The sequence below is a fragment of the Apium graveolens genome, chromosome 9, assembly GCF_009905375.1.
Source record: "Apium graveolens cultivar Ventura chromosome 9, ASM990537v1, whole genome shotgun sequence".
Lineage (NCBI taxonomy): Eukaryota > Viridiplantae > Streptophyta > Magnoliopsida > Apiales > Apiaceae > Apium > Apium graveolens.
In genome coordinates, this window is record NC_133655.1 from 105,858,870 (window position 1) to 105,930,958 (window position 72,089).

General features: G+C 38.5%; 1 protein-coding gene and 2 non-coding genes across 4 annotated transcripts in view; all 3 read right to left on the reverse strand.

Annotated features, from left to right (window-relative positions):
• Nucleotides 1-88, reverse strand: part of LOC141686960 (uncharacterized) — a 6,409-nt gene extending 6,321 nt beyond the window's left edge. Inside the window, exon 1 of one of the 2 annotated variants that reach the window (XM_074492077.1) lies at nucleotides 1-88. This exon is cut by the window's left edge and continues 206 nt beyond it. The gene's annotated coding sequence lies outside the window, so the exon portion shown is untranslated. The other variant, XM_074492076.1, reaches the window with a different exon arrangement.
• A 30,781-nt stretch (nucleotides 89-30,869) lies between these two features.
• Nucleotides 30,870-30,976, reverse strand: LOC141687919 (small nucleolar RNA R71). Its single transcript, XR_012561397.1, has one exon. It is a non-coding gene; the product is annotated as a small nucleolar RNA R71 (small nucleolar RNA).
• A 1,200-nt stretch (nucleotides 30,977-32,176) lies between these two features.
• On the reverse strand, nucleotides 32,177-32,283 carry LOC141688368 (small nucleolar RNA R71). Its single transcript, XR_012561814.1, has one exon. It is a non-coding gene; the product is annotated as a small nucleolar RNA R71 (small nucleolar RNA).
• Between the last annotated feature and the right edge of the window lie 39,806 nt (nucleotides 32,284-72,089).

Below are 72,089 nucleotides of genomic sequence, written 5' to 3' on the forward strand. Positions count from 1 at the left end.
ATGTGTGTCAGGGTAGCGAGAGAGAACGGGGGAACAGACAGCTAATAAAAGTTTACAGGGGGATCTGAAATTCTGAATAAAGGGCTGCCCCCTCTCCTTTTTCATTTACTTCCCCGATTTTCTTTTACTCCTTTATTTACATTTTAAAATTCATAAACCATGTTAATTATTAACCTAAATTATACTTTTTCCCAGTCTTTTTAATTGTGATATTTGCAAAAAAAAACTCGTAAATAACTGTCTCATTGTTATTTTCATGCATATTTTTATATATTGTTTCATATTCGTCCTTTAATTATTAACTAGCTTTATACCCCGCGCAATGCACGTGCATGTTCTATAGTGCGTGAATTGATATTATTTTGATTGTAATTATCGACGATATATTCATGTTGCTTCATGATGAATCGATTAACTAAATATCTCCCTTTATGGAATTGAGATCATGTCGTATTAAACGTGTTTTTTCTCAAAATGAATTGAATATGTAGAAATGAAATCGAAATATACGATCAAAATATAATACAAATGAAAGCACACATATCTCATGAAAATAATTAAAACTCGTAAGAATGAAATATTGCGGAGTTAATTAAAGAGTTACTATAGTTGTTTACATGATACAATTAGTGATAGAAAATACAATGAATATGAGGTAATCTTATTTTCCATATTAGAAATGATTGGATATGAAAGCCGACATATTAAATATAAGATTGTATAATTGACAATATAAATTGATAGGGATAAATAAATTATGATTGTATAATTAAATACTGCATTAATTGTACAAGCTGTGGGCTGCTAGGCCCAATAAATAGATATATGATACTCAAACCAGAAAGGTTAAGCCTGATGGACCAGATCAGGCCTGACGGAATAAAAAAGGCCCAAAAGCCCTGATTATTAATTAATTTCGTAATTAATTAATAAGGGAGAAATCAGATGTTGAAAAGAGTCCCGATAAGGATATAAATCCTTAGAGATTAGCCTCAAGGGGACCTAAAAGGATAAGGAATCAGCTTCCTACTTCCTAGGACTCCTAAGTCTATCCTAATTCAGAGGCTTATCCACCAAGTCTCCTATACCAAGTCCAATTCAAGGACTCCCACATCTATATAAGGGGTCTCACCCCCACCAATCAGAACTACGTTTTTTGACTTGATCCTTGGCAATCAGCAAGGTACGTAGGCATCTTGTTAAGGCAGATTGAGTCACGAAACACAAGAGCAGTCAAATCGAGCCTCGAAGCTCACGTTCCTTAGTATTAAATACAGCAATTATATATAGTAGTTTTAATCCATAACATTTGGCGCCGTCTGTGGGACTAACGCAACAACAACCATGGCGAGAACACGGAGAACAACCAGCACTCTGGAGGAGGGAACACCATCAGGGACAACCCAGGTGATTTCATCAACCGTGGAGGTTCCTCCCCATTCAACTTATGCATCTGCTCAGGGGGAAGCCCAGACAGGGGCAACTCATCCTCAGCCACAAGGGACAACTCCCCCGATTATTCAAGGTACGAATCCTCAAGTTCAACAAATACATATACCTGTGAATTCTCGACCCGTCGGGTATGAATATTCAACTATTGTTACTACTAACCCCCCTTATGGGATGCCCCTTCACCCTGAGGTTGGAGGAAGTGGATATGCGGGGCGAAGCGAAGCACGAGGGCGGTCGCCCCCCTATATACGAGGTTTGGATCCTATCCCTGAGGATCGGGAATTTTCTGGTCCATACACTGAGAGAGACTCCGAATCTTCGGATGATGAAGTGGCCCCGAGAAGGAGGCGTCCTGGAAAAGAGCCAATGGCCGATGGAAGGCAACGCCCCCAAAGCACCCCAGGGGCGAATCCCCAAGAAGTGCAGGAAAAGATCAGGGCTCATGAGGCTGAAATCCAAAGGCTGAGACGTGATTTGGAGGCTCACCAAGCCACCAGATCCCACATACCTCCTAGGGGGAGAAATCCTCCTCCTATCATAGACCTGGATGGTCCGGTAAGAAGAAGGGCTGCTGTCCCAAGAACTGATCCAAGCAATCTCCTTCCCCTTGGAGATCCTGATGATCCAACTCCACCCTTCACAGAAGAGATAATGAATGCCCATATCTCAAGGAAATTCAAGATGCCCACTATCAAAGCCTATGATGGCACGGGAGACCCCGCTAATCATGTTAGGACATTCTCTAATGCACTGCTGCTGCAACCCGTGAACGATGCTATAAAATGTCGGGCCTTTCCTCAAACCCTGTCGGGTATGGCTCAAAGATGGTACAGTCGCCTACCCCCAAATTCTATTGGATCATTCAGAGAATTAAGTCAGGCTTTTATTAAGCAATTCATCAGTGGAAGAGTCCATGAGAAAAGTTCAGCATCTCTTATGAGTCTTGTGCAGGGAGCTAAGGAATCCTTAAGAGATTACCTGAATCGTTTTACAAAGGAGGCTTTAAAAGTCCCAGACCTTGATGATAAGGTAGCCATGATAGCACTGCAACAAGGAACTAGGGATGAGTTTTTCAAGATGTCTTTGGCCAAACGACCCCCTGAGAGCATGTTGCAGCTCCAAGAGAGGGCAGGGAAGTATATCAAGGTTGAAGAAAGTATGAGGAAGACTGTAGTAAGTAATGAGCCCACTGGAGGCAAGAAACGAAAAACTGATTTGGAGTATATCGCTAAGGATAAATATCCTAGAACTGAACAAAACCCTGATTCAACCCCCAAGAAGGGAGGACCTGGGCAAAAGTTCACTGAATACGCTAAGCTGAATGCTCCCAGAAGTCAGATTTTGATGGAGATTGAGAAAGACAGAGATATTCGCTGGCCTAAGCCCTTGAAGGCTGATCCCGCCAAGCTAGATAAGGGCAAGTATTGCAGGTTTCACAAAGATGTTGGCCATGACACCGATGAGTGTAGGCAGTTGAAAGATGAAATTGAGTTTTTGATTCGAAAAGGAAGATTGAACAAGTATACTGGAGATGGAGGAGACAGAAATAATAATGGAAGGAAGAACTTTGAAGATCGTAGGAGGGACCAAGATGATCAGGGGCGGAATCCCCAACCTAGAGGACCAGTTATAAACACCATTTATGGAGGGCCGAGACCTCGAGGGCCTGTGATAAACACGATCTTTGGAGGTCCAACTGCTGCTGGATTGTCCAAAAATTCCAGAAAGGCATATACTAGAGAGGTTATGCATATTGTTGGAGAAGCCCCGAAGAGGGCCAGGACAGAAGTAACATTGGCTTTTGATGATTCCGACCTAGAGGGTGTGAAATTTCCCCATGACGACCCGCTGGTCATAACGCCGATAATAGGAAATAGCCCGGTTAAGAGGGTCCTGGTGGATAATGGTGCTTCTGTGGATATCTTGCTCCACGACACCTTTCTAAGGATGGGGTATAACGACTCTCAGTTGACACCAACCGACATGCCGATATATGGATTTGCTGGAGTAGAATGTCCTGTGGAAGGGATAATTAAATTGCCTATCACCATAGGTACGGAGCCAAGGCAAGCAACGCAGATGCTGGATTTTGTGGTGGTAAAGGCTAGTTCAACTTATAATGCTATCATGGGGAGAACAGGGATACATGCCTTCAAGGCAGTCCCCTCTTCCTACCATTCAGTCATGAAGTTTCCCACCCGAAACGGGATTGGAGAAGAGAGAGGAGATCAAAAAATGGCTAGAAGCTGTTATGTGGCCTCTTTGAGGGCAGATGGAGTCGGGGGGCAGGTTCTTCCTATTGAAGATATGGATGTTCGAGAAAATGATGAGAATAGAGGAAGGCCAGCAGAAGAATTGGTTTCGGTTCCTTTAGATCCCAAGAATCCTGAGAGGATGACTTTCATTGGAGCTACATTAGAGGAGCCCCTTAGAGGGAAGTTAGTGAAATTTTTGCAAGAAAATAGTGATGTGTTTGCATGGTCAGCAGCTGATATGCCAGGCATAGACCCGGAGTTAATTACCCACAAGTTAAACGTGGATCCAAGCCGGAAGACAGTGAAACAAAAGAAAAGAAATTTTGCCCCGGAAAGACAAGAGGCTATAAAGCAGGAAGTGGAAAAGCTCTTAGAGGCTGGTTTCATTGAGGAGATTCAATTTCCGGAGTGGTTAGCAAACCCTGTAATGGTGAAGAAGGCTAATGGAAAGTGGAGGATGTGTATAGACTTCACCGATCTGAATGATGCATGCCCCAAAGACTGTTTTCCGCTGCCTAGAATTGATACTTTGATTGATGCCACCGCTGGACATGAGATGGTGAGTTTCATGGATGGGTTTAGCGGATACAACCAGATCAAAATGCATAAGGATGACATTCCAAAGGTATCATTTATCACTGACTTTGGTGTTTATTGTTATCTTGTTATGGCGTTTGGTCTCAAGAATGCAGGAGCCACCTATCAAAGGTTGGTGAATAAAATTTTTAAGGATCTTATTGGGAAGACTATGGAAGTCTATGTTGATGACATGCTAGTCAAGAGTCTAGTGAAGACTGATCATATAACCCATTTGAGGGAAGCTGTTGAGGTCCTGAGGTACCACAAGATGATGTTGAATCCCACGAAGTGTGCTTTCGGAGTAGGATCTGGAAAATTCTTGGGATTGATGGTCTCAAAGAGGGGAATTGAGGCTAACCCCGATAAAATAAAGGCAATCCTGGACATGGAACCCCCAAAAACTGTCAAAGATGTTCAGAAACTCACAGGAAGGGTTGCTGCGCTAGGACGATTCATCTCCAAGTCAGGAGACAAGTGCTTGTCATTCTTCAAGTCATTAAAGAACATTAAAGACTTTGTATGGAGTGAGGAAAATCAGAAGGCATTTGAAGAGTTAAAGAAGTATATGGGCCAGGCCCCGTTGTTGGCCAAGCCAGTTCTGGGTGAAGTTTTATTCTTGTACTTGGCTGTTTCAGAAAGCGCCTTGAGCGCGGTGTTGGTTAAGGAGGAACTGAAAGTCCAGAAACTCGTATACTATGTCAGCAAAATTTTGCATGGTGCTGAGTTGAATTATTCAGCCATTGAGAAATTCGCTTTAGCCTTGGTAATGGCTTCAAGAAAGCTGCGTCCTTATTTTCAAGCTCACCAAATTGAAGTGCTAACAAATCAGCCACTGAGAAATATCATTCACAGTCCCAAGGCAAGTGGGAGACTAATTAAGTGGGCAATAGAGTTGGGAGAGTTCGATCTCAAGTATAAGCCACGTATGGCCATAAAAGCCCAGGCACTAGCTGACTTCGTGGTGGAATGTACCATACCCAACCAAGAAGTCGGGGGGCAGGAAGATACCACACCTCAAGACAAGGGAGTCGACAATGGGGACAAGGAGAAAGAATATTGGGTTCTCTATTTTGATGGAGCATCAAAAACAAATTCCAGTGGAGCAGGGTTGGTTTTGCAAAGCCCTGATGGATTCTTAATTGAGTATGCCATGAAGCTAGACTTCCCAACCACAAACAATGAGGCAGAGTATGAAGCCCTGATTGCTGGCCTTGGTCTAGCTGGGACACTTAGAGTCAAAAACTTAAAGGTCCGTGGAGACTCGAAGTTGATCATATCCCAGGTAAAGGGAGAATTTGAAGCAAGGGATGATACGATGGCAAAGTATGTTCGCCTAGTAAGGGCTGTGATGACCCAATTTAATGAATGCCATGTTGAACACATTCCAAGGGAAGAAAATGCTAAAGCAGATGCGCTATCAAAGTTTGCTTCATCTGAGATTGAAGAAAGTTCAGGAAGTGTGTACTTCCGTGTTTTGAAGACACGAAGCATAGATGTTAAGCTTGTGGCTCCCGTAGGCTTGGGGACGTCATGAATTGATCCCATCAAGGCTCACATTCAGACCGGTTGGTTGCCAAGCGATACAATTGAGGCACGGAAGTTAACTGTTCGAGCACTAAGGTACTCTTTGATAGATGGGATTCTATATAAAAGATCTTTCGTGGTTCCTTACTTGAGGTGTCTCAGGCCCGATGAGGCACGCTTGGCTCTTGAGGAAGTGCATGAAGGCATTTGCGGGCAGCACTTGGGGGGCAGGGCCTTGGCTCATAAGTTAACCCGTTTAGGCTTTTATTGGCCAAAAATGATGGCTGATGCCAAAGAATATGTGAAGAAGTGTGACCGCTGTCAAAAGCATGCACCAATTGTTAGACAACCCCCCGAGATGCTGACCTCTATCAACTCACCTATTCCCTTTGCCATGTGGGGGATGGATATTCTAGGGCCTTTTCCTATGGCCACGGCACAAAGGAAATTTCTGATTGTAGCCATTGATTATTTCACCAAGTGGATCGAAGCCAAACCTTTGGCCAAAATCACAACTAAGCAGGTTGCACAATTCCTGTGGGAAAACATTATGTGCCGATATGGAATTCCCCGTATCCTCGTCACTGACAATGGAACGCAATTCAACAATGAGGAATTCAAGAAGTATTGTGAAGAAAATGAAATTGAGTTACGATTCACCTCTGTGGCTCACCCGCAAGCCAATGGGCAAGCGGAGGTAGCAAATCGGATAATCCTGGATGGATTAAAGAAGAGGATCGAGAAGTCAAGAAATAATTGGGTGGACGAGATACTTCCCATATTGTGGGCCTATAGGACTACCTGTAGAGTCACGACAAATGCAACTCCTTTCATGTTGGCATATGGGGCGGAAGCAGTAGTTCCCGTGGAGATATCACATTCTTCTCCAAGGATTCAGGCTTTTGATGAAAAAGAAAATGAGGAAGGGCAGAAGTTAGCCCTGGATTTAATCGATGAAGTGCGAGATAAAGCACACGCAAAGATAGTAGAATATCAGAAAAAGGCTTCATTCTACTACAACCTAAGGGTTAAAGAGAGGTTTTTCAAACAAGGTGACCTAGTCTTGAGAAAAATAGAGGCTTCTGGTGTCGGACAGAAAGGAAAGCTTGCCCCAAATTGGGAAGGGCCGTATAGAGTCAAGAGCGTTCAGGGTAGAGGAACCTACAAGCTGGAGACTATGGATGGTTTTGAAGTCCCGAGAACCTGGCACGCACAAAACCTGAAGGTTTACTACGTGTGAAATGGTCGAAGTACGATTCTCACTCGTCAGGATGGCGAGTAGGTTGAAAAGCACCTTGAAGCTTTGCTTGCTTAGGATTTATATGTTTTAGTTTTATTACGAAATTTATTAAGACTTGTGTAAGGGACGAATCCCAGACAATTTTATGAAATTCATAAGTTCTTCAAAGTATGTTTGTGGCCTAACAAATAAAAATCAAATGCATGGATGCAAGCATAAAAGGTGATAAATGAGATAGATCTGATAGATGTTACAAAAGTTTGATAAATAAAGTCTCGAAAATAAAAAAGCCACGCAGGGCTGAAAAAGCTCTAAGGAGCTGAAGTACCCTCGGCATCCATATCATCGTCCTCTCCACTCTCGCTGGATGTCTCTGTCGTCTCGGAGGAGGAGGAAGAGCTGTCGTCCTCAGCAGGTCTGGAAGAAGACTCGGGAGGAGGAAGGAGTGGATCCTGAGGAACATGGTCTGAGACAACTACTCGGGTACGAAACCTCTGTAGCAAAGCCTCGTCATCAGGACAGATATAGTCCGCCGGGTTAATATCAGGACAAGCCTCGTTCACGGTCCCAAGGGCCGTGTCCCAACCAGTCCTAAAAAACTCGGGAAAGACTGAATCATCCCTAATCCTCATAGATTGGGCAAACTCCTCCGAGTCCAGATAGTTGTCTATAGCCTTATCCTTATCCGCCCGAAGTACCACCAGCTCGGCGTTAGACTCTCCGAGTTCTTCCTCCTTGCGCTTGAGCTTCTTCTCCAGGGTAGCATACTTCTTCTGCTGCCTCCTGAGGGCATTATCGGCCTTATCAGAAGCCCGCTTCCATGATTCGGCTTGCCTCACAGCGCCTTGAAAGTAGGCGTTAGACTGAAACAAAACAATTAACAAAGTATAAGGCAAGAAAGTGCTACAAGAACGAGAAATAAGTTTAAAAAAGAGAAGGCATACCGAAGCCAGAGATTGGGCTCCCATGAGCTTAATCCTCTCAAGGTCAGGGGCGGCCACCACATCAGTAAAGTCCTTTGGAGTCACGCTATGGTAGGACCAATCCCAAGCATGCTTCGTGGAACCAACCACGGTATCCCCTCGGCGGAATCCCCAGAGAGGCTGAAAGGCGCCTGTAGCAGCAGCAGCAGGGGCAGCAGCAGTGATAGGAGCATTATGGCCCTCAGCTCCTTCAGTTGAAGCCTCCCCCATAGTTTCCTTGTGCTTTCTCAAGAAGATAGGCTCTGTCGCCTTTCCTCGGGTGTCTAGGCCTGCTAACCGAGCTTTCTTCATCCTAGCTGTTTCCTCGACCAAGGGGACATTGTCCTCGTTAATCTCCTTAGCAGCTGAAACAAAGCAAAAGACAAAATAAGTGATGTTAATAATGCGTGAAATAAAGAAAAATTGAGAAGGGAAGAGAAATACCCTGTTGAGAAACAGAGGATAGTCCCACATGAATCAGGGAAAACTCTTCTAAAAGAGTCCAGCTGGTGGTGGTGCCATCATCCTGAGTGAGCCCATTGTAAATGATAGTTTCTTCAGGAGTTAAGTGAATGGATTTGAGGCTGCCATCACTGACCTTCCCGAAGGAAGATCGAAAGAGCGTGCCCCAGTCGCCATTCTCCCAACGTAACCCAACGAAACTATTCCTCCAATTTGGATTATTATCAGGAATAGAGGCGCTATTAAAGATATGTTTGCTTTTGGGCCTTTGTTTGACGTAAACCCAGCCACAAATATTGGAAGAACTATTGTAACATTGAAAGACTTTCCTAAAAACGGCTACAGAAAGAGGAAAGCCCTCCCTAAGATAACAAACCATAAAACATAAAATATTCCTCCAGGCGTTTGGAGGAAGCTGACACGGGTTGATTTATAAGTCAGCCAAAAGATGAGGGATAAAAGGATGGAAAGGGAACCTAAGCCCAGCATTAAGGGCGTCGGTGTAGATGAAGAGAGTATCGGGCCTCCAGTGGCAAGTACGGTCACCACCAGAGACTGGAACTAGTCTAAAGGGGGGAGGGACGTTATAACGAGCATTTAGTTTATTGAAATCTATGTTATGCCAAGTATTACAGTGATTAAAGGAGTCGAGATGTGCAGTGGAAGGATATTCATCCCCCCTAGTATTAATCATATCAATTAAAGACATATATGAAGAGCGGATCTCGATATCCTTACCTCGTTTTGAAGCCGAGGCTATCTTGGCCGCCCTCTCGGAACTCTTGTCAGCCATCTAGTAAAGACTGGAAAAGACTTGGGAGGAAGAAGGAGTGGATTTGAGAGAGGAGAAGATTAGAAAGTTTGAGATGAAGAGAAATGAAATGAGAGGTGTGAAGAATCACACTCTCATCCCACCTATATATAGGAGAAATAAATGGATAATGGGCCTTAAAAAGCCCATTTGGGCCCAAAAGTTGGAAGGTTCTGGAAGTTCCTGGAAAATTCAAGAGAATTCTAGTAAAAAATCAAAAGAAAAACTTGAGTTTTTTCAAGATTTTGGAAGAATCCAGAAAGATATTAGAAGAGTTTGGAATTTGGGCTTAGAAATGAGGCCCAATTCTAAAAAAAAAAAAAAAAAAAAAAAAACCTTGAAAAAATAAAGCCCAGCTAAGGGCCCAAGTGTTTAAAAAGCCCAGAAAAGGGCCCAGATATTTAAGGTTAACAGCCCATAACCCAAAATCCAGTCATAATGGGCCAAAAGAATGAAGGCCCAGCTAAGTGAAGGTGGCCCAAAAATAAAGTCCAGGGAGAAATGGATAAAAAGATCAGGAATATGACCCAATTCGACCAGGAATCATGGGGAAATCCTGGTCGAAATACAGGAGGTCGAAATTGCTTCGATCAAGGCACAAAATGGTACTTAAATCGGTCAAAATATTAGTTCCTGACCGAAATGGTCAGAATTCTGATCGAGAATGAATAAAACAGAAGAACTTTCGACCAGAAAGCAAGGCAAGATCCTGGTCGAATGGATCCTGCCCGAAAATCCTTCGACCAAGGCATCAAATGATGGCTAATTCGGTCAAAAAGCAGGACTCCTGACCGAAAGGGACAAAAATCCTGGTCGAAAAATTTCTGATCGAAAATTGTATAAAAAAAAAAAAAAAAAAGGAAGGGGTGAAAATCCTGGCCGAAAATCGACCAGGATTCCTGATCGAAACATTCCTGCTCGAAATTAAGTCGACCAGGGCAATATAGGGGTTAATTCGACCAGGATCCTGGCCGAATGGATTCCTGGTCGAAATCTGTATAAAAAAAAAAAAAAAGGGGAAGGGGTGAAAATCCTGGCCGAAAATCGACCAGGATTCCTGATCGAAACATTCCTGCTCGAAATTCAATCGACCGGGGCAATATGGGGGTTAATTCGACCAGGATCCTGGCCGAATGGATTCCTGGTCGAAATCTGCATAAAAAAAAAAAAAAAACAAAAGAGAAAAAAAAAAAGGAGGGAAAAATCCAGAAAAATTAGGATAAATCCAGAAATTTAAGGGAAAAATCCAGAAAAATTAGGATAAATCCCAGAAATTAAGGGAAAAATCCAGAAAATTAGGATAAATCCCAGAAATTAGGGAAAAAATCCAGAAATTAAGGATAAATCCCAGAAAATTAGGGAAAAATCCCAGAAATTAGGGAAAAATCCAGAAATTAAGGATAAATCCCAGAAAATTAGGGAAAAATCCCAGAAATTAGGGAAAAAATCCAGAAATTAAGGATAAATCCCAGGAAATTAAGGATAAATCCCAGAAAATTAGGGAAAAATCCCAGAAATTAGGGAAAAAATCCAGAAATTAAGGATAAATCCCAGGAAATTAAGGATAAATCCCAGAAATTAAGGGAAAAATCCAGAAATTAAGGGAAAAATCCAGAAATTAAGGATAAATCCCAGAAATTAAGGGAAAAATCCAGAAATTAAGGATAAATCCCAGAAAAATAAAGAAAAATCCCAGAAAAATTAGGGAAAATTCCAGAAATTAGGGAAAAATCCCGGAAATAAGGGAAAAATTCCTGGAAATCAAAATAATTCCTAAATAAAAGGAAAAATTCGTTGTAAACGTGTAGGTCGCTCCACACTTTACGGAAAAACGAAACCCTGTAAGGGAACAAATGGACTTAACTTCTGCGAAACCTATTCAATGTTTCCCAAAAGTTGGGGGGCAAATGATAGGGATAAATAAATTATGATTGTATAATTAAATACTGCATTAATTGTACAAGCTGTGGGCTGCTAGGCCCAATAAATAGATATATGATACTCAAACCAGAAAGGTTAAGCCTGATGGACCAGATCAGGCCTGACGGAATAAAAAAGGCCCAAAAGCCCTGATTATTAATTAATTTCGTAATTAATTAATAAGGGAGAAATCAGATGTTGAAAAGAGTCCCGATAAGGATATAAATCCTTAGAGATTAGCCTCAAGGGGACCTAAAAGGATAAGGAATCAGCTTCCTACTTCCTAGGACTCCTAAGTCTATCCTAATTCAGAGGCTTATCCACCAAGTCTCCTATACCAAGTCCAATTCAAGGACTCCCACATCTATATAAGGGGTCTCACCCCCACCAATCAGAACTACGTTTTTTGACTTGATCCTTGGCAATCAGCAAGGTACGTAGGCATCTTGTTAAGGCAGATTGAGTCACGAAACACAAGAGCAGTCAAATCGAGCCTCGAAGCTCACGTTCCTTAGTATTAAATACAGCAATTATATATAGTAGTTTTAATCCATAACATAAATATATTTTTCAATATACATCATTTTTTATGATAAATATATTAATAGATAGGTCACTAATCAATGGTTATGAAAATTGAAAAATGGACTAAATCATTTCAACTACTCATTTACGGTTTATCAAAAATCGAGAATTTATGGAAATGCTAAATCGAAATAATATCGAACATATTTTTATATTCTTTTTAAAATATATAAGTAAAATAATTATATTTGAGATGTGTAAAATTGTATTTGTACATCCGTACTAAGTTATAACATTATTTTGTGTGTATTTTTTATTAAAATAATAAGAGTCTTGATCATCTTTACGCATCTCTCTTCCTTTTTCATTTTTTTTCCAGTTTCAATTCGGCAACCGTCTGATTTCTTCATTTAAAATCATCATCCTTCACCAACTCGATGCTAAATATATTTCTTCTTTCTTTTCTTCTCTTCATAGCCTCAAATCGTGTGTTTGATTCGTCAAATTTTGACCGGAAAATTGTCGATCTTGATCAAAAATGGCAAAAATGTTGTATGCTCAGATTTTGCTCTATAATATTGTTTAGTTGTCTTCTAGCAATTTATCGGCGAAATTTTCAATTTCCATAACACTGCAGTAATCTTATAACTCTTTTACTTATACCTCCGAAAAAACTTTAAATTGGTTAATGTAAGGAAAATGATTCACCTTACTATTGTAAAATATTAATGTAACTGTAATGAACTTGATATTTTAATATTTTATTATATATATTCAAAATCTTCAAACCGGTCTTAGTTTTTATTCGATTTGGTCATATAATAAGAATCTCAACTTTATTATAAACCCCCTCATAACCCACTCTTTTATTCGTATACAAAGAGAATATCTATTATATTTATTGAATTTAATACTTGATACACTAATATTGTCATTTTTAGATTAGCTAACATATTAAATTTATTTGCTGAAAATAAATTTATTTTATATAAAGTCTTAAAAAATAAGAATTTAGTATATATATAGGCAAATATTATTAAATTTTAGATATCTAATTATAGGTTGTTAATATTCAATGATAAATGGTAATATATATAAAATTATTAATATTAATGAGTTAGGTGTAATAATATATGTTATTAAATATGACAATTATTTATAATTATTAATAAGGAGTGATAGGGATAAATAAATTATGTTTGTATAATTAAATACTGCATTAATTGTACAAACTGTGGGCTGCCAGGCCCAATAAAAAGATATATGATACTCAGACCAGAAAGGTTAAGCCTGATGGACCAGATCAGGCCTGATGGAATAAAAAAGGCCCAAAAGCCCTGATTATTAATTAATTTCGTAATTAATTAATAAGGGACAAATCAGATGTTGAAAAGAGTCCCGATAAGGATATAAATCCTTGGAGATTAGCCTCAAGGGGACCTAAAAGGATAAGGAATCAGTTTCCTACTATCTAGGACTCCAAAGTCCATTCTAATTATGAGACTTGCCCACCAAGTCTCCTATACCAAGTCCAATTCAAGGACTCCCAACATCTATATAAGGGGTCTCACCCCCACCAATCAGAACTACGTTTTTTGGCTTGATTCTCTAATTCACAGAGATACGTAGGCATCTCGTAAAGGCATATTGAGTCACGAAATACGAGAGCAGCCATTAAAGGCCTTGAGCTCCCGAATCTTAGTATTAAATACAGCAAGTAATAACCTTGGTTTTTTATCCATAACATTTGGCGCCGTCTGTGGGAAACACAACAACAACCATGGCGAGAACACGGAGAACAATTGGAGCTCTAGAGGAAGGAACACCATTAGAGGCAACCCAGGTGATTTCATCAACCGTGGAGGTTCCTCCCCATTCAACTTATGCATCTACTCAGGGGGAAGCCCAGACAGGGGCAACTCATCCTCAGCCACAAGGGACAACTCCCCCGACTATTCAAGGTACGAATCCTCAAGTTCAACAAATACATATACCTGTGAATTCTCGACCCGTCGGGTATGAATATTCAACTATTGTTACTACTAACCCCCCTTATGGGATGCCCCTTCATCCTGAGGTTGGAGGAAGCGGATATGCTGGGCGAAGCGAAGCACGAGGGCGGTCGCCCCCCTATATACGAGGTTTGGATCCTATCCCTGAGGATCGGGAATTTTCTGGTCCATACACTGAGAGAGACTCCGAATCTTCGGATGATGAAGTGGCCCCGAGAAGGAGGCGTCCTGGAAAAGAGCCAATGGCCGATGGAAGGCAACGCCCCCAAAGCACCCCAGGGGCGAATCCCCAAGAAGTGCAGGAAAAGATCAGGGCTCATGAGGCTGAAATCCAAAGGCTGAGGCGTGACTTGGAGGCTCACCAAGCCACCAGAACCCACATACCTCCTAGGGGGAGAAATCCTCCTCCTATCATAGACCTGGATGGTCCGGTAAGAAGAAGGGCTGCTGTCCCAAGAACTGATCCAAGCAATCTCCTTCCCCTTGGAGATCCTGATGATCCAACTCCACCCTTCACAGAAGAGATAATGAATGCCCATATCTCAAGGAAATTCAAGATGCCCACTATCAAAGCCTATGATGGCACGGGAGACCCCGCTAATCATGCTAGGACATTCTCTAATGCACTGCTGCTGCAACCCGTGAACGATGCTATAAAATGTCGGGCCTTTCCTCAAACCCTGTCGGGTATGGCTCAAAGATGGTACAGTCGCCTACCCCCAAATTCTATTGGATCATTCAGAGAATTAAGTCAGGCTTTTATTAAGCAATTCATCAGTGGAAGAGTCCATGAGAAAAGTTCAGCATCTCTTATGAGTCTTGTGCAGGGAGCTAAGGAATCCTTAAGAGATTACCTGAATCGTTTTACAAAGGAGGCTTTAAAAGTCCCAGACCTTGATGATAAGGTAGCCATGATAGCACTGCAACAAGGAACTAGGGATGAGTTTTTCAAGATGTCTTTGGCCAAACGACCCCCTGAGAGCATGTTGCAGCTCCAAGAGAGGGCAGGGAAGTATATCAAGGTTGAAGAAAGTATGAGGAAGACCGTAGTAAGTAATGAGCCCACTGGAGGCAAGAAACGAAAAACTGATTTGGAGTATATCGCTAAGGACAAATATCCTAGAACCGAACAAAACCCTGATTCAACCCCCAAGAAGGGAGGACCTGGGCAAAAGTTCACTGAATACGCTAAGTTGAATGCTCCCAGAAGTCAGATTTTGATGGAGATTGAGAAAGACAGAGATATTCGCTGGCCTAAGCCCTTGAAGGCTGATCCCGCCAAGCTAGATAAGGGCAAGTATTGCAGGTTTCACAAAGATGTTGGCCATGACACCGATGAGTGTAGGCAATTGAAAGATGAAATTGAGTTTTTGATTCGAAAAGGAAGATTGAACAAGTATACTGGAGATGGAGGGGAAAGAAATAATAATGGAAGGAAGAACTTTGAAGATCGTAGGAGGGACCAAGACGATCAGGGGCGAAACCCCCAGCCTAGAGGACCAGTTATAAACACCATTTATGGAGGGCCGAGACCTCGAGGGCCTGTGATAAACACGATCTTTGGAGGTCCAACTGCTGCTGGATTGTCCAAAAATTCCAGAAAGGCATATACTAGAGAGGTTATGCATATTGTTGGAGAAGCCCCGAAGAGGGCCAGGACAGAAGTAACATTAGCTTTTGATGATTCCGACCTAGAGGGTGTGAAGTTTCCCCATGACGACCCGCTGGTCATAACACCAATAATAGGAAATAGCCCGGTTAAGAGGGTCCTTGTGGATAATGGTGCTTCTGTGGATATCTTGCTCCACGACACCTTTCTAAGGATGGGGTATAACGACTCCCAGTTAACACCAACCGACATGCCGATATATGGATTTGCTGGAGTAGAATGTCCTGTGGAAGGGATAATCAAGTTGCCAACCACCATAGGTACGGAGCCAAGGCAAGCAACGCAGATGCTGGATTTCGTAGTGGTAAAGGCTAGTTCAACTTATAATGCTATCATGGGGAGAACAGGGATACATGCCTTCAAGGCAGTCCCCTCTTCCTACCATTCAGTCATGAAGTTTCCCACCCGAAACGGGATTGGAGAAGAGAGAGGAGATCAAAAAATGGCTAGAAGCTGTTATGTGGCCTCTTTGAGGGCAGATGGAGTCGGGGGGCAGGTTCTTCCTATTGAAGATATGGATGTTCGAGAAAATGATGAGAATAGAGGAAGGCCAGCAGAAGAATTGGTCTCGGTTCCTTTATACCCCGAGAATCCTGAGAGGACGACTTTCATTGGAGCCACATTAGAGGAGCCCCTTAAAGGGAAGTTAGTGAAATTTTTGCAAGAAAATAGTGATGTGTTTGCATGGTCAGCAGCTGATATGCCAGGCATAGACCCGGAGTTAATTACTCACAAGCTAAACGTAGATCCAAGCCGGAAGATAGTGAAATAAAAGAAAAGAAATTTTGCCCCGGAAAGACAAGAGGCTATAAAGCAGGAAGTGGAAAAGCTCTTAGAGGCTGGATTCATTGAGGAGATTCAATTTCCGGAGTGGTTAGCAAACCCTGTAATGGTGAAGAAGGCTAATGGAAAGTGGAGGATGTGTATAGACTTCACCGATCTGAATGATGCATGCCCCAAAGACTGTTTTCCGCTGCCTAGAATTGATACTTTGATTGATGCTACCGCTGGACATGAGATGCTGAGTTTCATGGATGGGTTTAGCGGATACAACCAGATCAAAATGCATAAGGATGACATTCCAAAGGTATCATTTATCACTGACTTTGGTGTTTATTGTTATCTTGTTATGGCATTTGGTCTCAAGAATGCAGGAGCCACCTATCAAAGGTTGGTGAATAGAATTTTTAAGGATCTTATTGGTAAGACTATGGAAGTCTATGTTGATGACATGTTAGTCAAGAGTCTAGTAAAGACTGATCATATAGCCCATTTAAGGGAAGCTTTTGAGGTCCTGAGGTACCACAAGATGATGTTGAATCCGACGAAGTGTGCTTTCGGAGTAGGATCTGGAAAATTCTTGGGATTGATGGTCTCGAAGAGGGGAATTGAGGCAAATCCTGATAAAATAAAGGCGATCCTGGACATGGAACCCCCCAAAACTGTCAAGGATGTTCAGAAGCTCACAGGAAGGGTTGCTGCGTTAGGACGATTCATCTCCAAGTCAGGAGACAAGTGCTTGTCATTTTTCAAGTCACTGAAGAACATCAAAGACTTTGTATGGAATGAGGAAAATCAGAAGGCATTTGAAGAGTTAAAGAAGTATATGGGCCAGGCCCCGTTGTTGGCCAAGCCAGTTCTGAATGAAGTTTTATTTTTGTACTTGGCTGTTTCAGAGAGCGCCTTGAGCGCCGTGTTGGTTAAGGAGGAACTGAAAGTCCAGAAACCCGTATACTATGTCAGCAAAATTTTGCATGGTGCTGAGTTGAATTATTCAGCCATTGAGAAATTCGCTTTAGCCTTGGTAATGGCTTCAAGAAAGCTGCGTCCTTATTTTTAAGCTCACCAAATTGAAGTGCTAACAAATCAGCCACTGAGAAATATCATTCACAGTCCCAAGGCAAGTGGGAGACTGATTAAGTGGGCAATAGAGTTGGGAGAGTTCGATCTCAAGTATAAGCCACGTACGGCCATAAAAGCCCAGGCACTAGCTGACTTCCTGGTGGAATGTACCATACCCAACCAAGAAGTCGGGGGGCAAGAAGATACCATACCTCAAGACAAGGGAGTCGACAATGGGGACAAGGAGAAAGAATATTGGGTTCTCTATTTTGATGGAGCATCAAAAACAAATTCCAGTGGAGCAGGGTTGGTTTTGCAAAGCCCTGATGGATTCTTAATTGAGTATGCCATGAAGCTAGACTTCCCAACAACAAACAATGAGGCAGAGTATGAAGCCCTGATTGCTGGCCTTGGTCTAGTTGGGACACTTAGAGTCAAAAACTTAAAGGTCCGTGGAGACTCGAAGCTGATCATATCCCAGGTAAAGGGAGAATTTGAGGCAAGGGATGATACGATGGCTAAGTACGTTCGCCTAGTAAGGGCTGTGATGACCCAATTTAATGAATGCCATGTTGAACACATTCCAAGGGAAGAAAATGCTAAAGCAGATGCGCTATCAAAGTTTGCTTCATCTGAGATTGAAGAAAGTTCAGGAAGTGTGTACTTCCGTGTTTTGAAGACACGAAGCATAGATGTTAAGCTTGTGGCTCCCGTAGGCTTGGGGACGTCATGGATTGATCCCATCAAGGCTCACATTCAGACCGGTTGGTTGCCAAGCGATGCAATTGAGGCACGAAAGTTAACTGTTCGAGCACTAAGGTACTCTTTGATAGATGGGATTCTATATAAAAGATCTTTCGTGGTTCCTTACCTGAGGTGTCTCAGGCCCGATGAGGCACGCTTGGCTCTTGAAGAAGTGCATGAAGGTATTTGTGGACAACACCTGGGGGGCAGGGCCTTGGCTCATAAAATAACCCGTTTAGGCTTCTATTGGCCAGAAATGATGGCTGATGCCAAAGAATATGTGAAGAAGTGTGATCGCTGTCAGAAGCATGCACCAGTTGTTAGACAACCCCCCGAGATGCTGACCTCTATCAACTCGCCTATTCCCTTTGCCATGTGGGGGATGGATATTCTAGGGCATTTTCCTATGGCCACGGCACAAAGGAAATTTCTGATTGTAGCCATTGATTATTTCACCAAGTGGATCGAAGCCAAACCCTTGGCCAAAATCACAACTAAGCAGGTTGCACAATTCCTGTGGGAAAACATTATGTGCCGATATGGAATTCCCCGTATCCTCGTCACTGACAATGGAACACAATTCAACAATGAGGAATTCAAGAAGTATTGTGAAGAAAATGAAATTGAGTTACGATTCACCTCTGTGGCTCACCCGCAAGCCAATGGGCAAGCAGAGGTAGCAAATCGGATAATCCTGGATGGACTAAAAAAGAGGATCGAGAAGTCAAGAAATAATTGGGTGGATGAGATACTTCCAATATTATGGGCCTATAGGACTACCTGTAGAGTCACGACAGGAGCAACTCCTTTCATGTTGGCATATGGGGCAGAAGCAGTAGTTCCCGTGGAGATATCGCATTCCTCTCCAAGGATTCAGACTTTCAATGCTGTAGAAAATGAGGAAGGGCAGAGGTTAGCCCTGGATCTAATTGATGAAGTGCGAGATGAGGCACATGCAAAGATAGTAGAATATCGGAAAAAGGCTTCATTCTATTACAACCTAAGGGTTAAAGAGAGATTTTTTAAACAAGGAGATCTAGTCTTGAGAAAAATAGAGGCTTCTGGTGTTGGACAGAAAGGAAAGCTTGCCCCGAATTGGGAAGGGCCGTACAGAGTCAAGAGCGTTCAGGGTAGAGGAACCTACAAGCTGGAAACTATGGAAGGTTTTGAAGTCCCGAGGACCTGGCACGCACAAAACCTGAAGGTTTACTATGTGTAAGATAGGAGAAGTACGATTCTCACTTGTCATTGACAAGTAGGTTTAAAAGCACCTTGAAGCTTTGCTTGCATAGGATTTTATATTCCAGTAGAATTTACATTGTCTAGTTATTGTTGATTAGGGTCGAACCCATGCTATGTAAGGTTTTGGAAAACCAGACTTCATATTAAAGAGTTTGAAATTATTTCTATCTAAGGATGTTTAAGGTTCAAATGCATATTAAGATTGTAAAGATAAAACAGAAAAAGGCAAGAAAAGCAACGTATAAAACATAACCCCGAAGGGTAACAAGTTCTGATATAAATAAAGTTCAAAAAGAAGATATACAAAAAGATAGGCCTTGGAAGGATAAGATTCCTCAGAACCACTATCCGAAGTCCCTTCGGAAGTTTCAGTCGTTTCTTCGGACGTCTCGGTCGTCCCCTCCGAAGTCCCTGTAGAAGTTCCCTCGGCAGAAGATGATGGCTGTTGAGGCGCTGCTTTGGGAGATTCTTCCACCCTGGCCTTCTTAGCAACAGGCTCGAATTCCTCCTCGGGGGAATCTTCCTCCTCTCCATCCTTGATCATACCAGCAAGCTTTTCAGTAACACCTCCAAGCTCTGGAACCCGCACTGGGCAAGGAAAGGGCAACTGCTCAAGGACCTCGGGAAACTCATCCTGGATGGCCTCCACAGCAGCGTCCCAGCCTTCCTTATAGCTAACAGGATGAAGAAGGGCGTCATGCTCCACCATCAAGTCTTTGAATTCTTGAGTGTCCATCCATCCATCAAAGGCTTTTTCCTTCTGCGCCTTCAAGATGACATTTTCAGCCCGGGCCGTCTCCAGGTCAGAAGTGGAAGAGGCCAATTGAGCTTCAAGGGCCTCAATTTTTTGATTGGCCTCCTCCAACTTCTTGTTGGCATCTTCCAGGCCAACCTTCCAAGCCTTGGCTTGGTGAATAGCCCCTTGAAAATGGGCGTTAGCCTGCAGGAGAAAACAGCAAAGGTTTAGAAAAGAAAGAAAAGAGAATTGTAAAAAGCATAAGTAAAGTACATACCGTCGCCAGAGCTTGGGCTCCAAACAGCTCATTCCCCTCCAAGTCCTGTTGAAGGACAAAATCTTGATAATCCACCGGGGAAATGGAATGCTTAGACCATTCCTTGGACAGGGCCGTGCTGCCCACAATTGAGTCCTTGCCCCGGATCCCCCAAGCAGGTTGAAAGTAGGCACCTGGCCTCTGCTTGGTGCGCAGAACTTGGCTGGGGCCTTCCTCATCTGGCTCCGTCGCCTGAAGAAGGAACTCCGGGAAGCGGTCACCCAGTCGAGGATCCTTAAAGATCTTCCCGGCCCTCTTCATCCTGGTTGTCTCCAGGTCCTTCGGCTTGGTAGCCTCCTCAATCTTCTCAGCCACTGCAACAAACAAAGTCAGTTGAAAATCAATGAAATAAAAGTGCAGGAAATAAAGGAGATAAGAAAGGGAACTTACTTTTCTTATTAACGGGCGAAAGGCCGCGTTCTACCAGGACGGTCTCCCGGATAAGGTCCCAACAATGGGAAGTGCCGTTGTCTTGCGTAAGGAGGTTGAAACCTCTAGCCTCCTCCCCAGACAAAGTTATGTCATTCGGGCTCCCGTCTACGGCCAGCCCAAAGGATGATCGAAACAGGGAGCCCCAATCTCCACCTTCCCAAATAACAAACAAAAAATCTTTCTTCCACCCCAAGTTGTTGTCAGGGATGGACTTCCCATTTACGATATGGGGGATAGTGGGGCGCTGGTTGATAGAAACCCAACCCGGACTTTTATCAGGGCTGTTTTTAAACTGAAAAATCTTCCTGAAGACAGCAACAGATGTGGGGACGTTGTGCTTGGCGCATTGCGACAGATAACACAGAATCAACCTCCAGGAATTAGGGGGAAGTTGGCAAGGGCTGATGCCCACATCAGCCAGTAGCAAAGGAATGAATGGATGAAAAGGGAGTCTAATACCTGCCCTCAGAGTATCCCTATAGACGCATAACGCGTCCTTCTTCCACTGACAGGCCCTGTCGGCCGGACCCGCAAGAACCAGCTTAAAAGGCTCCTTGATTTTGAAGCAGCTGCTCAACTTTTCCAGCTCCTTGGGATCCCGTAAAGCACTGATATGATCGTGCGCGTCCAGATGCGCATCAGACGGATACTCGTCCCCTCGAGTGTTGATCATGTCGATTAAGGAAGTATACCTCGATCGAATAGGAAAATCATTGGACTTTCTAGCCACGTTCATCTTGGCCAAACGAGTCATTCTTTTGTCAGCCATCTGAAAAAAAAGTATGAGGCACGTAAATAGGCTATCTTAAAATGGCACACAATGGAAAAATAATGAAAAGCAAAGGGAGGAATCTTACCTGAAGAAGCGCTCCTGAAAAAAGGCTTTGAGCTCCGACTTGCTGTTATTCCTCTGAGAATCTTAGCAGGAAGATGAAGAAGAAAACTAAGAAATGAGAAAGTGAGGAGTAATAGCCTTTCCTCATTCCTTTATATAAGAGGAAAAGGAAGTTGAAGGGACGAAAAGCCCATTGAGGACAAAAGCCCATAAGAAAAAGCCCAGAAAAAAGAATATTCCAGAATATTCCAAGGAATTCTAGAGCATTCTTAACAGGGTGTATTAAGCCCAGATCAATAAAAAGAGGCCCAATAAGATTTGAAAAGGCCCAATAAAAGAGGCCCAATAAGATTTGAAAAGGCCCAATAAAAGAGGCCCAATAAGATTTGGAAAAGCCCAATAATAGAGGCTCAGAAAAATTTAATAAGGCCCAACAAAAAAGGCTAGGCCCAAATCCAATTAGGATTTGGAAAATACAATACCCTAAATTAAAGCTAAATAAAGAAGGCTAGTGGAAGACCAGGAACCAGGTCGAAATCCAGGTCGTGAATCCTGCCCGAAATCTTTCGAGCAGACACCCGAAAATAGCGGGTAAAAAAGACCAGAATCCAGGTCGAAATCCAGGTCGTGAATCCTGCCCGAAATCTTTCGAGCAGACACCCGAAAATAGCGGGTAAAAAAGACCAGAATCCAGGTTGAAATCCAGGTCGTGAATCCTGCCCGAAATCTTTCGAGCAGACACCCAAAAATAGCGGGTAAAAAAGACCAGAATCCAGGTCGAATTCCAGGTCGTGAATCCTGCCCGAAATCTTTCGAGCAGACACCCGAAAATAGCTGGAATAACGGAACTGAATTGAGGTCGAAGCTTCGACCAGGAATGAGGTCGAATAAAACCAAGCATCTTTCAAAAAATAGGGATTAAAAACCCAGGTCGAAGTTCGACTAGGATCCTGGTCGAATTCCAGGTCGTGGATCCTAGTCGAAATCCTTCGACCAGGAAGCAAGAAAACCAAAGAATTTTCGAACAGGATTCAGGTCGAAATATCGACTAGAATCCTAGTCGAAATCCTAGTCGATAGGCTTATAAAAAAAAAGGGTTGAATTTTCGACCTCGATCCAGGTCGAATTTTCGACTAGGATCCTGGTCGAATTCCAGGTCCTAGATCCAGGTCGAAATTTCGACTAGGATCCTGGTCGAATTCCAGGTCGTGGATCCTAGTCGAATTCCTTCGACCAGGATGACAAGGCTGGCCCCATTTTTCGACTAGGATCCTGGTCGAAATTTCGACCTGGATCCTGGTCGAAAAAAGGGCTGGAAATTTGAAAATTCCAGAAAATAAGGAAAAATCCCAGAAAATTCCAGAAAATAAGGAAAAATCCCAGAAAATTAGGGAAAATTCCAGAAAATAAGGAAAAATCCCAGAAAATTCCAGAAAATTAGGGAAAAATCCCAGAAAATTAGGGAAAATCCCAGAAAATTAGGGAAAAATTCCAGAAAATAAGGGAAAATCCCGGAAATAAGGGAAAAATTCCTGGAAATTAAGATAATTCCTGAATAAAAGGAAAAATTCGTTGTAAATGTGTAGGTCGCTCCACACTTTACGGAAAAACGAAACCCTGTAAGGGAACAAATAGACTTAACTTCTGCGAAACCTAATCAATGTTTCCCAAAAGTTGGGGGGCAAATGATAGGGATAAATAAATTATGTTTGTATAATTAAATACTGCATTAATTGTACAAACTGTGGGCTGCCAGGCCCAATAAAAAGATATATGATACTCAGACCAGAAAGGTTAAGCCTGATGGACCAGATCAGGCCTGATGGAATAAAAAAGGCCCAAAAGCCCTGATTATTAATTAATTTCGTAATTAATTAATAAGGGACAAATCAGATGTTGAAAAGAGTCCCGATAAGGATATAAATCCTTGGAGATTAGCCTCAAGGGGACCTAAAAGGATAAGGAATCAGTTTCCTACTATCTAGGACTCCAAAGTCCATTCTAATTATGAGACTTGCCCACCAAGTCTCATATACCAAGTCCAATTCAAGGACTCCCAACATCTATATAAGGGGTCTCACCCCCACCAATCAGAACTACGTTTTTTGGCTTGATTCTCTAATTCACAGAGATACGTAGGCATCTCGTAAAGGCAGATTGAGTCACGAAACACGAGAGCAGCCATTAAAGGCCTTGAGCTCCCGAATCTTAGTATTAAATACAGCAAGTAATAACCTTGGTTTTTTATCCATAACAAGGAGTAATAATGAATTAAGTGTAATTAATACATGGTATTAAATCTGACAATTATTTGTATTTATTATTGAGGGGCAAATTAGTAATTTGGAATAAATAGATTCCAATGTTTAATTTTACAATAAATATCTAAACTTTTAACTTAGCATTTAAGGCAATAAATAGGGACATGAATGAAAATAATTTATAAATTTAAATTAATAAAGTTTATTATTAGTCAAAAATGATAGTCTGAAATACTTGACAATAAAGACTTAATAGTTTGAAAAGAAAATATTTGAATAAATACAAACATAATATAATAACTTATATATAATACGTGCTCGAGCCAACTACTTGATTGATTTAATTAACTATTTTCAATTATAAGCCAACTACTTTCCTTTGTTAGTCAATCTTGGCCTTTGATATTTTACTCTTCAAGTTGTTTTTGTAGACTTTTCAATTTAACTGATTAGATCATTTGTTGATTGATAATCTTGAATATTTAACTTGTCTGAATTCTGTACTTGAGCTTCATATCGAGATCTCCAGTTTGATCTATAGAGAAGTGACACCTCGATAAGTATAATGGCTTATCGAGATCTCTTAGTTTTCTATAAGTGTTTTGACTTGTCGAGGTTTCCGAGTTCTCGAAGTAGCTTTGACTTGTCGAGGTCTCTAAGTTCTTGAGGTATCTTTGACTTGTCGAGGTCTCTAAGTTCTCGAGAAAACTTTGACTTGTTGAGGTCTCCAAAACTCTGCATGTAGAAATGACTTGTCGATATCTCTGAGATCTCCATGGGCATATTGACTTATCGATATCTCTGAGATCTCTAATGAAATATTTGACTTGTCGATATGTCCAATCTTTATGTCTTCATTTGAACTTGTCGATATCTCTGAGTTCTCTATATGCAAAGTGACTTATCGATATCTTCGATCTTCATATCTTCGTTTGACTCGTCGATATCTCTGGGACTTCTCGATAAGCTAATTTGGACTTCTCGATAAGTAATTCTGGAGTTCTCGAATGACTTCTCTATATGACTTGATCTGTGACTTTTAGATATCTTGTCTTTAAATATTTTTCCAAAAACAGATTTATTCAACTCCAAGCTTCTTCACAATTTCTCTGAGGCATGATCTTCTTGATCTTCATCCAGAGTTTATTCATAGGCTTGTTTACAGAAAAATACTCCAGTCTAATATTTGACATTTTACAAACTCAACTAATACAATACCAAATACAAATTTAGATTATCATACAACTAATTTTTAGGGCTGTCAATTTGGCTTAGTCTTATTATAATAAATGCATGTCTTGCACAACAATCTCCCCCAATTTCTGAGAAGATTGTTTATCACAAATTCATGCCTGGTAACAGGACTAACCCCAAGTTACAATGAACAATAAAATAGTATGTACAAAATTTACAAAATTACAACTTTATACATTGAGTAATTACAAGAGTTTGAAAGATACATTCATCATACAAATTTCTCAAAGCCTATTTCCTGTCTAATTAGGTCCTTTAAGTCTACAAGTACTTGCAATTATTTATATGATTTGGGTCCCTCTTAGAGCTTCTACAAGCTTGAGCCAATTATCTAATGAATAACTGTTCAGATAACCAACTCTAACTCTTGAGAATCTGCCAACTTTAATGTTCAGAAAATGTCCATCCTTGAAAATTCTGCTCATCCCCTTTGCCTTGATTTCTTCAGATCTTTGCTCAAACATTTCTATCTCTTCAACATATTTTTTTCCCTCTCTTCTCTTTCAGCCTTTTCTTTAGCTCTTCTTTCTTCCCTTACTATCAACTATACAGCTAATACAAACCTCCATCCCATTGTTCTAGTATCCTTATCCTTCAGTAAGTTGATCACCCTTTTAATCTCCGTGGTTGAAAAATGTCCATCAGATATATTCCAAGTAAAGTGTAGGAACCATCCTGATAGTAGATTCTGACTTCCCTCAATGATACAACCCAAACTTTGACTATTTCTTCAGATAGTTATTGAAAGTAATCATCATCTGTGATGCACCAGTTTAGAGGTAGAAAATTATTTTGATTAAAACAGTTCCAGTCTTCCAGATGGCCTTCTCAGTAACTTGCAGTTTCTTTGATTTTCTTCCAACAGATTTGAAATAAATTTTGGTTGGTGGCTTGAATAAAGATAGGTTTGGAAATTTTTTTAGAGGAGCTTGGCTTGAGGTGATTGGTATTTTCAGTATGGTGTTTGCAGTGTGTTTGTAGAGAAATTTAGGCTTATAGGTTAGAGGTGGTAGAGTGTTTAAGTTTATTGGCTTAGAGGGTGGAGCAAGTTAGATTTGAATTGATTGGACATTTTTCTTGGTTCTTGAATCATCGTCCTTTTTCTTTCTTCTCTTCTCATCTCCTTTCTTCTCATCATTTCTATTCTTTTAGCCACTTCCTTGCTGCCAGTTGCCTTGGTGGATTGACTTGGATTTGAGCCAGAAGGTTTCTGATCATTTTTTCTACTCATCATCATCCAATTTATCCTTATTGATTTGAGTTTTAGGTAAATTGGCTTCAAGATTCCTCAAATATCTCCCCAACAGCTTGATCATTTCCTCATCCTCAACAGTCTTGTACTGTTTAGTCTTCAAGTCAGTCTCCAAGATCATGATGAGCTTTTTGTTTGCCATGACACATTGCTTAGGAATTTGGAAGTGTTTGCAATGTTTGGTAGTAGGACAGATGTATGTTACTCCCTTGCTTGGCTGTAAATATGCTTCTGGAAAAGCAGCTACTTGAGCCTTCTTCAATCAGTTAGCAAGAGAGTATCTTCATGATCACTATATGGACTTTATTTATTAGAATGTCCAATTCAGATGCCCTTCTAGTTAGAGATAGTTAAGGGACACCTGTATACATCTGTCTACCCCTGAGTTATTTATGTTGACCACAATCCTTTTCTCCTGGAAATTATCCCTTGTCACCAAGATCACCTTTATAGAATTTATTGTCTTGTCCAAGGCCTTCGTGTATGTGAAGAAGTTGTTATTTAGAGAAGCCCTGAGAGCCTTGAGCAATTCATCAAATTCCCTGCTCAAACTAGGTTCCTCAGCTGCTTTGATGAACCTCTCCATTCCAACATCAACTTCTTGAAGTTTGCCTTTGTTAGCAGCTTGAACAACTTGGGTAGATGATCTTAGTAACCTAGCATCTATCTCCCCCTTAGTCTTGTTACCAGGAATGATAAGAGGTGTAGGGATTTTAGGCCTCACAGCTTCTGGAAGTGCAGGTAGGGGAATGTTGAGTGCACCCATGATGGCCCCCAAAGACACAGAATTCTGCACTTGTAGATGCTTATGGGAGTCTACCAAGGTTTGATTATCAGCCTACTGACTTCGAACCATGGCTGTGAGTTGAGAGACTTGATTTTTTAGAGACTCATTGGCTGACTATAGAGTGGAGACTTGATTTTGGAGAGCCTGGATCTGCAAGTTTGTTGATGTAGAGATGGGTTGTTGAGAGCTTGAAGGTAGAGATGTTCCAAAGGTTGCTTGCACAGCTTCCTTTATGCCTTCCATCAAAATTGTTGAAGGCTTATATCTGCTTTGATGAAGCTGATTCAACTTGAGTTTGGTGTTATTTGAATTTGCAATGTGCTGTTGAACCACCTCATGCAAAGCAATAAAATATTTCCTTAGTTTTTTGACACTGGCATCCACTATAGTCAGATCAAATCTTGCCATCTGGTCAGCAAAATGTTGGAATCTTGATTGGATCTTGACTTGTTAAGGGATGATTTCATCTATTTTATCCCTTACCATCTTTCTGATCTTGTCTTGATGACCTGTCAAAGTCAATTTTAGTGCTTTACCAAATAGGTGAAAAACTTTGATTTGAGCCTTATAGACTTCAGTGACTGCATCATACACTTCTTGTGGAGTCAGGATATTGGCATTACTCCCCAAAATTGTGACATATTCCTCCCTAAATCTTTCCAAGACCTAATCCATCTCCAATGTGAAGTCTTTAAACAGCCAAGCATCCACATTGCCATCATGCTCAGCTTCATTCACTATTTTTTGCTTTTGTTTCTCAATATCTTCATTATAAGTTAGCAGAATTGTCTGATAGTCTTGATTTGTCATGTCTGAAGTGAGCAGATGCTGTGAGATGTTAGAAAGACCTGAAATTTGATCAACCAGAAGATCATCTACTGAGGTTGGTTGGGATTGAGCATTTTGTAACCATTGTTGGATTGGGTGAGATGGTTGTTGAGAAGGATTGGATGATGAAGGAATGTCTGTGGGTTGTGATGTGGAGGGTAGAGTTTTAGTAGAACCACCTGTGACAAATGTCACAGTTTGACTCACAGGGTGACCTGTGGTTATGACAGTTTATTGTTCCTCACTTGTGGTGGGAACCTCCATTGGAATTGGAGGGGAGTTAACTAGGATACTGTCATGTACTTTAGTCTCAAACCCTTGTATTTCTTTCAAAACACTGTCACTTGAAAATGATGTACTTGCCTCCCCCACAACATGATCATTGGCAATTGAACTCCTAGCTTCAAATGTGAAAGCAATCTCAGCTAGGGTTTTGAGGGGAGTTGTTCCCACAAGAGGAACCTCCAATTGAATTGGAGAGTATTTAAATAGCTCCCCTTAAGGAGTACTACCCTCAAACCTTACAACCCGTGAAGGTTGATTTGCACATTAAGGTGCATTTGTAACCACCATTGGGTCTTCAGTAAAAATTGATGAAGCCCCTGTATTTTTGTTGGTGTCATCAAGGTCTACCCCAACATGTAGCCTCTCACAAACTAAATTTGGTTCCTGGGTGGTGAACACAGTTTCAAGAACCATGTCACTTGAAGTTGGCATCACTTGAGAGTCAGATTCAAGTGCTTTATTGTATGATGAAGAAATTAGGGTTTGGATTTCAGAATTGAGTTTTGGCAGCTCCCCTTAAATGAATGAGGGAGCTTCAAGAGATGTGTTCTCTTTGTGTGTGCCTGTTGAGTGGCATTTATAACACTTTATAATGCTATATTAAGCTTTGAATTGGTGTATTTGTACTCAAGTTATTGATATTTTAATGTGTTTTCTAGTGTTTTTGCATTTGAGGCATTAATTTGAGAATCAGGTTATTTAACATTGATTTGATACTAATATGGTGTTAGGTTGGTGTCTAAGGAATAAAGCTCGCGAAGACCGGCTCAAATCTGCAAGAAAAAGAAAGAAGTCAAAGTTTTGGCAGAAGCCCAGCACGCGGCCGCGCCCGAACTTCAGAGAGCCAGCGCGCCCGCGCTGATCAAGCGCGCGGCCGCACCAGGTTGGGTTTCAAGAATCCTGTTTTGAATAGAAGACTGATTTCTGGACTTCTCTGCTGAGTAGGGCTGCTATATAAATAACTTTAGGTCATTTTTAATAATATATCAAGCCAGAGACTTATCAAGGAGAGCCGTAAGAAGACCGTGTTAGCACGATTCAACAAAGACGAAGAAGATCTTATTTTTACTTGTGAATCTTTGTTCTAAGTTGTTACTTGGATGCTAGTTTTCTTATTTATGAACCTTACACTTGTTTTTTACTTGGTTTTATTTGTTCGTTATAAGGACTACATTTATTATACCATGCTTTCATCGGAACCCACATTGATGATGAGTCCGATTATGGGCTAATCATTATCGTGGGGTTCTAGCGGATTTATTTATGGATTTCTTTAGTTAATTTGTTTCGATGCCTTAGTATGTGGTGATTGTATGATAACCTAGTATTGGTTGTGTGTATTCATCTTATGAGCGTCGTGAACTTATAAGATAGTGTGTTAATTCTTAATGAAGCGAAAGTGAATTTAAGGATTTAGAACTTGCCATGCTAGCATAGGTTCATGTATTTGTTATGCATGATTCATAGGTAATTTTAACCATCTTACTTGCCCTATATAATCAAGATAGATAACTTGTGCTTAAACCGTTATGTTATCAAATTCTATAGACATATAGGGTCTCAATATAATTGGTGTCTATTCAGCTTCTATCTCTTTTGTGGATGTCTGGTAGTATGGTATTCGTACAACGAAAGTTGGCGTTTATCATTTTCGTGTTATATGATTAATGTCATCACCATTGCATGTTAAGGTTAAGAACAATAAGGCTATTGAATGTAGTATTTAATGAAGTTAGAATCCCATGTTTGTCATATATATTAATTCAGTCAATCTTATTCCCTTAGTTATAATTCTTAGTTTAATTCTTAGTTATAAATAACCACAATTTGTTATCGTCTTAGCATTGAATAATAACCATACATTGTTGCTTAAGTACGTAAATTAATTAGTTAACCAAAGCCAGTATCCGTGGGAACGAACTAGAAAAGATTCTATATTACTTGTGAATGCGTATACTTGCGTGTATTATTAGCGCGTTTTTAGCGACTAACAAGTTTTTGGCCCCGCTGCCGGGGATTACAATATTAATTTATAGTTTATGTGCTTTCCATCAGTGGTCGTTAAAGTTCATTGACTCGGACATTGTTACTTATTCGTTTCCTTGCATTATTTCAGGTACTCTAGCAAGGGTGTATGCATACGCGTTCACGTACTCGTAAGAGAACATTAGATAAAGCCGAGGAAGAAGTTGTGGTAGTTTGAAAGGAAGTTTTTGCAGAAGAAAAGAACGTAGAGGAACCAGCTTTAGTAGAGATGGGTGATCAAACAGAAAATCCTAAGGCTTTGATGGACTATTCTCAACCTAAGATCAATGACATTCAGTCAAGCATCATCAGGCCAACCATCAGGGCAAACACTTCTGAGATCAAGTCAAGCACGATTCAGATGATACAGAACTCAGTTCAGTTTGGGGGTTCTCCTACTGAAGACCCCAATATGCACATCAGGGATTTCATCGAGATCTGCGACACTTTTAAGTTCAATGATGTGACTGAAGATGCTATCAAGCTGCGACTTTTCCCGTTCTCTCTGAGGGACAAAGCTAAGTGTTGGTTACATTCTCTACCAGCAGGGTCTATGACCACTTGGGAAGATCTTGCTTAAAATTTTCTCACTAAATTCTTCCCTATGGCGAAGACTGCTGCAATCAGGAATGCTCTTACTCAGTTTGCTCAGCAAACTGGAGAATCTCCGTATAAGGTTTGGGATCGATATAAGGAGATGCTAAGGAAGTGCCCACACAATGGCATGCCTGATTGGATGATTATCAACTGTTTCTATAATGGATTGGGTGCTACTTCTAGACCCATGCTCGATGCAGCATCAGGAGGAGCCTTGTGGGCTAAGAGCTACGATGAAGCTTATGAACTTATTGAACTGATGGCTGCTAATGAGTACCAGAATCCTTCCCAGAGACTGACTCAGGGTAAGGTGGCAGGAATTCTGGAGTTGAATCCAGCAACTGCTATAGCTGCCCAACTTAAGGCTTTGACGATGAAGGTGGACACTTTAGCTAATTATGGAGTTAATCAAATCGCTTTTGTCTGTGAGCTTTGTGTTGGTTCCCATGAGACTGATCAATGCACAATTTCTAAGGAATCAGCTCAGTTCGTGAGCAACTTTCAGCGTTCGCAGTAACCTGTGTCATCCACTTATCATCCCAACAACTGCAATCATCCTAATTTCAGTTGGAGCAACGCCCAAAATGCGGTTCAACAACCTTATCAGCAGTATCTAGCTAAGCAGTACAACCCCCCTGGTTTTCAGCAACCATAATTTGCACCAAGACAGTAACTTCAGCTACAACAAGCTAATAAAAAATCTGAATTAGAGGAGTTGAAGCTTATGTGCAAAAGCCAAGCTATTTCTATCAAGATCTTAGAAAATCAAATTGGACAAATTGCCAATGCCTTGCTAAATCGCCAATCGGTACACTACCTAGTGACACTGAAGTGCCAGGAAAGAGGGAAGCTAAGGAGCAGGTGAAGGCAATCACTTTGAGGTCTGGGAAGGTTGCGTATACCGAACAAACTCAAGTTTCAGAGGAAGAAGCTGGGGCTGAAGAAGTAGAGCAGCGGGAAGCAGAAGTGTAACCAAGGAAGACTACTGTTGAGCACACTCCTCCTGAGGGTAATACAGGGGAGAAACAGATCTATCCTTCACCGCCTTTTCCTAAGCGGTTGCAGAAGAAAAAGCTGGATAAGCAATTTGAGAAGTTTCTGGAGGTGTTCAAGAAACTTCATATCAACATACCTTTCGCTTAGGCTCTTGAGCAGATGCCTAGTTATGCAACTGTGACTGAAGATGCTATTAAACTGTGACTCTTCCCATTCTCTCTAAGGGATAAAACTAAGTGCTGGTTATATTCTCTACCACCAGGATCTATCACTACTTAAGAAGATCTTGCTCAAAAGTTTCTCACTAAATTCTTCCCTATGGTGAAGACTGCTGCAATCAGGAATGCTCTTACTCAGTTTGTTCAGCAAACTGGAGAATCTCTGTGTGAGGCTTGGAATCGATATAAGGAGATGCTAAGGAAGTGCCCACACCATGGCATGCCTGACTAGATGATTATAAACTATTTCTACAATGGATTGGGTGCTACTTCTAGACCCATGCTCGATGCAGCATCAGGAGGAGCCTTGTGGGCTAAGAGCTACAATGAAGCTTATGAATTAATTGAATTGATGGATGCTAATGAATACCAGAATTCTTCCCAGAGACTGACTCATGGAAAAGTAGCAGAAATTCTAGAGTTGGATGCAGCAACTGCTATAGCTGCCCAATTTAAGGCTTTGACGATGAAGCTGGACACTTTGGCTAATTATGGAGTTAATCAAATCTCTAATGTCTGTGAGCTTTATGCTGGTGCCCATGAGACTGATCAGTGTGCTATTTCTAGTGAATCAACTCAGTTCATGAGCAACTTTCAGCGATCGCAACAACCTGTGCTAGCTACCTATCATCCTAACAACCGCAATCATCCTAATTTCAGCTGGAGCAACGCTCCGGATGCGGTTCAACAGCCTTATCAGCAGTACCCAGCTAAGCAGTACAACCGCCTGGTTTTCAGCAACCGTAATATGCACCAAGACAACAACTCCAGCTACAACAAGCTAATGAAAAATCTGAATTAGAGGAGTTGAAGCTTATGTGTAAAAGTCAAGTTGTTTTTATCAAGACCTTGGAAAATCAAATTGGGAAAATTGCCAATGTCTTGCTAAATTGTCAGCCTGGTACGCTACCTAGTGGTACTGAAGTTTCAGGAAAGAGGGAAGCTAAGGAGCAGGTAAAGGCAATCACCTTGAGACCTGGAAAGGTTGCGAATCCCGAAAAAACACAAGTGTTGACTGAAGAAGCTGAGGCTGAGAAAGGAGTAGAGCAGCAAAAAGTAGAAGTGGAACCAAGGAAGATTACTGTTGAGTACACTCCTCCTGAGGGTAATACAGGGGAGAAACAGATCTATCCTCCACCGCCTTTTCCTAAGCTGCTGCAGAAGAAGAAGCTGGACAAGAAATTTGAGAAGTTGTAAAGCATAATGTAATGTAACATGTAATCGAGGATTTATAACTCAACATGAAAACCGAAACAGATTAACAATATTAAACTGTGAAGCACAAAAACCCTACAGATGAAGATAGGATAAACACAAAGAACCAAAAGATGCAATTGATTATTTAAGTCCTCTAACTAATCATGGGAAGAAGTTCATTGTCATGTTCAAGCAGCCATGAAGAATAAGACAACAAGGGACTTTAAGCATCAGTTACATGTATTGATTTTAAGTGTTACAGATCAAGGGTTCAGTGAAAGAAGCAATGGATCATCACCTATCTGTATCAGCTCAGAAACACAAGATAAATTAAATTAGGTTCTCTCAATGCTAGTTGTTTGTGAATCAGACCAGTGCACCAAACATCAGTATTCAAGAAGGAATTTTAATTCAGTTACATAAGAAAATGTTGATACAATGAAGAATGGCTAAACAGAAGGAAGAACACTCTAAGGCATAATACTCTTCTCTCATGTCTCCATAGAAGTGTATACTACTATAGGACACTCTATGATCGCCACAGAACTGGTCGCCATAGAGAATTTCTCTAAGGCACCACAATGGTCGCCATAGAGAAATCTCTAAGGCATCAGTGGTCTCCATAGAATCTAGTCTCCATAGAAGTAATTCACAGAGATTCACCTGGTCACCATAGGGCTTTGGATAGTCGCCATAGGACTTCAAAGTTCACAAGGATCCACCTGGTTGCCATAGGGCTTTGCCTGGTCGCCATAGGACTTCATAAGTACACCTAGTCGCCATAGGGCTTTGCCTGGTCGCCATTAAGCTTCAGCTAGTCGCCATAGAGAAGAAAGAATGTACAGGTCACCATAGAGCACTTTGTGATTTCCAGTGAATCAATTGCAGCAAATTTAAATGGAATGTGTGGACACAAACATGCCACCTGTCCATTGAATTTGAAAGACTACAACAGAAGCTGAATGAATGTAAATCATAATCAGTCATCTTCTTCAGCAACACAATTCAGTTTACAAGAGCTCCATTAAAGCCCCTCATTTATTAAGCTTGTAAACATATTATTATGCTGCCGAATTTATTGTAGCTAATCAATTTATTGATTAGATTGTAGCAACCTCAAGGATTATATTAATAAAATAATATCTTCCTCGAATTGTTTTGTGTCTTATTTGATTCCGTACTTTTAACAAAGAACTTGTAAACGAATCAAAAAGATTGTAGGTATCGTATTCAACCCCCCCTTCTACGATACTTTGGGATTAACAATTGGTATCAGAGCTTGTTGATTAACATACAAATCAAGATTCGGAGAAAGAAACAAGTTCTTATAAATTTCTTGAATTTTTTAATTTTCAAAAATTTTCATTTCTTAAATTTTTTGAACTTTAAATAATTTAATTCCACCAAGATGATGAACAACCAAATAATTGGAAGTATAAAGGTTCCCTTATTCGATACAGATAATTACAACTTATGGAAGAAAAAGATGATGCTGTTTATGAAAGCTTCGAATCCACTTTACATTGGGATATTACTGAATGGCCCTTATGTTCCGATGGAAGTAGTTGTTGAATCCACAACCACAACTGCTGTGAGAATTCCTTCCTCATCCACTCCCAGGGATCCATCTAAATATACGGAAACTGATAAGGAGTTGATAAATCTGGACACAAGCCTTCAACTCATAATTGTGGAATCGACCGATAAAGATATGAGTCATCAACTTCTAGGATGTAACAGAGCAAAAGATATGTGGGATACCATTGAGCTTTTAATGGAAGGTACAGAAGAAGTCAAAGAAAACAGGATGGATATTCTGACGACTCAGTATGTGGCATTCAAACTTTAACCCGGAGAAGCACTGTCTTCACTCTTTGAGAGATATATAAGATTGTTAAGTGAATTAAAGCTGCAAGGGAAAGTTTACCCTATACGAGAGTCTAACAGAAAGTTTATGCTGACGCTCCCAGATCACCTAGAACAAAAGAACACATGAGCTGGAGCAAGAGCAGAGAGCTATTATCTATGGACCTGGTTCTATTGACAGTAAAAGTACGACACTTGCAAAAACCACCTCCAAGAAAGTAAGGTTGTACCCTCCTCAACAATTAAAGAAATTGTCGTAGCTGAAATTGCTCATGGTGGGCCAGAGGATGAAAATGAGTTTTACACTCAGGAAAAACTTGAACAGCTGGAGGACAAATCTATGGCATATATGGCTGCAAAATTTAGTCATGTTAGATTTAGACGAAAGCCCAACTATAAACCAAGGGGTTCATCAGGAAGATTTCAGAAAGGAAGCTACTCATCAGGGTCAAGCTTCAGAGGAGGCTACATGTCAAGTTGGATAGACAAGAGCAAAACTAGATGCTACAACTGCAATGAGTTAGGGCACTTTGCATCCAATTAAAGAAATCCCAAGGCAGCAAAATCAAATGACTCCTATGAAAGAAGGGAACTTATGAAGATTTGAAAAGGAAGAACGAGAAGCTGAAATAGAAGCTGAATGCTTATATGGTAAAGGAAAAGGGAAGAGCATACATTGCTGAAGGAAAAAGCTGGGATGATACTGATTCGGATGAAGAGGAAAAGTACGTGAATCTGGCTCTTATGGTAGACTTTACAGAGGAATCATCACAATCATCTCAGGTTCTTGAACTTACCACTATAGATATGACTGTGTCTGAATACAATCTACTGTGCATTGACTTACTTTAGAATTGTATAATATTCATACAAGCATGCTTATATAAAATGGAAAATGATAAGTTAGTACTTAAATCTGAGAGTTTAACCTCTAGAAATGAAGAACTAAAATTTCTTGTAATTGGACTAAAATAGAAAAATTATGACACCAAGAATTTATAAGAAAAAGAATGAATATTTAGATAATAAGGTTAAGTGCAATGCAGACATAGAAGCCATTCTTAGAACCCAAATTGATGACTTAGAAAAGAAGCTACAGGCGTTTAAGAATGCAGCTTTGACTCAGAAGGAGATAATAGATTGTCAAAGATTTAAATCTAAGACTTCAATAGGACTTGACTATTCTAAGCTGAACAGCAAGAAACATAGTGGTACATCTGAGATAAATATGTTTGTCTCAGAAAAGGTTCCATATGTTATTAAGGATGCTGTATCTCCGTTATTCACTGAGTCTGTTTCAGAACCGTTGAATGAAGTAAGTTTGCTAATCAATGAGGAATTGATTGCTGAAGATAGAGAGAAGGAAGAGGAATCCCCTAAGACTCCTAAGGCTCCAGCTAGTAAAGCCAAATCCATAGCTGACCTAGGTAATAAGGTAGATAGAAAGGAACCTGATATACTTAAGAAACCAGAACCCATAGTCAACCCTAAGAATGGTGAGGGTGCTAAGGTTAAGACTAAGAAGAACATGAATGGCAAGGTAGGTATAAATAAGAAATCTAATTTTACATCTTCTTCATCTGTATGTAGGAAGTTATGTAATAATTACAATTCTGCTGCACACCTTACACATGCATGCACTAAAGCTAAAGTAGAATCTGTTGCATCTTCCAGTATGCCTTCCATGCCTAACATGCCTAGCTTTCATGAGTCATATGGTGTAGTTAGATGTATGCCATGTGCATTTGTTACCATGTTTGAATATTTCAAAGCTTTTCATACAACTGCTAGCACTTGTAGTGACACTAAGACAAGCATGAGTAATGAGCACACACAGGCTAAGACTGTAGTACCTCCTGTCTCTAAGTCTAACATCTCTGATAAGACTAGCACTGAGAAGGAGTCAGTCAAAGTGAAAGCTAAGCTTGTTAAGGTTCCATTTGTTGATACTGTTTCTACCCCTAAACCTTCAGGACCCAAGAAATTATGGGTACCAAAGTCTTCTTAATCAATCTGTGTTTGCAAGGTAAGGTAAGAAATGTAAAGATCATGTAGATTCTGGACATTGGGTCTTCTAGGCACATAACAGGAGAAAAGTCCCTGCTCACATGAGTGGTTGAGAAAACTGGCCCTATAGTTACCTTTGGAGATGACAGCAAAGGATTTACGAAGGGATATGGCAATTTGGAAATCGGCAATATCATCATTGAAAACATCTCTCTTGTAGAAGGATTGAAGCATAATCTTCTGAGCATAAGTTAGTTTTGTGACAAGGGATACAATGTTGATTTCAAATCAGAAAGATGTTTGATCTCTCACAGGAAAGATGAGAAGCTTGCTTTATAGGGAGTAAGGAAAGGTAATCTGTACGTACCTGACTTGAAGTCTACCTGTGATGGAGTAATCAGATATTTCTACAACAAAGCTTCATCTGAACAAAGTTGGTTATGGCACAAGAAGCTCTCGCACTTGAACTTCAAGACAATGAACTCTCTGGTCAAGAGAGAATTAGTGAGAGGACTACCATAGATGGAATTCTGTCAAGAAGGACTCTATGAAGCATGTGAAAAGGGGAAATCAAAGAAAGCATCACACAGAAGCAAGGAAATGACAAGCATAACTGAACCTCTTCAGTTAATTCACATGGATTTATTTGGCCTAGTGAATGTGTTGTCACTATCAAGGAAAATATATGTTTTAGTGATGGTCGATGACTTCTCCAAATACACTTGGTTGTTGTTCTTACAATCCAAGGATGAAGCACCTTAGCTGATAGTGGATCATATAAAGAAAATTGAGATGGAAGCGAAATTACCTGTTAGAAAGATCATATCAGATAATGAGACAGAATTCAAGAATGCATTTCTAAATGAATTATGTACAGAGAAAGGTATTTCGAGACAATATTCATCTCCAAGAACTCCTCAACATAACGGAGTAGTAGAAAGGAAGAATCATACCTTGATTGAAGCAACAAGGACTATGCTAAGCGAATCAAGACTTCCTACCTACTTCTGGGCTGAAGCTGTCAACACAGCATGTTATACTCAAAATCGTACCCTGATTAATAAAGATCATGACAAGACTCCTTATGAGATAATGGCTGACAAGAAACCAACACTGAAATACTTTCATGTGTTTGGTGCTAAATGCTTTGTGCTGAAAGAAGGAAATGAGCATCTAGGAAAGTTTGATGCTAAGGCAGAAGAAGGCATATTTCTTGGTTACTCTCTGAAATCTAAAGCCTACAGGGTTTATATGATTATTGATCAAAAGGTTATTGAAAGCCTTAATGTAACATTTGACGACACCAAGTTGGCAAGCTTGCAAAGAGAAAAGGATTCTGAATCTTTGGAATTTGAAAATCTATCAGATAATCCTTTGGAGATAATAGAACCTGAGATTGCTAGAAATACATCTACAGTACATGGCAATGCTGATTCAGGATCAAGTGGTGGTAATGGTGAAAATAATGATTATGATAATCATACAGGAACACCTTCAAGAACTACTACACCAAGATCAGAATCATCCAGTCATGGTGACAATAACTCAGGGGGAGCAGGAAGAGGATCTATAGTTCACACTCAACATCATACTGAACAAGGGGAAACTTCAAGATCTTACCTGCCTCGTCAAAGAGTTTGGAACAAAGACCATCCCTTTGAGTTGATCATTGGTGATCCGGAAATAGGAGTAAGAACTAGACATGCCACTCAGAATGAATGTCACTTTTCAGGGTTTCTTTCAGAAATGGAACCTAAGAAAGTGGATGAGGCACTAGAAGATCCAGATTGGGTTATTACTATGCAAGAAGAACTCAATCAGTTTGAGAGGCAGAAGGTATGGAAGCTGGTACCCCGACCAAAGGACAAGTCAGTGATAGGCACTAAATGGGTATTCAGGAACAAGCTAGATGAAGATGGCATTGTAACGAGAAATAAGGCCATACTGGTAGCTAAAGGTTACTCTCAAGAAGAGGGTATAGATTATAATAAAACCTATGTACTAGTGGCTAGACTTGAGGCAATCAGGATGTTTCTGGCATTCATAACACATTCAGAATTCAAAGTTTATCAAATGGATGTGAAGAGTACATTCCTGAATGGGGAACTAGAAGAAGAAGTGTATGTAGAACAACCCCCAGGTTTTGAAGATTCAAATCTGGCTAATTTTGTATACTTCCTATTCAAAGCTCTCTATGGTCTTAAGCAAGCACCAAGGACATGGTATGACACTCTCTCTGAGTTTTTACTTGAAAATGGTTTTACTAGAGGTGTCATAGATAAAACTCTGTTTCATAAAATGCATAAATCTGATATGATATTAGTTCAAGTATATGTTGACGATATTATATTTGGTTCTACTAATGATGATTTTTGCAAGAGATTCTCTAAGCTAATGCAGAGTAAGTACGAGATGAGCATGATGGGAGAGTTAAACTACTTTCTTGGATTACAAGTGAGTCAAAGGAAAGATGGTATATTTATTTGTCAATCCAAGTATATCAAAGAACTTCTCAAGAAGTATAATCTGGAAAATTCAACTCCAGCAAAGACTCCCATGCCAACAGACTTCAAGCTTGATCAGGACAAAACTGGTAAGAAAGTTGACATCACAAGCTACAGAGGTATGATAGGCTCATTACTTTATCTCACAACAAGTAGACTAGATATTATGTTTGCAACATGCTTATGTGCTAGATTCCAAGCTGAACCAAAAGAGTCTCATCTTATAGCTGTTAAAAGGATATTTAGGTACCTTAAGGGAACTCCAAATCTTGGAATTTGGTACCCTAAAGGTACAGGTTTTGACCTAGTTGGCTATACAGATTCAGATTTTGCAGGTTGTAAGATTGACCGGAAAAGTACATCAGGAAGCTGTCAGTTTCTTGGAAGAATATTGGTATCCTGGCATAGCAAGAAGCAACACTCAGTATCCACATCAACTGCTGAAGCTGAATACATAGTTGTTGTAAGCTGTTGTGCTCAAATCTTGTGGATGAGGAACCAACTCCGGGATTCTGGTTTGTTGGTATCGAAGATCCCAATATTCTGTGATAATACAAGTGCAATAGCAATCTCAAACAACCCAGTTCAGCAGTCAAGAACAAAGCACATTAATATCGGGTATCACTTTATTAGAGAGCATGTCACAAATGGCACTGTGGAGTTACATTTTGTACCCACAAAGGATCAAATTGCAGACATCTTCACAAAACCACTTGATGAAAACACTTTCTTTAAGTTGGTTAGTGAGCTTGGGAAAAGATAAAGGTTCACCACCTCCTGACCCAATTGTTTTGGGATTGAAGGCACCAAATGCTCCTTTACCAAATTATGCAGACAACAAGGGAACTGGGAAGAACAAAAAAATCCAGGGAAAACGTAGTGTGAGACTTTCTAATCTTAAAATAGCAACTCCAAAATCTTAATAAATTTAGCTTCTTGGAACGTTCGGGGCTTGAACAAGCGGCCTCACCAAAAAGAAGTCACAAATTTTATTACTCTAAATCATGTAACTTTTATGTGTTGTCTGGAAACTAGAGTCAAAGTTGCAAATAGTTTGGCAATTTCTAAATGTATCAATAAGAATCGGAAGTGGCTTTTTAACTACGATCACCATGCAAAAGGGCGTATTTGGCTAGGTTGGGACCCCGCGGTGTGGCATGTATCTTGTCATTCTCACACGGCTCAACAACTAACTTGTCTTATGACTCAAATTGAGAAACAAGTGCACTTTAGGATAACTATAGTTTATTCGTACAACAAACCCCACCAGCATACTTGTCTTTGCGAGAACATTCAAACTCTGTCAAAGGAAATTATAATGCCTTGGCTTGTAACAGGGGACTTTAATTGCATTGCAAATATGGATGAAATGCTGGGAGGTAGGGAACACTGGATGCCTGATATGCAGGACTTCAAGAATTGCATCTCAACTGCTGTATTGGGAGACATTCGTACGTTGGGGCCCCTCCATACTTGGAGCAATAAAAGGGATAACGACTTGATTTTTCGAAGACTAGATCGTATGATGGGCAACTCTTTGTGGTTCAATACTTTTTCAGAAGCCTTTGCTCAAGTCACAAAGGCCTTATGGATCACTGTCCTCTCCTATTACTTTTGCCTTTACAACTGGAAAAGGTGCACATGCCCTTTCAATTTTTCAATTTTATGCGTGACATCTCAGGTTACATAGAGGTTGTTCTTAAAGGCTGGGACTCACAGTGGTATGGGGACCCTATGAGTATTCTTTGTAGAAAAGTAAAAGAGGTGAAAATGGAATTGAAAAAACTCAACAACAGCCATGGTAATGTGAGCTCCAATGTGGCTGTTGCTAGGGAGGCCCTGGCAGAGATCCAAAATGCACTTTCTTTGGATCCCACGAACGTCAATTTCAACAGGGCTGAAAGAAAAGCAATCAAGGATCTTGAAAAGATAATTCTTGAAGAAGAAGAGCTCCTTCATAAGAAATCTAGGGTTGCTTGGTTGCATGTTGGGGACAACAATTCTAAGTTCTTCTTCAGTCAAATCAAAGCTAGATGGAACCGTAAAAAACTTTTGGCTATCGAGAATACTGATGGGAATGTGGTCTTTGGCCACAAAGTTGTAGCTGAGGTTGCTGTTGATTTACTTACAAACTATATAGGCGCCCCTCCAACAGACCAAGCAATTTGTTTGGAGGATATTAATTGTAATGAAATTACTCCAAATCAGGCCAGTATTTTGACCATGGAAGTCACTCCTGATCTCATATGGAAGACTATTAAATCTATGAAAAAGAACAAGGCCCCGAGCTCTGATGGATTCAATGTTGAGTTTTTCATCTCCACTTGGGATATTATTGGCCCCACATTTTGTGATGTTGTTATTCATTTATTCAAGGGAGGAAAAATACACCCTGGAATTAATTCCACATCTATAGCCTTAGTCCCCAAGTCGTTGACGCCTTCGGGAATGAAAGATTTTCGTCCAATATCCCTCTGTTCAGTAGCATATAAGTGTATTGCCAAAATTCTAGCCGATAGAATGAAGTTTATCATGCCTAACCTGATTAAGGAGGCTCAATCAGCCTTCATTCCAGGCCGTAGCATCTCAGACAACATTCTCCTTGCTCAAGAACTTTTTCGAGGTTATCAGAGAGATACCGGGACCCCGAAATGTGCCCTCAAAATAGATCTCTATAAGGCCTTTGACTCTATAAGGTGGGACTTTATTTTAGCTGCTTTGAGTAAAATGAAATTCCCCTTGGAATTTATTCACTGGATTACGGAATGCATTACTACAACTCGATTTTCTGTCAAGGTAAATGGAGGCCTCTCAGGATACTTTAAGGGGGCTAAGGGACTTCGTCAAGGGGACCCCTTGTCACAATATCTCTTAACTATTGGTTTGAATGTTCTTTCGTGCATGCTTTCAAACACTTCTAGAGAATTCAATTATCACTGGAAATGCAAAGGTATGAAATTGTCACATCTTTTCTTTGCGGATGACGTTTTATTGTTTTCTAGGGGTGACAAGGGTTCCATCACTCATATTATGAATTACCTTGATTCCGTTTCTACAATGAGTGGTTTGCAACCGAGTATCCACAAAAGCACTGTTTTTTTGTGCAACTGCACTACTGATGTGGTTGATTGGTTTGATCTAAAATTTGGAGACCCCCACGGGTCTCTCCCTGTTAAATTTCTAGGGGTTCCATTGATCTCATCCCAGCTCAGTATAAATGACTATAGGCCCTTGATAGAAAAGCTGTTGCAAAGAATTGATAGTTGGACTACTATCTTTCTTTCTCTTGCTGGTAGGGTACAGTTTATCAAGACGGTTCTCAATGCAATTCCGGGGTTTTGGACGAATCACTTTATGCTCCCCAAATCGGTTCATAAATATATTCGTCAAATGCTTTCTAGATTTCTTTGGAAGGGAGACTCTACTAAGAAGGGTGGTGCAAAAATCAGCTGGATTAATTTAACTTTACCCCGTTCTGAGGGTGGCATTGGTCTTAGGGACCCTGAGGAATGGAACAAGGTGCAACTGCTTTTCCAATTATGCAAAGTGGTTAGACGGGCTCCTTCACTATGGTCCCGATGGGTGCATTCCACTCACTTAAAAATTTCTTCATTCTGGACTATGAAAGAGCCTATAGATTGTTCATGGATCTGGCGTCAAGTGTTGAAACTCAGGGATAAGGCGAGATAATTTATCAATTACAACATAGGTGATGGTGGTTCCACTGACCTTTGGTTGGACCCGTGGTGGAGAAAATCTTGTCTTGCCACAAGTATCAAATATCCAATTTCTTTATAAGTGCGATCTAATATTCGAGCTACAGTTTCCTCTATTATTGTTGATGGACAATGGATGCTGCCTACAGTGAATAGAAGACTGCACCACATTAATCCCACCCTCGAACAATGGATGAACTCTTTTGAATTCCCCCCTCTGGTACTCAACAGGTCTGATACAATCTGCTGGGACAATCTGGAGCTGAAGAAGGTTAAAACATGGCATATATGTGACACCATTCGCCATCAAGGTCAGGAATACTCATAGCATCACAATGTTTGGCATAAACTCATGGTCCCCAGGTACGCGTTCACGCAATGGCTGATCTGTCATAAACGGCTCCCCACTATGGACAAACTCTCTTCTTTTGGGCTCCAAGTTGATGCAACGTGCTGTCTTTATGTTGGTGGTATAGAATCTCATGATCACCTATTCGGATCCTGCTCTTATAGTAGCTATATTTTAAGACACCTTTCCTTGAAACTGCACTTCCCCTAGGGACTCATGGAATGACATCTCAACGCTTGGAATCAAATCCAACACCTGGGACATAGATCACTGGCCCTTCTTTGCTTGCAAGTTTTTTTATATCACATTTGGCGAGAAAGGAATGCATGCATCCACAACAAAGGTGCTTTTGGTTCCCACAAGATGATCTCTGGGATCTTACTTGATATTAAAGCTAGAGTTTCCTCTTCTAGTTGGTTTAGTAAATTAGATTGTATAGACATATTCTCTGATTGGCTAGGTTGATTGGCTAGGCTGATGTAGAAATTTCTTTTGGCTTTCTATTTACAATCTTTCTCTTTTAAGATTGTTTATAGATAGTGGTCTCTAAGGACTGTCTTAGAGCAAGGGTTAATCCCTGCCCCTTTTGTTTGTTTGTTTTTATATATACACAGCTTAGTAAAAAAAAATTCACTTGTTATTTAATTTCAATATTTTAAGGACATCTGAATTTACATGTCATTAATTATTTCTCGTAATTCAATCATTTATGTGCTTGTATCTAATATATATATATATATATATGTTTTAGCACATTCATATTGATAAAGCTATGTAATTTAATTTCAGTAGACTTTAAATAATTAATATTTAAAGGGGTTCATTGAAATTAATATTAAAAGCTGCAGCATAATCATTTTTCACAAAAATATAGTGTTATCAATTTAATGATAATATTTGTATACGTAGTGAAAAATAATTGTGATTTATTAATTTTAACATCTTTTAAATTCACAATTATTTAAAAGAAAATGTTAAAATTATGATATTAGTAGCACAAAATTATATTCTGTTAATAATGTAATTTTGTGAAATAAATGGTTAAGTGCATGTTGTGTTCGCCACAAGGAACTGAGATATCTGTAAAGGGCATATTATGGTTCCTTAGTCGCCACAGAGGGCTGATCGCCATAGAGCACTTGTCATTTCAATTTGATTTCTGTGAAGTATATATACATACAGCCGATTGTTTTTTAGTTATATACATACAGTTCAGTCGCAAGGGAGAAGAAGAAAATTTCATTTTGATCAAATCATTAACAAAACTCTGCCAAAATTTGTAATTTCTGAAGTTCTTGAAAGCCCAGATCACAAGGATTCGATTGATACCAAAATCAACAACTTTTACCGAGTATTTGTGGAGATCGAATTACTTAGTTTTTTTTGGTTTAAGACTTTGTTTGGCAAATTTGTTGATTGGTTTAATTTTAATTTAATTTTTTTTGGTCTCGTTTTGTTAATACTTCTATAAAAAGTGTGTTCAAATATTTTGGTCAATTTAATTTATCTTATAATTCGAAAGGCACAAATTTATTTATTTTAAATCCAAATTTTATTCTCATTTTTAATTAAATGGCGAATAATATTCAAATTCCAAAAACAAATTTTATTTCAATTATTGAACGTGATCCAATTAAAATGGCACATTTTGAAACATGGATCCGTCTTCTAAATGAACAATCCATTGTGCGCTTCGCATTAACTATAAATGTGAAATGAAATGTTGAGCTTCTCAGGCATGTGCATATAACAGCTACAAACTCCTCTGATGATGAACAACTGGGTTTTTCCTTTATTATTGGTGATGATACCATCAGAATCACAGAAGACGATTTAATTGAACATCTTCAGCTCCCTCGTGATAATTTTAATGCCATTCCAGAAGACTGGGAATTACTCACCTTCTTCAGAGGAATAAGAAGCACATTGACAGGGAATGATGATTTTCCTCAACACTTCAACAAAAGTCATCTTCCAAAAGAATGGAATCTATTTTTCAACATATTATCTCACTGCCTGGCTCCTAAGACTGGTGGATTCCATGGACTGACTAATTTCAATCAAATTGTTGGGGTTGCTGTCGCAAATAATCTTCGCATCAACTTTGGGCGTTTATTCATGAAGCACATTTTGGAGAACCAATCTCAGCATCAAAACTTTATCTTATACACAAGGTTCTTCAGATTGTGCTCAATGGAAAACTGTCACAAGCATAAAAGGCATTAACTCACAGTGATATCTTGGAAGATTCTCCTATCTTGTCCCCATTGATAGTGACTAAATTGCACAGGAAAGGAAACTATCCAAATATAAATGTTGCTTTCCTAATAGAGCACATGACAGATGTCTTTGTTACCATCAATGCTCAATATGAAGATGAAAACGATGAAGGTGAACCTCATGCTGATAATGCACCACAGGAAAACATTGCTCATGCACCTGAAGAGAATGTGAATGAAGAAGTAGATCAACCTGAGCCTGAACACGGTGATCAAGCAGAGGATGAAGTTGAACCAGAACAAGAAACTAAACCTGAAAATTCTCCACAACCTCAACCTGAAGCTGCTAGACAACCTCCTCAAGCTGCCGAGTCTACTCACTCTAATACATCTGTCTACAGACCAGCTTTCTCAGGTATGGGTACATCTGCTATGAGTAATACTTATGAAGCATGCTCTGATTTCATTAGTATAGATCAATTACATCTTGACCCACATCACACAAAACTACTTATTGAACAAGTAGATAAGAGAGGGAGTGAAGTTGGCATACCACAAATTCATAACCACCCTCTAGAGCCCAATCAAACACCTTCAACTCTTTTAGTCCAAACCCTGGAGTATAAGGACCCTATGCATATAGAGGGAGAAACTGCACTAGATGCAGCAAATAAGGAAGGTACTTTGAGAGAACCCACAACTCTGTCTCCATTAAAGCAAAGAAGTAAACTTCCTGAGATAAATGTAAACCTCCAGGTATCTTCTCAAAAGGATTCTCTGGCTAAAAAGGTAACTAAATAGTTACTAGATCTATCTTCTCAACAAGGTAGATCTATTGAAATTCACCCGTCGGCCAATGCATCCTGTAATGAGTCAAACACACTATCCGATATCCAAGCTCTTGAAGCATTAAATAATTCGATTAGAAGAGATCTCTTTGGTGAGGAAGTATTGGCGGAAATAGGGAATTCAACCATTTTACGGTTATAATATCCTGTTCAAGGTCCTTCAATGGATCAACTACCTTCACAGGTGTTAGGATAGAGTGTTGTTATTGCTGCTAAATCTAGCGCATCATTTACCTCCCAAGGACTGATAACCCTGGATGCATCTGCGGATAGTAGATCCGATGTAGGCGCGGATCGGTAACACATTGGCGATGAACTAGATTTAACTGGTGAACCAAAGAGGAATGTATCTTCACAGATACAAGGGGAAGCTGGGGATCAGATGCCAAATATGACAGCCCCAGTTCTCCTCCCAAAGATTCTAGCTCTGGATGAGTCATCTCATGATGACAGGCAACTTGTCTCAGACAAGGATCGGGAATTACGAACTCCCATTGCACCACTGCTGACCTCCTTAAGGATGGCTCCAGTGTCTTCTGCAGGTACACTTGGAACTCGGAGCTTTGAGCGGAGTGAACATGTGAGAATGAGTGACACACATAACCCCAAATCGAGTGCTAGAGTGTTGAGCGAAACACCTCGAGAAGCCTGTGAGACACCTACCATCCAAACAACACCTATAGATCTCTTAAACTATGTCACCAAATCTTATCTTAAAGAGCAACTAGCTTTCAAAGATAGCTATCTCAAAGAACAGCTGGCTCTTAAAGATCAACACTTTCAGACAAAACTATCTCTCAGGGATCATCAAATCGCCAGTCTTTTCGATCAACTTGAACATCAGCAAGCAGCATTCGCTAGTTTACGGGAATTCGTTGAGCGATCTCTCTCTCATACAGGAAAAGGAAAATCAATTGCCAACATTGAGCCAAAGCTCTCAGTTAGCAAGCAAGCGCTGATTTCGGTCTCATCTGAAGCAGCTCTTTCCAGTACTGGGCCAATGACCTCAGTCAACAAGCAACTGCCTGTTTCTCTTGAGATCCCTGTCTCGACCTTACATGCTCAATCAACACCAGCATTGAAGGATAACCCAACTGAGGGGGAAAAGGGTAGCAGAACAAGAAAAAGTAGACACTGCTGTTAATCTACTTCAAGATGCTTTTCAGAATACTGGTATTTATGGTGAATTTGGAGATGAGATGGAGGAAGAGTTAGAAGAAAGGATTGATGAAAGGGTGCTCCTCAAGGAAAGATTCTCTAAGGAAAGTGCAACATCTCAGGGGGAGCAATCAAGACATCTGAGCTAAATCATTACAACTCAATGAAATCTGTTGTCTCAGATATATGCTCCAAGACCCTTATTCTCTGAAGATGAACTAGAAGAAGGTGAAATAGATGAAAGTGATGTTCCGATGGGGTGTGAGCCAAGATTTGAAGAAGTGGCTACGGAAGAGAGAAAGATCATTACTGAGGATGAAGAGTTTGAAGATGATGATGCTTTCTCAGATGACTGTTTATTCTATGGACTTCTAGGGAAAATCAATCGCTCTTATATAGAGATTCAAGAAGAAATGGAAAGATCAAGAGCAAGAATCCAAAGAGCTATTCAAAGAAGGGAGAACAGATAAGAGAGAGAAGCATATCTTCGAGCTAACAGGAAAGGAAGCAAATGGGAAGAAATAAAGAAGAAAATGGATAAACCAGAAATATATCACTACTCAGACCCTGGTAACTCTAATCTGCTGAGAACTGTGGAGCACTACAGAAAGGAACATGATAACATCCATGAGTTTTATGATCAGTTCAGCAAAATAATTACTGGAACTACTCTGAATGTAATAACCCTAATTTTTGGAAATTTTTGAAACCTTGATGAATAGTAACTTTTGCTGATATTGCTGATTAATAAAAATTTCCAAACCACCCTATGAATGGGTTCTTTAATGGATACTCTGAGATCATATTAGCACTCCATAATGTAAATGAGGGTATGTAAAGATCGTCAGAATTTGAATTCAGACACTTTGATTTTTTTCCCGAAAATCCACCAGATACCGATATAATTAAGTATAAGGTAACATGATGAAAAAGATTATAATTCAAGGATTATAAGAGAGGATCATTTAAGGAATATAAAATATTAAGAAAGGTTTAGGGAAGCCCAAGTAATAAGATCCTGGATATGATCCCTCAAACGATTAACGAAAATGAGAGTTAAGTGAATCGTAAAACAAATAAACGACCAAGGGCAAGCACATACAAGTAGCATGGGAAGGAAGCTTCCAAGAAAAGCTAAAACATGTGGTTGTAAGTAAAGACACCCTCACACCATGAGATTGTGACATGTGGCAAATGAATGATGCAAACAATGACATAAGCAAGTGATGTCATCACTTTATCAAGATATTTTAGCAAAATTAAATAACAAACAAGTAAAATCATTCACAAACACCAAACCACTTCATCTTATTCTCTCCCCCCATTGTTTAGGCTCGACTTTTTCATGAAAATACAAGGATTTTATTTTCAAAGTCCAAGCTCTATACCTTCAAAAATTAAGAGGTTTGTTTCCATAGATTCTATATTTCTAAAATTAGTTATGGTATGATTTTGAGCTCAAGATTCCATGTTTAACATAGCTAATCAATTCATCAAAGTTCTTGATGAATAGTATCTTCAAGAAACTAACTTTGTGTTTTCTTGATTGTTTGTGAGATCCAAGCTTGTTTAAGGTTAGATCAAGGCTCCTTAAGACTTCCTAGCAACTTATCACCCAACAAGGAAGGTATAAAATTCAAACCTTAGCATTTAATTTATTTTTTAGTAAGTTTAATGGTTGGTTTTGTGAATAAGAATCATGGATTATGATGATTAGTAGTTTGGTTTGATTTGGAAGTGATTTGGTAATTGAATCTTGGTTTTTTGGTTAATGAATCTTAAGTTATGGTTAGTAGATCATGTGTGTGGTTGAATGAGTTGGAAAACTTTGAGATTATGAACTGACGTGATATGGTTTAGATAAGGTTTTTTTGTATTGATGATTATGGGTTGGTTGGTGGTTAATTGGAGTAGTATAAATATTGGTAATCGCGTAAACATAGCCGTCGTAATACCCATTTTCATTCAACTGCTTGTACTTAGTGTTCGGGACAGAAAGCTCACTGATCAATCTGTAACTTTTCCATGTTTAGCTAGATCGTGTCGTAAGCTTCATTTTGGTATGTGGGTCACTTAGATCCGATGTACGGTTTAGGAGAAATGACCGTTTTAAGTAACGGCGTTTCGCGAGCGAACCATTACCCCTCGCTTTACTTTGAAACCTTGTTTAAGGCCCTTAAAAGACTAATTAGATTACAAAACAATTATGTAAGGTGGATTAGGAATTTGTAAAGTACTTGCGAAAGAGTCGCCTTAAAATTAGTAATAGTTAATTTATTAAAATTGGTGGAGCCGAGGGTACACAAGCGATTAACGCAAATCATTAAGCGTATAAGCGACCGTAAGCGACCGTTAGGGTATGAGTGAGTTTTGACTAGTTTCTTAAGCAACCGTGGTCTAATTCCGAATTATGTTGTCGTTCATAGGTTACCGGACCCACTCTAAGCTTAAGTCTACCCCGGAACACTCAGAGAAGTTTTCTACCTGTTATACTGTTGTTGTGATATAAATATATATATGCATTATCTTGTGATAAGTGCATGATTGTCATTAACAAATCTTGTAATATATTGGAGCATGTCAATATGATATATATATGCATGCCTGTTTCGTAATCTTGATATCTCATTGTTGATTCAATTGATTATGAACTACATAATACCTATGCTAGAGATAAGCAGTACTTGCGTATACCCTTAGTATAGGGGACCCAGAGTTGGACATTTTTTCAAACCGGGAGGCGATGTTCCCGGGTATATTATATATATATATATAGTTTTCAAAAATATTAATTAAATAAGGTTTATTCGATAGTTTTATATTATAAGTGAATATTATATTTTTAAATATTCATTTAAGATTCCTATTACGATCAAAGACTAGTTTAATTATTTGAATAAGGTTTCCACTTATGAAACTTATTTTATTTCTATTAATAAATGAATATTAGTCTGAATATTCATTCGAGGACTTATGACTCCGCTTACTTTATTAAATGAATATTAGTGTGAATATTCATTCGAGGACTTGTGACTCCGCTTATTTTATTTAATGAATATTAGTCTGAATATTCATTCGAGGACTTATGACTCCACTTATTTTATTTAATGAATATTAATCTGAATATTCGTTCGAGGACTTATGACTCCGCTTATTTTATTTAATGAATATTAGTTTGAATATTCATTTGAGGACTTTTGACTCCGTTTATTTTATTAAATAATATTCTTTATTTTCTTAAAGAATAATGTGTCAATATTCGCCAAGTATTCGGAAAATGATTGATACTATCAAATCATTCTTACTTTAAATATTTCCAGAAATTATTTTCAAACTTTATCAAAACAATTTTTGAAAGTTAGAGCGGATCCCAAAACTCATTTTCAAATTTAAGATCTTCCTTTCGAAGGGGATTTAAATACTCGCTCAAAAATATGAGGGAACCGGCTCCGTGATAAAAGAGTTTTTGATTACTTACCCAACACTCGGGAAGTAAAATTCTTGGAATAAGTTAATCCATTAACAGGAATCACCTGGGAAATATCGGTGAGTTTTTCTTTCCAACTAGATGCGACTTCTTGGTGAAGTCGTATCAACAAGTTCCTACTTGGGGAAAGGGGATACGAGCTTTACGTTTCAGAGTCATGAATTTCATCTGAACTAGTAGTGGCGTAAGTGGTCGAGTGGCGCTGGCCTAGCCTTATTTATTGGCCCAAATGGCCCAGAAGTTCCGCTAAGACGGTCCATTCCTTAGGAGTCCAGCGTTCGGTCAACAAGTAAATCCGACTGTTCTCCTCTACATGTAGAAAATTGTGGGGTTGCACTACTGCGAATGATCATCGTGAGTGGTCTTCCTGGCGCGGAAAACTCCCGTAATGAGTTCATCATCCAGTTGGATTGTTAGGCCACACAACACTATAGAAGGGGGTTGAATATAGTGTTTATACAATTAAATCGATTTATCAACACAAGTATGTAACAGTAATCAAATTTATTCAATATAATAAACTCTGTTACAATAGAACAGTTGTTCTGTCTCAGTGATGAACAATATCACTAAGAGCTGCTAGGTTACAATGTATAATCTTCTCCATAATGATAACACATATAGTGTAAACCCTAAGCTGTGTTCATATAGTACGCAGTTACAAGATATCTTCTAATTGATATGGAATATAATTCCGTCTCCTAAAATATATCAATCAGATATCTTCTACGAGTCTTCTAGTCCTCTAACTCTTAATGCATATCTTCTTTTGTTTTAGTCCAGATCTTCTCCTGTAAATCAACCGCATTCCTTATCTGAAGTCTTCCCGCACTTAAGTCCTGGTATATATCTTCTGATACCTTAAGTTCTGATATTAAGTTCTGATTTCAGTAAGTTTTGATTTCAGTAAGTTCTGATTTCTAGTAAGTCCTGATAAGTCCTGTTGTTAGGTCCTGAAAACTAAACAAAAATTAGATTAGACATGACATCTCAAATATATCTAACAATCTCCCCCAACTTGTAAATTATGAAAACTATACAAGTTAATAGATTTGATGATGTCAAAAACATTTAAGTACAAATGCAATGAGAGTTTAATTAGACAACTAACTACAATTTACAGTCCTTGTAGCTTTTACCAAATTTACTGAGTCAATCTGAATCCAAAGTGATTCTTGACAAAGTTTGATATCAACTTTTCTTCTGCATTCCTCAGGACTTGAGATAGTGTAGCTTTGACTTGTTTCAATTCTTCACCCTGACTTCCAATCTGGTAGATTGCAGTCCTAAGTGTCGAGATATGATTTATTTCTAAACCATCACCAAGTCTGATCACCCTTGGATGAGAAGAGTCTTCATTGTAGCACAAACATTTCTCTTTCATAATTACTTCAAGTTTAGCAGAATCCTTCTCCATTGGAATTTCACTTCCATCATCTTCAACTATATTAGGAATGAATTCTGTAACCCTTGATCCAGAAATTCTTGATTTATCCCTTATGGTCTTCATGATGAAATTTGACCATCTCCTGGTAAGCTCAGACTTTATCTCTAAAAGATAATGAAAGAATTGAAGTTCTTTCATATATTTGTTCAGCACATCTGATTCTAACATTTGATATGTTCTTCCATCTTTAAGAAATAGAATCAAATTTTCTTTGACATTATGCTTATTATGAGCATCCAGTACCACTTAAACAGATATAACTTTATCAAGGTGTTTCTGTGTAACTTCTTCAAGAGGTTTTTCAGTCAATAAGAATGGATCTCTAGTAAGCACTTCAACTCCTGTCTTGATTTTGGCTTCATCAGAACCTAGTCCAGCTCTGTCTCTTGCTTCTCTGGCTTTTAATCCAATAGTCATGAAATCAGATAGCAACTGGCTTTTCTTAGGATCTGATGGATTAACATTCTTCCATATGAGTTTTCTCTTATCACTAAATGTCAATTTATTCAAATCAACTTGAGCACTGTTAGAGGTTGATGTCTTGATGACTTGATCAGGATTTGCTGTTTCTTCTATAGCTTGATGTTCTTCATTCTGAACAACTTGAGCTGTGTTAGAGGTTGTTTTAGATTCTTCAGTTATCTTCCTTCTCTTCAGAGTTTGAACAGTTTCATCTACTACAGCAGCATCATCAAATACTTGAACCAGTTTGCATACAGGTTTCATCAGGATTTGAGGAATCTTCATCTCCTGTGGCTTTGTTGGTTCATCAATTTTTCCTTTCCCCTTATCTTTGGGATCAGTTTCAACTTGTGATCTTATCTTGGGCTTTGAAGCCTCAGAATTTGACTTTTCCTTGATCACAATGCCTTTTGGGTTATGCCTTGGAGGTTTCTTTGCATCAGAAGCTTTAGACTTAAGATTTGTCTTCTCAACTGCAAATCTAGCTTCTTCCTCCTTTAAAGTCTCTAAATCCATTCCAGGATTATGTTTGAGAAATAATCTTCTATCAATTTCTTCATCAAGTGTCTGAATTTTAGGATCTTTGTAGTAGACAGTAGTCTCCATTCCTTTGAGCTTCAGAGTTTGCAAAAACTTCTGAGAGTCTTTACTTCCTCCTTGAATCAGAACATCAGAATTTGATATCAGATTTTGAGCATCTACAGCTTCAGAACTTGTCTTCTTCTGTATAGAAGATTTTCTAGCATCAGAAATTAGTTTCCTTGAAGAAACTATGCTGCTTTGCCCTTGACCTTGACCCTTTCCCTTGCTAAGGTTTCCCTGGTCATCCTCATTGTCATCCTTTTTCTTCAGAATTTGACTAGTTGAGCATTTGGACTTAACTACCTTCTCCCCCTTTTTGGCATCATCTGGTAGTAGGAGAGAGAGAAGAAGTTCTACTGAAGATTGAATTTCATTCAGTTGAGCTTGTTGAGAGGCTTGATTCTTCAGGACCTAAGTAATTTGGGCCTGTTGCTTTTCTTGAACCTTCTCAACAACTTCAATTTTCTCTGTATAGGTCTTATAAAACCTCTTTGTGTCTATCTTGATCTCCATTTCCAGCTTATCAGCTTTTTCAAGAAGTTTGTCAACTTTTACATGAGTTGTGGAGTGCAGACCTTGAAGATGTTTAGTACTTAGAGCTGTGCCTTTGAGTTGTGTCTTGAAATCAGAGTTTGTTAACAACTCATCAGCTTTAGCAATATGCTCTGTCAGAACTTTTGAGCTTGAAATGAAATCAGATTCATTCCACTTCTTGGTCCACTCAACCCCTCTGTGAGTTTCTTCCCAAGGAACAAGAGCTTCTTTTTCAACAAACTTTTAAATCAATGCCTCCTTTCCAAGAATGGGAGCATTTACTGGAGCACTGTCTCCAGAACTTGCTAACATCTCCTCATCTTCTGATAACACCAGAGTTTGTGTAACTGAAGGAGATGTTGTAGCAGCTTCATCTAAATTTTGATCTTCAGGTTCCAGATCCAGAATTGGTGTAGATGGTAACTCAGCCTGTAAGATTGGAGAATTAACAGTAGATGGCTGAGCTGCAGTTGGAGCTTCCAGATAGAGCACGGTTGGAATGTTCAGCCTGTGGATGTCAATTTCAGGACTTAATCCTGAATCTTCAACTGTTGTTTCTTTAACTGGAGAGACAGGAGGTGTAATTACTATTTCTAGAACAGTGTCTTTAGCTTGAAGTGGGGAGGGCAAAGCTTCAATTACAACAGGTTCTGATGAGATCAGAGATTCCTGATCCCCTTTCTCAGCTTCTTGAGTATCCTTAGAATGAGGTTGTGCCAAATGCCTTCCTGCTCTCTGTTTCTTTGATCTCCTGGATAGTGAAGGAGTTGCTTGAGCAGCATCAGAACTTATAGTTCTTTTCCTCTTCAAAATATCTGAACCTTCAGCTTCAGTCTTTTTCTGATGGGTTGACGCTTCAGCTTCTACTGTCACAGGTTCTGATACATGAACCTGGACTTGCTCATCTTCTTCATCAGACTCATCCCTTAGTATCATCCTTTTTCTCCTTGGTGGAGATTTAGGAACTGATTTTGCTCTTGAAGGTTTGGGTCTTGATGTTGTAGCAGATGGTTGTGGGTGAGAGGATTGTGCTGGTTTGAAATATGTTCTGATGGTAGGTTGTGGTTGTGGTTGAGAAGTTTGAGCTATTTGTGTAGTGGTTGTAGGTGCTGATGGAGGTTGGGATGGTTGAACATCAGGATATATGGTAGTATAGGTGTTTGGATCAGAGTTTACTAAGACCTGTTTGACTGATTGAGGAATTTGGAGGGGTCTTAGTACAGTCTTCTTATTATCAGTAGATAATAAGTCAGTGAAAGCCCTTTTTGCAAGTTTAAAGGGTTCAATTGTCTCACTAAAATTCTGAGGTGCATCAGAACAACATAAACTGTATATAAGCTGACAGAATCTAGCAAAATAAACTGTGTTTTTATCTTCTGTCATCCTATCACCTATGAAACCTAAAATAGCACTTGCATAATCAAAATGTGTTTGATTCAAGAGAGCATACCCGATTTGCTGACTCATTATGGGTATAGCATCAAAGTTGGAGCACTTGTTGGCAAAAGCTTTTGCAATGCAGTCAAAGAAAAAACTCCACTCCTTCCTGATGTGGGGTCTTTTCAATTGTCCCAGCTTTGCCAAAGACTTTTCATAGCCCAGATTTGCCATCATTTGCTGAAGGGCCGGCTCCTCAACTGATGAACTGAAAGTGCGGTCTTCTAGCAAATGTAGTGCTTGTCGAACAGTTGACAAAGTCACCACATGCTCATCCTCCCCTGTTGTAAATATGATGCTTGGGGACCCATTTGCACCACCATCATCATATACTCCTGACCTCCAAAACTCCGGAATTTTGCTTCCCTGGGAGAGCCTGGGGTTGGGTCAATGCATAGCCAATTTCACTTCGAGATAGAAAATCTTGGATGAAGTGAAGTTCTGATGGAGCCTCATCCTTGGAAAGAATAGCCATGTAGTTATTAGGAAAAAACTTGGCTCCATCATAGATTAGATCTTTGGGTGCCATTTCTGTAGAGAAATAAGTGAGAAAATGTTTGTTTGCAAGGTGTTTGATAAAATGCCTGTAAGGAAAATGGCTTCAGAAAATATTAGAGAGAGAATAAAAGAGATTAGAGAATAAGAAAAGTAGGTAAAAGATTGTAAAATCTTTTAACTCCCATATATATACTCTCTCCACTCAACAGCTCTTTTTGGAAGTAAAACAGACACGTTACACATGTCAGCCAGTAAATAGTTAAAGCAGTAGTTAGTGGGCACGAGAAATAAGCAGTAATTATTGTGCACATGCAGTTGTCATGGCAAACACGTTTCCCACTAACCAAATGATTATGACTGTTTTTGTATCACTTAATTATTTTATGATAAAATATGACCGTTACAGTAAGACCACAAATAAGTCAAGTAAATAAATAATGCCACATAAGCATCAGAGTTTCCATCAGGATTTGCATCAGAACTTGACTATTATCAGAATTTAATAGTCATCAGAATATGGCTTCTGTACTCAAAAAGTGAATGTCTATTTCTGTGATTCTTCATACAAATACTGACTTGTTTCTTCAGAGTTTAATTATCAGAACTTTTATCAGAACTTGTTCTCAGAATTTATGCAAATAATACTTAACTATTTGTCAGAAATAACTTGATCACCACAGTAATTTTCATCATTCATATGAAGTGAGAGTGTGTGCATTTGCAAATGATCAGATAAAGATTAAATTTTGATAAATTTCAGTATATCTTAGAAATTAGGCATATAAGAAAAGTGCTTAAAATCTGTCTTTAATTTTGAAGTCTACTATAGAATAAATTTATACAAGAGTCCACTTCAACTGTCTGTGCTCATTTTATGCATCTTTTGACATTCTTTTTACAGTGGCTTCTCAGTGTAAGTGAGTTACAACTGCTTATCAGAATTTATGCTATTATCAGAGTATTTATCCAGTAACAGAGAATGTGAAAAGTAACCAAGAAAAAATATTTGCTTTTCTAATGCATATAACTTAATACCAACAATGCACTTGGGTCTTCCCTTTCACATATTGACTCTAGATCTCAAAGGAGTACCTGACTTCAATTTCGTTTCTTTTCTTTTCTTCAGATAAGTAAGGCTTAACAAGTATGTAGTTCATCCTTAAGATTTACTGACATCAGAATTTGACAGATAAGAAGCAAAAATCTAGTTTGTGACTTAGTAATAAGATACACAAAGTAAATTTGACTAAGCTCAAAATCAGAATTTTCTTGTGTAATTGATTTCCACATAAACAACTAATTCAAACATGGGATTTCTAGCATGTTAAAGACTACTAGGTCAGCATCTAGTACAGTAATCCTCATTGGATTGAATAGTCACAAAACATTCAAAATACTATCAGAGTATATATAATCACATCTAGTAATAATTAGTATTTAAAATATTACAGTTTAAGTACAGATTACATGGAGATAAGACAAACTGTAAATACTGATCATAAAGTCTGATGCATGAGAACAAAACTAAGCATATTTTGAGAAAGAACCTGAAACCATTCCAAGTTCATTTACCAGTCTTGTAAAAGTAGCTTCACATAGTGGTTTGGTGAAGATATATGCTAGTTGTTGATCTGTTGGAACAAAATGCAATTCCACTGTACTTTCCATCACATGTTCCCTTATAAAATGGTACATAATATTGATGTGCTTTGTCATTGAGTGTTGAACTGGATTACCTGTCATAGCAATAGCACTTTCATTATCACAGTAAATGGGTATTTTTGAAAATTCTAACCCATAGTCCAGTAACTGATTCTTCATCCAAAGAATATGTGCACAACATCTTCATGAAACAATATATTCTGCTTCTGCAGTTGATGTGAAAAATGATTTTTGTTTCTTGCTAAATCAAAAAACCAATCTGCCTCCAAGAAATTGGCATCTTCCACTAGTGCTTTTCCTGTCTATTTTGCATCCTGCAAAATCTGCATCTGAGTAACCTATTAGCTTAAAATCTGATTCTCTAGGATACCACAATCCTAGATCAGCTGTACCCTTGAGGTACTTGAAAATGCTTTTCACAGCTATTAGATGAGGTTCTCGTGGATCAGCCTGAAATATTGCACAAAGACAGGTAGCATACATGATATCAGGTCTACTTGCAGTTAAATAGAGTAAAGAGCCAATCATACCTCTGTAGTTAGTAATATCTACTGGTGCTTCAGTATCTTTATCTAACTTGGTTGCAGTGGCCATGGGAGTGGATGCAGTTGAACAGTCTTGCATTTCAAATTTCTTGAGTAAATTTCTGGTGTACTTGGATTGATTTATGAAAGTACCTTCTTCATTTTGCTTGAATTGAAGTCCCAGAAAATAGCTAAGTTCTCCCATCATACTCATTTGATATCTTGACTGCATTAGCTTTGCAAACCTTTCACAGAGTTTGGCATTTGTAGAACCAAAGATGATATCATCAACATATATCTATACCAAAAGTAAGTCCTTTCCATTGTTCAGGTAGAATAGTGTTTTATAAATTGTGCCTTTGTGAAATCCACTTTCCACAAGGAATTGAGCTAGAGTCTCATACCATGCTCTTGGAGCTTGCTTAAGGCCATAAAGTGCTTTGTCAAGTTTGTAGACATGATTTGGAAATTTTGGATCTACAAATCCTGGAGGTTGTTCAACATATACCTCTTCTTCCAATTCTCCATTGAGAAAATCACTTTTCACATCCATTTGAAAGAATTTAAACTTTTTGTGAGCAGCATAAGCCAAAAATATTCTCATGGCTTCCAATCTAGCAATTGGAGCAAATGTTTCATCATAGTTAATACCCTCCTGTTGAGAGTAACCTTTAGCAACCAGCCTTGCTTTGTTTCTTGTAATTATGCCATCACTGTCAGTTTTGATTCTGAACACCCATTGTGTGCCAACAATGGATCTATTCTTTGGTCTTGGCACTAGGGTCCAGACTTTATTTCTTTCAAATTCATTTAACTATTCCTGCATTGCTTGCACCCGATCAACATCTTAAAGAGCTTCTTCCACTTTCTTTGGTTTAGTCTGAGATAGAAAGGAATGATAGAGACATTCATTTGATGTTGCAGTTCTAGTTCTGACACCTGCTTCAGGATCTCCAATTATTAAGTCAGGTGTATGTGCTTTAGTCCACTTCCTTTCAGATGGAAGTTGTTCTCTAGAATTGGATCCTCCCTATGATCCATTTTGTCTCCATCTGTATTTTCTGATTCTCCCCATGTAGTTATGCTCTCTGAGACTTCAGAATTTGAGTTGGATCCTTCAGGATTTGAAGAATCAGAGTTTTCAGAATTATCAGAATTTGGCTCATCAGAACTTGAAGATCCAGTGACAGGTTCTGATGCTTCTTGAGAGTCTAGAGTTGTGGTAGGATCTTCAGCTTGCTCCCCCTGAACAGGTGCATTTTCCCTTGGAGTAGTTACCACAGTTTCAATGACATCAGAATTTAACTCGTCAAAATTTACAGGATCAGGATTTAAGCCATCAGACTTTACAGAATCAGAATTTAAATCTTCCTTTTCAAATCTCAGCTGATCATGATCATTGAAATCTTCAAGTTCAGTAATCTTTTTATCATCAAAAGATACATTGATAGATTCCATGACAACCCTTGTTCTTAAATTGTAGACTCTGAAGGCTTTTGTGGAAAGTGGATATCCAACAAAAATTCCTTCATCAGCTTTTAGATCAAAATTTGACAGCTATTCAGGATGAGTCTTAAGAACAAAACACTTACATCCAAATACATGAAAGTATTTCAGATTTGGCTACTTTTTCTTCACCATCTCATATGGTATTTTTCCATGCTTATTTATGAGTGTAGCATTCTATGTAAAATAAGTAGTCTGCACAGCTTCAACCCAAAAGTAGGTTGGTAGCTTTGCTTCATCAAGCATAGTTCGTGCAGCTTCAATGCGAGTCCCGTTCTTTCTTTCTACAACTCCATTTTGCTGTGGAGTTCCAGGTGTAGAAAATTCCTGCTTAATTCCATGCTCTTTGCAGAACTCTTTCATGATTGAATTCTTGAACTCAGTGCCATTATCAGTTCTTATTATTTTGACAGAATCTTTGACCAATTTATCCAGCTGTCTGACATGATCAGTTAGAGTAGATGCAGTTTCATTCTTCTTGTGCAAGAAATACACCCAAGTGTACCTTGTGAACTCATCCACTATAACCATAACATATTTCTTCTTTGCAATAGACATGACATTGACTGGACCAAATAGATCAATATACAGTAGGTGATAAGGCTCAAGAATTGAGGATTCAGTTTTGCTCTTGAATGAAGATTTTCTCTTATTTTTGCCTTTTGACATGAATCACAAAGGCCTTCAGGAGCAAATACTGATTTTGGCATTCCTCTCATAAGATCTTTCTTTACTAGCTCATTTATATTGTTGAAATTTAAATGAGAGAGTCTTTTGTGCCAATTCCAGCTTTCTTTAATTGATGCTCTACTCAACAGACAGATTGCAGAACCATCAGAGTTTTTTGAAAGTCTTGCTTCATATATGTTACCATGCCTGTAACCTTTCAGAACTACTTTGCCTGTAGAATTACTTACAACTTCATAGTGTTCTTCAAAGAAATCCATATGATAACCTCTGTCATAGATTTGACTCACACTTAGCAGATTGTGTTTAAGTCCTGAGACAAGAGCTACTGATTCAATGATGACATTCCCAAGATTGATATTGCCATATCCCAGAGTTTTTCCCATGTTGCCATCTCCATAAGAAACTCCTAGGTCAGCTTTCTCCATAAAGTTTATACTAGAGTTTATGCTAACATTCTATTTATCAGAGTTTATATCAGACTTTGCATCAGACTTTATACTAGAAGGAATTAAAGTAACTTTCTTCAAAGAAGGTTTTATGTGATAATAATCATAGTACACACTATGATATTCCTTACACGTATAAATGGAATGCCATAAACTACCATAATAAAAACAAGGATTTTATGGTTTAAACCCAACAGACTGACTCTTAACTCCTGATTTAGGAGGTAAAGAGTTTATATCTTTATTTATCCTGCAAAAAGAAGCAAGATGGTTAGAGTTTCCACAATTATAGCATTTCTTTCTAGGAGCATTAGGAACAGACATATAATTATTGCTTTTATTCACACCTTTCTTTCTATTCCTAGTTTTCCTAGCTTCCTTCACCTTGTTCACATTTCTAATCTCTTTCAGCTTATGCTTAAGCTGCTTCTTTGTCATTAAACCTATGTTTACTGAAGCTGGTTTATCCTGTTTCAATTTATCAGAAGTTGACTTTTCTTTGACTTCTGTTTTAGAATCATTCATCTTTTCAGAATCAGACTTTACAGTTTTTGCTACAAACTTAACATGATTAACTTTAGGCTTTTCAGCTTTCTTGGTAAAGTTTGGTTTAGATGACATAGTTTCCTTTTCTTCTTTATTATCTTCATAACCTAAGCCCTCTTTCCAGTTTCCACTACTTAGTATATTCTGAGTTGTTCTGCCAGAGTTAGTCCAAGTTTTGATGATTTCTCTTTCCTTTTCTAATTCATATTTTTAAGAGATTTATTCAGTTTTAGCATTTTATCTCTAACATACGAAGCATCATCTCTTTCTTTCTGAGTTTGATGGAACTAACTAACTTTTTTTCAGATGTTAATCTTTCACATGTTAAAGTCTGATCTCTAAAACTAATGAACATGGTTTTAAGATTTAATCTCAACTCAGTAATATCATCAGTATGAAAGACATAAGTTGTTTGAGGTACCTTCAATTCAGCAGTTTCAGGATTGCTATCAGCATTTGCCATCAAGGCATAATTCTCCTCATATTTAGAATCTGAAGTATATGTCCATCTTTTCTTCTTTGTGATAAGTGCCTTGCTTTTGTCACTTTTTCCTTTCTTGTAGTCATGAGATATGTGGCCTCTTTTACCACAATTTTAGCATTCGATACTTGAGTTGTCTCCTCTGTCAGACTTTCTTCCTTTGCCTTCAGACTTTCTGAACCCTTTCTTATCAGAACTTCCACTTTTCCTGGAAAACTTCTTGCCTTTTCTGAATTTCCCGTAGGCTATCTTTGTGATACCCTTCACCATAAGAGCACACAATTTCATCATCTCTTCATCAACATCCATTTCAGGTAAACTTTCAGTTTTTGAATCATCATCATCAGAATATGATGACTCTGAATTAGACTTTATGATGAGAGCCTTTCCTTTGCCCCTCTTTGAGATAACCACTTTAGGAGATTCCTCCTCAGCTTTAAGAGCAACTATCCTTGACTTTCTTCCATGCCTCTTGCTCCTTTGATCCATCTCAAGTTAATGAGTCTTGAGCATACCATAAATTTCATCAAAAGTAGTTTCAGTAAGGTCTTAGTTGTCTCTTATGGTAGTAGACTTCAAATCCCAATTTTCAGGAAGAGCTAAAAGGAATTTTAGATTTGAATCTTCAAGATCATATCCCTTGTCCACCAGTGACAGATCATTCAAGAGTTTGGCAAACCTGTCATATATATCAGTTAATGACTCATCAGCTTTTGAGTCAAAGTGCTCATACTCTTGAGTGAGTATAGTCCTCCTGTTCTTTTTTATTGCATCAGTTCCCTGGCATCTTATCTCCAAAGCATCCCATATCTCCTTTGCAGTCTTGAATCCAATTACCCTATTTGACATGACATTATCAATTGCACTATGCAGCAAATGTCTTACCCTTGCATCCTTGGCAATAGATGAGATATCTTCAGGTGTGTATTCAACTCTCTCCTTTGGTATGGTCTTTGCTGGTTGATTAGCAACTGCAACAGAGAGCTTGGTAGGCTTATATGGTCCTTCATTAATTCTATCAAGGTACTCTAGATTTGTAGCTTCCAGAAACATAGCCATCTTCACTTTCCATATAGGATACTCAGATTCTCTCAGTATGGGAACCCTAATAGTCTCATATTGACTGTGGGTTTGAGTGTTTTGAGTTTTTTGAGTTTTGGTGGGCTTAGTTGGAGTTTATATTTCTTCAGACATGATTGTTTGTTTGGATCTAGACTATATGTGTGTTAACAGAAAAGCTCTGATACCACTTGTTAGGTCACACAACACTATAGAAGGGGGTTGAATATAGTGTTTATAGAATCAAATCGATTTATCAACACAAGTGTTAGGTCCCAATGTGTTTGTAGAAGGGGGGGTTGAATACAAACAGTACCGAATAATCGAATTAAATGCGGAATAAAAAATGTGAAACAAAATTCAAGTTAAATAAAAATATTATTAAACTTGAAAGGTGTTACAACAACTGTATCGATTACAAGGAATTAATCTCAAATTAATTATCACAAATTTAGAATAAATTCGACATGAACTTTTTCTATTTTTGCAATAATTAGAATCAAATGCTAAACGCGATTTGTGATTAAGTTCTAGGGATTTTGATCCGCTAGATTGTTACACAAGAGCAAGATAAAGATTTCTAGTGGATTGGATTTAACTTTACAATCTAGAAATTTAATCTTGAAGTATGCAGATGAAAATGAAATATTTGTTGTGGCTGCTGTGTTCTTGTTTGTTGACTTGTGTATTATTGATGATTGAATGTGTTCTTCTTCTTTTAATCAATCAACCGAATAGAATTGAACTGGCATGGCAATCTCTTTGGCTCAGCAAGACTTTCGGTAGGACTATCTTTTAGAACTAGCAAGACAATCAGAATGAACTAGCAAGACTTTCGGTATGACAATCAATTATCATACCGATTGTCATAGTAGTTCAAACAGATTGTTTTTGCTGAAAATAAATAGATTTAAATCCTATAATAATTCTGGTAAGACAATCCTTTTGAATTAGCATGACTTTCGGTATGACTATTGATTATCATACCGATTGTCATACTAATACAATCAGTTGTCTTTGTTGAATTAAACAGATTTTTAAACCAATTTAAATTCTGAAAATTCTTAATATTAATTCAGAATTAATTAATCAATTAATTCAATTAATCAAATAAATTAATCTTTGCAGATAGAATTTATTCTCTTAATTAAATTATATGACTTAATTAATTAATAGAGAATTAATACTAATCTTGAGCAGCATCTATTCTTCTGTATATTTTCTGAAAATCACTGAAATATATGAATCAATTCCACCACTTCAATGTTGACACTCGATGTACTGTCTGGTTCATGAGTGACTAACTTCCGTGATGTTTCTTCATGTCTTGACTTTGATACTCTGATTTTCTTCAGATTAAATCCTTGTAATTAATGATACTCTGACGAGATCTCTGTCACTTGATTAAATCCACAATCTTGATTTATATCACTGAGGCATGATCAATTTCTTGAACTTCTTCCAGTGAATTAACTCCTCAAGTCTGTAGATGAACCTTGTTTCTGAATCCTCTGACAAATGTTACTTTGCGAGATCTCTCTGACGGTAGATCCACTATTTACTTATTACATTCTTATTTGAGTTGAGTTGAATCCTCGAATATACAAATAGGCCTATGACATATGACTTACAATCTCCCCCTATTTGTTTGTCAGACAATAACACACAAATACCTAGAGGATAACTCAACTAAAAAATAAGAAAAAGATATAAACTGAAATGCAAAGTAAATAGTAAAAAAGTTCTGGAATAAATATAACATTTTCCAGCTTCCAAATAAGATGTTCCTCTAGACTGAACATATCTTCAAGTAGTTCCATTTTCTTCTGTACAACCACATTTCCTGTTGAGAAGCCCATATCTCTCTTGCTTCTCCCCCTATGAGAATCAACTGATTAAAGAAGATCACCTTCGTTTACCACCTCTCCCGTATAATAGGATCCGCAGATAAAAACCAATGGTACTCCCCTTTTGAAAACAGCTTCTTCCCTTACTAGAAAATCACCTTGTGTTTACCACCTCTCCCATACAATAGGATCCGTAGTTACAAATAACAATGGTGTGGTGTAGTGTACATATGATCTTTTTCTTCCTCCCTGCTAATTCTCCCCCTTAGTTGAGGAATCCTCCAAACTATTACTTAAGCTTTTATCTCCCCCTTAAAGAAGGAATGTATGCCGTCGTCTGAAGGAGTTCTCATATTCACTTGGTTGGAAAAGAAATAACAAGTAGTTTCTCTTTTTTCCTCACTGTGAGTGTGTGATTCTGTTTAGTGTACCTCATATGTGTTTCACTCTTCTCTCCACTCGTGTTTACACTCTTTCTCACAAGTGTATCACTCCTCTCATAGCTCCATATTCCAGCTGTACCTGCAAGGAAAATCACCTTAGCCATCCTTAAGGAGGTCACAGGTGGTGCAATGGGAGTTCGCAAATCTCCATCCTTGTTAAACTTGTTAGATGAATCTGAGTCATAATTTACAAGTTGCTAGTTTCCCTTTTAGGATTCCAGATTTGAATTCTGGGAAGGTAAACAATGATCCAACGAATTTAGCATAAAGATCAAGGTTCCCTTCTAATGTCTGTGAAGACATTTCCTTGTGACTCATCAGGTAATATCTAAATCATTGTCAACAAGTTGCCGATCTGCACCTATGTAAGATCCACTATCCGCAGATGCATTCAGGGGATTTAAGCCTGGGGAGGTAGACACTGACCATTGACATATGGCTTTTGGATCAGTATCCTCTCCTAACACCTGTAAAGGCAATTGGTCCATTAACGAACCTGGAACAATCAAATCTGGCCTTAAAATGGTCGAAACTCTTGTTTCCGTCAACTCATCCTTTGTGTGTGTGACCTCTCCTTGTGCATCAAGAATTGTTTATGTTTAAAGTGGTGACACTACATCGGATACCTTGGCCGACAGGCAAATTTCAATAGACGCACCCTGTTGAGAGAATGAATCTAGTAACTATTTTTGAGCCTTTTCATCCATTACATTTTTTTGAGAAGATGTATGGGGGCTAGCAGTTATCTCGGTTTAAATACTACTCATCTATGTAGGAGACAGAGCTACTGGGTTTACTACAGAACCTTCCTTATGTGGTGCACTAAGGCACTATCTTCCTCACGCTCATTCATACTACATTTAGTGGTAAGAGAGTGTTGGTTGGTTCTGTTTTTGTGTTTGTCTTTACAGTCTGGGATAGACGTTGTGGGTTTTCAACCTCATGACTGTCAATGAAAGAAAGTCATTGGAGACTGAACCTGTAACACAGAACATATGGTAATAGAGAGAAAATGATTTATAATAGTGATTTCAAAAGATTTTACATGAAATAAGAAATCACTAATGTAGAAAGAAGTTTGATTTTGTTTTTCAATATGAATGAGTTTTTGATAAAACATTGATCACTTAGGGTAAAGTCTAAGTAATTCTCATTCATGTCAAAAGCTTACAAATATCTGCAACATAATGTTAACAACATATCATTGACCGATACTTGTCAAGTACTTTAGATACTAATTGTTATGTTGTATAACATTTAAAATAAAATAAAAATAATATAATATAATACAAATAATAATAATAAAAATAAATATCAATGAATTAAATACTAAATATCTATCAACAAGATATCAGCATTCAATTTCATATATCATACAATATTTACAATTACAGAAAATACAAATAAAAACTTATATAAATAAAGCAAAAATATAGAAACTATTTACAAGTTCAAGATAACATTACCAGCTTGCAAACAGCCATATCCCTCAGATAAACCTTTGTTGTTATCTCCAAAGGTAACCAGTGGGCCAGCTTTCTCAACCACATTTGATAGCAGGGCTCTATCTCCGGTCATATGTCTTGATGATCCACTGTCAAGAATCCACACCACCGGTTACACCTGTTTAATGCCCTGTACTACAAATGGATTAGACCTTCTTCGGAACCCAAACTTGGTTGGGCCCGACATACTTGTAGAATTGTCCTTTGTCAGGCAAAACAACATTTTTAACTTTAATGGTCTCAACTTTCTCAATGACTGAACATTTGACCTTGTAAACAGCCTTAACAAATTTCTGTTTAAGCTTAGGCACAAATGTCTCCTTTCTAGCCTTAGAAGGACTAGCAGTCTTAGACCTATCATGCTTCTTGTTATTCACATGTTGACGAGGAGTAGTCTTATCATTAGAAACATGCTTACCATTAAAATAAGCATACATCATATTAAAAGCACACGACATACAATTAGAAACACCACATGCTTTATGAGAGTGATTAATAGCAGGCAATTTATGCATGGCAGACATGGCATTTTTGTTATCCAACTCATGTGTGTCTGAGTTAGTCTCAGTTGCTTTCACAACTTTGACTGGAACTTTCGACACACTTGACTTGGAAACAACCTTCTCATTAGCATGATCTTCAGCACGTATTTCTTCCTGAATAACAGAAGAGGTCGCATCAAATGGTTCAGCAACTGATGGTTTATAGAGGGGTTCATCAACACCCTTAAGCACATGTGGTACTTCTCTCCCTTTAGCACAGACATGAGGAGGGGAGTTTATGCCTAATTCTCCAATAGCAGCATTGTAATCATAACCTATTCCAGATGTTTGATTAACAGCTTGCTTACTGTAGAACTCTTTAGCCTTCGAACAAGAATTGAAGTAGGCTCTAACCTTAGTCTCAAGACCGGTGATCTTGTCTTTGAGAATAATTTCGAGTTTTCTATAACAGTTAACTCTATTCTCTAGAAAAGATACTTGTTCTTTTAATTTGTCTTGATTAATATGCACAAGTCTTAATTCATTGACCTCTTTCTCAAGGTCTTTGATCTGTAAACTTAACAATTCATTATCACGACGTACATTATCTAAGTTACCTCCTAGATGATATACTAATTCAGCATCAATATATTTTACCTCTTTTCTTGATGATGAAGCTTTTTCATCAATAGCCATAAGAGCAAGATTTCCTTCTTCTTCATCTTCACTGTCAGTATCATCCCAGCTTCTTCCCTTTGCCAGATAAGCCCTTTCAGAGTTCTTTCTTACTTGCTTTGGCTTCCTACATTCTATGGCAAAGTGTCCCAACTCATTGCAGTTATAACATCTAATGGTGCTCCGATCAACCATCCCTGTTTTGTATCCACCACTGCTGGTGTTAGAGGATGAAGATCCACCTTTCTGGAATTTGTTGTAGTTGGACTTGTACTTAAGCTTGGGATTCCTCTTGAATCCGACATGGGAGAATCTCTTGACAATTTGGGCCATTGACTCATCTTCCAATTGCTCCAGCTCTTCCAAGGAATAAAAATCATCACTTGATTGATTTGTAGTAGGAGGATCATATTCTGCTACTAACATATTTTCCTCAGCCTTGGAACACTGTACCATTCTCTCCAATTGTTGAGATAGCTGTTGTTGTTGACCTTCAGCTACAAGTGCAGTAGATGTGCTGACCATTCTATCCTTCCCGTAGACTTCCTTCTGTTGAATCTGCTCCAACTCATAGGTTTTTAACACTCCATAGAGCCTGTCCAAAGAAATCTCACTCAGATCTCTAGCTTCTCTAATGGCAGTGATTCTATGTTCAAGATGAGTTGGCAGTGTTAAAAGGAACTTTTTGTTGACCTCCCTGATTGAATAATATTTACCATTGATGTTCAGGTTGTTGATCAACGCATTGTACCTCTCAAACACTTAAGTAATTCCTTCTCCTGGATTTGATTTAAAATGTTAATATTCAGAGGTTAGGATCTCCAACTTGTTCTCCCTAACTTCCTCTGTGCCTTCATTAATCACCTCAATAGTTTCCCACATGTGTTTGGAATTTTTACAGTTCATCACATGTCTGTTCATCAAGGGATCAAGGGAATCAATTAATATTAATTGAAGACTGGCATCCAAGAAGGCTTCTTCCTTCTCAGCAGGAGTAAAATCTTCAGGCTCTTTTGGATAGGTTCTAGCTTTGGTAATCACAACATCATCTACTATCACCTCTGGTTCAATAACCATCAGAGTTTTTAGACCCTTCTTTAACAAGTTCAGATATTTGGGATTTGTAACTTGTAAAAATAATAGCATCTTCTTCTTCCACATGATATAATTTTCTTTATCAAATAGTGGAATTTTAACGGTTCCAACTTTTTGTGAAGTCATTATGAATTTTTGAATAAATAAAAATTCAAGGAGTTGAAAAATCACAAAAGTCTAGGATCTTGATTTGTTCGTTAATCAGAAGGCTCTGATACCAATTGTTAGGTCCCAATGTGTTTGTAGAATGGGGGGTTGAATACAAACAGTACCGAATAATTGAATTAAATGCGGAATAAAAAATGTGAAACAAAATTCAACTTAAATAAAAATATTATTAAACTTGAAAGGTGTTACAACAATTGTATCGATTACAAGGAATTAATCTCAAATTAATTATCATAAATTTAGAATAAATTCGACATGAACTTTTTCTTTTTTTGCAATAATTAGAATCAAATGCTAAACACGATTTGAGATTAAGTTCTAGGGATTTTGATCCGCTAGATTGTTACATAAGAGCAAGATAAAGATTTCTAGTGGATTGGATTTAACTTTACAATCTAGAAATTTAATCTTGAAGTATGCAGATGAAAATGAAATATTTGTTGCGGCTGCTGTGTTCTTGTTTGTTGACTTGTGTATTATTGATGATTGAATTTGTTCTGCTTCTTTTAATCAATCAACCGAATAGAATTGAACTGGCATGACAATCTTTTTGGCTCAGCAAGACTTTCGGTAGGACTATCTTTTAGAACTAGCAAGACAATCAGAATGAACTAGCAAGACTTTCGGTATGACAATCAATTGTCATACTGATTGTCATAGTAGTTCAAACAGATTGTTTTTGCTGAAAATAAATAGATTTAAATCCTATAATAATTCTGGTAACACAATCCTTTTGAATTAGCATGACTTTCGATATGACTATTGATTGTCATACCGATTGTCATACTAATACAATCAGTTGTCTTTGTTGAATTAAACAGATTTTTAAACCAATTTAAATTCTAAAAATTCTTAATATTAATTCAGAATTAATTAATCAATTAATTCAATTAATCAAATTAATTAATCTTTGCAGATATAATTTATTCTCTTAATTAAATTATATGACTTAATTAATTAATAGAGAATTAATACTAATCTTGAGCAGCATCTATTCTTCTATATATCTTCTGAAAATCACTGAAATATATGAATCAATTCCACCACTTCAATGTTGACACTCGATGTACTGTCTGGTTCATGAGTGACTAACTTCCGTGACGTTTCTTCATGTCTTGACTTTGATACTCTGATTTTCTTCAGATTAAATCCTTGTAATTAATGATACTCTGACGAGATCTTTGTCACTTGATTAAATCCACAATCTTGATTTATATCACTGAGGCATGATCAATTTCTTGAACTTCTTACAGTGAATTAACTCCTCAAGTCTGTAGATGAGCCTTGTTTCTGAATCCTATGACAGATGTTACTTTGCGAGATCTCTCTGACGGTAGATCCACTATTTACTTATTACATTCTTATTTGAGTTGAGTTGAATCCTCGAATATACAAATAGGCCTATGACATATGACTTACAACAAGTATGTAACAGTAATCAAATATATTCAATATAATAAACTTTGTTACAATAGAACAGTTGTTCTCTCTCAGTGATAAACAATATCACCAAGAGCTGCTAGGTTACAATGTATAATCTTCTCGATAATGATAACACATATAGTGCTGTGTTTATATAGTACACAGTTACAAGATATCTTCTAATTGATATGGAATATAATTCTGTCTCCTAAAATATATCAATCAGATATCTTCTACAAGTCTTCTAGTCCTCTAACTCTTCATGCATATCTTCTTTTGTTTTAGTCCAGATCTTCTCCTGTAAATCAACCGCATTCCTTATCTGAAGTCTTCTCGCACTTAAGTCCTGATATATATCTTCTGACACCTTAAGTTCTGATATTAAGTTCTAACTTCAGTAAGTTTTGAATTCCAGTAAGTCCTGATAAGTCCTATTGTTAAGTTCTGAAAACTAAACACAAATCAGATTAGGCAGACATCTCAAATATATCTAACATGGATATTTCTGCAACACTACCTAGAGCACTTCGATAGAAAGGCTACGGCTGGGCGATTGTTGAATGTTGGCAGGTTTGAGTTTTCAAAATGATGTTTTTATCAAATGAAGTATCTCATAACTTCATTTCATTTTGATGATATTTCAAAGATTGATTATATACAAGTTTTGTCTTGTAACTTCATCTATGGGATGAACTATTTATACCTTGAACGGTGGTAGTTCAAGTAGTATTCGGAAAAAGATATAAGAATATTGGAGTATCTTGTAACTTCATCTTTTCAACTTATATCTAGTAAATGATTATCTTATGCATGACAAAGATTTTCAGAAAAACGTTGAGACAAGGTAAGATATCTGAGATCACCTTGCAACGATACTTTTATACAGTTATAAAGTGGAACTCTGTGTATATTATACATGTCAGAGGATTTCAAAGATTTTGAAAAGTATATATGTATATATATGCTGAATATTTTGTGACTTCGTCGCATTAAGATATCAAACTTGGTTCATTTCTTCTTGACCAAGACTTCCATGAGTACTATGAAAATGCTCATATATTGTAAATTGTTATACATGTTATTTTGGTGGGCTTGTTGCTCACCCTTGCTTTATTCTTTCATCACACAATAACAGCTAGACAAGATGAACATGACCAAGCTCCCAA